Source organism: Tamandua tetradactyla, chromosome 1 (genome assembly GCF_023851605.1).
Source record: "Tamandua tetradactyla isolate mTamTet1 chromosome 1, mTamTet1.pri, whole genome shotgun sequence".
Taxonomy (NCBI): Eukaryota; Metazoa; Chordata; class Mammalia; order Pilosa; family Myrmecophagidae; genus Tamandua; species Tamandua tetradactyla.
Window position 1 is genome coordinate 738,745 of NC_135327.1, and position 72,089 is coordinate 810,833.

General features: G+C 37.1%; 2 long non-coding RNA genes and 4 pseudogenes across 3 annotated transcripts; 3 read left to right on the forward strand and 3 right to left on the reverse strand.

The window, feature by feature from the left end:
• Positions 1–6,289: 6,289 nt before the first annotated feature.
• LOC143683015 (uncharacterized) lies at positions 6,290–29,233 on the reverse strand. The gene is made up of 3 exons (XR_013175401.1): positions 29,135–29,233; positions 7,664–7,731; positions 6,290–6,492 (listed from the first exon to the last, which is right to left on the reverse strand). It is a non-coding gene; the product is annotated as an uncharacterized LOC143683015 (long non-coding RNA).
• Positions 9,049–20,484, forward strand: LOC143683004 (uncharacterized). Of its 2 annotated transcripts, none has more exons than XR_013175399.1 (3): positions 9,049–9,143; positions 20,106–20,207; positions 20,373–20,484. It is a non-coding gene; the product is annotated as an uncharacterized LOC143683004 (long non-coding RNA). The 2 variants fall into 2 exon arrangements; XR_013175400.1 differs by having other exon boundaries at positions 9,050–9,143; positions 20,162–20,207.
• Positions 20,509–21,631, forward strand: LOC143678112 (DEP domain-containing mTOR-interacting protein pseudogene; annotated as a pseudogene).
• A 903-nt stretch (positions 29,234–30,136) lies between the features above and the next one.
• On the forward strand, positions 30,137–30,826 carry LOC143679964 (COP9 signalosome complex subunit 8 pseudogene; annotated as a pseudogene).
• A 25,460-nt stretch (positions 30,827–56,286) lies between these two features.
• Positions 56,287–57,893, reverse strand: LOC143679969 (embryonal Fyn-associated substrate pseudogene; annotated as a pseudogene).
• A 3,349-nt stretch (positions 57,894–61,242) lies between these two features.
• LOC143688492 (coactosin-like protein pseudogene) lies at positions 61,243–61,692 on the reverse strand (annotated as a pseudogene).
• Positions 61,693–72,089: the final 10,397 nt, after the last annotated feature.

Consider the following 72,089-nt stretch of genomic DNA (forward strand, 5'->3'; position numbering starts at 1 on the left):
CAGTTTTTGTGTATTGGAGTAACTAGAGGGAATACCTGAGACTGTTGACTTATAATCCAATAGATTTGGCTTTTGAAGATGATTGAATAACTACAGAGCTTTTAAGTATAACCATGTGTTTTAGTTTGCTGGTGCTGCCATAATGCAATATACCAAAAATGAGTTGGTTTTTATGAAGTGGATTTTTTATTTTAATGTAATTTTATTAATATATATGATATACTCAAATATCATGTAATCATACAAAGTGTACAGTCAATGTTTCACAGCAGCAGCATATAGCTGTGCATTTATCATCAAAATTGAATATTTTTCCTTTTTGTGAAAAATAATCTAGTTACAAGAAAGACATAAATTTTAAAGCACACTACAACAATCAGTTGTAAAATAGAATTCAGAGTTTTTTATTATAATTCCACAATGTTAGGCTTTGACTACTCACTGCTCCAAGACACTGGAAACTAAAATAAATATCAATATAATGATTCAGCAGTGATACTCATTTTTAAACCCTACCTTCTCTGTATAACTCCAGCATCTCCTTTGATCTTTCTCACATTCTTTATGGATATTTGTGCTATGCCAATTCTAAATTTTTCATGTTGGAAGGGGTTGTTGATAATATAGGATAAGGGGATGGAACTAGTTGATATTCTGGAGGAGCTGGCCCATCTGAATTTCAGGACTTATCTGATCTAGAAATCTATATGGAAATTGTACGTTCCCATTTTCTTACATGTATTTTATAAATAAGACCATACAATTTTTGCTGTTTTGTTTTTGTCTTATTTTGCCTCACCCAATGTCCCACAGTTTCATTCACAACAATGTATGCCTAAAAACTTCATTCTTTTTTAGACACACAATATTCAATCATATGTATAGCCCATTATTCATCGCTTTACTTCTCAATCAGTGTATCCTTCAGCCACTTCTATCAATTTGGCATCATATACAATGTTTAAAGTCAACAGTCCATCAACACTTAATTTTAGACAATTTCATTGTTTCCAAGAGAAAAATAACCAATAAGCACACTCTTACCAAATAGAAAATCCAAACCTCCACTTAACTCTTGCCCATCCACCAATAGTTTTACCCCTGATATTGCTGTGGCACTATTGATGTTTTCTTATTAAATATAATCCATAGCATGCAATAGCAGTTTTCCCCCTATGCCCATAAATTATACATTCTTTCTGCAAGATTCATACTTTTGCAGTAGTTCATGCTAGAACTTATTTATATTTGTAGTATTAATTGGCGAGACACATGGGTCTATATAACCCCTTTAAATCATGTCACCTTCAATTTGACAATATTACTTATAGACCCACTAATGAATCACCTTCACTTCTATCTGTTCCCTTACATTTAAGTTCAACCTCATTAGCTAAACATTTACCCATATTTAGCTTCTGTGTATCTCTAAGTCCCCTGTATTCTGTATTACAGGCCTCTGACTTTACCTTTATCATAGTCATAAAGTGGAATCATAGAGTATCTGTCCTTTTATGTCTGGCTTATTTCACTCAGCTTCATGTCCTCAAAGTTCATCCAACATGTCATGTGCTTCAGGACATCATTTCATCTTACTGTTGTGTAATATTTTATCATATGTGTATGCCACATTTTGTTAACCCACTCATCCATTGATGGGTACTTTGATTGTTTCCACCTTTTGGCAATTGTGAATAATGCTGCTATGAATATTCTTGTGCAAATGTCTGTTCATATCACTGCTTTCAGCTCTTTTGAATATATGTTGAGTAGTTGTATCAATATTTACTTATCTGAGGAAATGCTAGACTGTCTTCCATAGCAGCTGTACCGTTAGACATTCCCACCAGCAGTGCATAAGGTGATAGTGTGAATGAATGATTATCTACTTTGAATGTTTATATGGTATGTGGATATATATCTCCATAAAATTTCATTAAGATAAGTTACAAATATAATAATAAAACTTATTAAAAACCCAAGTAATCAAAGCAGCATGGTACTGACACAAGGATAATCATATAGACCAATGAAATTTAATTGAGAGCTCAGAAATCTGTCCTTGCATTTATGGCCAACTGTTATTTGACAAAGTGATAAAGACCACTCAATTAGGAAAGATTAGTCTATAATGTAGGAATATTGATAACTTCATTTGCAAAAAACAAACAAACAAAAAGAACAAAAAAAAAGAGGATGACACCTACTGTTCTAGCTTGCTAGCTGCTAGAATGGAATATATTAGAAATAGAATGGGTTTTGAAAAGGGGAATTTAATAAGTTGCAAGTTAACAGTTTTTGGACTGTGGAAATATCACAACTAAAGTAAGTCTATAGAAATGTTCAATCTAAGGCATCCAGAGGAAGATACCTTGATTCAAGAAGGCCAATGAAGTTTAGGGTTTGTCTCTCAAGTGGAAAGGCACATGGCAAACATGGTCAGGATTTCCCTCTCAGCTGGAAGGGCATGTGGCGAACATGGCATCATCTGCTATCTTCCTCTCCACCTCTCCAGGAGGTGTTTTCCTTCTTCATCTCCAAAGATTGCTGGCTGGTGGATTCTCTGTTTCTGGGTTCTGTGGTGTTCTCTGTTGTGGATTTCTCATGGCTCTCTTCTCCTCTGCTCTCTCTCAATCTCCCACTTTCTTCAAAATGTTTCCTCTTTTATAGGATTCCAGTAAAGTACTCAAGACCCACCTGGAATGGGTATAGATGCATCTCCACCTAATCCAATTTAACACCCACTCTTGAGCAAATCACATCTCCATGGAGATAATCCAGTCAAAGTTTCCAGCATATGGTGCTAAATAGGGATTAGTAGAACGAGTTGCCCTCTCAAAATGGGAGTAGGATTAAGACATGGCTTTTCTAGGGTACGTAAACCTTTTCATACTGGCACACCTACCTCACTCCATATTCAAAACTCAATTCAAAATGAATGAAAGACATAAATATAAAATCTAGAATTATCAAACTCCTAGAAGAAAATCTAGGGAAGCATCTTCTGTACATTGAGTTTAGGCAATGATTAATTAGACTTTCCCCCAGTGTGCAAGAAACACACACACAAAAAAAGAGAAAGGAACTTTATGAAAACTAAAGGCTATTGTTTTCAAAGGTCCTTATCATGAAAGTGAAGTGACAACCTATGCAATGTAAAAAAATATTTGAAAATTACATATCCAACAAAGTTTTTAATATTCATTACATATAACAAACTTCTTCAACTTGACAAAAGTTGAACATCCCAATTTAAAAATGGTCAGAAGATTTAGTAGACATCTTTCCATAGAAGAAATGCAAGTGGCCAAGAAGCACCTGAAAAGGTACTCAACATCATTAGCCATCAGAGAAATGGAAATGTAAATCAAAACAATAAGATACCATTTCATGCCAATTAAAATGGCTGTTATTAAAATAATTGAAAACAGGGACCAGGACAGTTATTTGCACACAAATGTCCATAGCAGCATTATTCACAATTGCCACAAGATGGAAGTAAAATATGTCCATGAATGAATGAATGAATAAATAAAATCTGGTATATATATAAAATGGAATATTATTCAGCAGTAAAAAGATTGAAGTCCTGATACATGTGATTTCATGCATGGATCTTCAAGCCATCACGTTGAAGGAAATAATCCAGATACAAAGGGATAGGGTATGATCTCAATGATCTGAGACATTAGTATAAGCAAACTCGTAGTGTCAGATTCTAGATTATAGGTTACCAGTGGATAGGAATTTGGAAGTTAAGGCTTAAAATGTCCATGTTTGCTGTTTGGAAATGATGGAAATGTTTTGGTATTGGATAAGTGGTGATGCTAGCACATTTTAAACACAATCAACAGCACTGACACATATACTGAAAGTGATTAAAAGGGGAAATGTCAGTTTGTATATACAATAGAATAATAAATAAGGAAAAAGTCATGGGATTGCAATTCATAGAGAGTGAACCCTAACTGAAACCATGGACTGTAGTTATTTGTACAACTATAAACCTTTGTTTTTATCAATTGAAACACATGCTCCACATGCATGCAAGGTGCTTGGGGTATGGAGGTATTTTGGAATCTTGTATTTTATGCATGTTTGTCTTCTAAACCCATAATTTTTCTACCAAAGATAAAAGAAAGAAAGAATATATTTTAAAAATAAGTCCTACTTGCAACAAACTCACAGCCACTGTGAGCTTATTGTATTAAGTTGGTATTAATGTATTAGGTTTAATAACATAGTTTCAAACCACCACAGTCACTCTATAGTATTCAGATTTTAATCTCATATATTTAATGGAGAACTTTAATTCTTAAACAGATCTGTTTTCCATGTAAATAAAAATCAAAACTACTTCTTAGCACATGACTTGTCAAAATTTTAGATATTTCAGCAAAGTGGCCCCAAATTATCAATTTTACTTATAGCCCCATTAGTGCTTATAATGCACTTATATGATGTAATCTTTCCACTTTTTATGTTTACTGTTATTGGTTCTGTACCCTTTCTGATTTACTCTCTGGCTACAAGCTGCCATTTCTAGCTTTCATAAAACTTTGGAGTCCTGACACCTTAATCTCATAAGGTTCTACTTTTAATTTGCTAAAAACTGAGAAAACAGAATATTTTGCTATATTAAGTATCAATTTAATATTCTTAGGTCACATGCTAAGCATGTGGCACATGCTCATGCACCACTGATATGGCAAGAAATTCAGGCAATGAATTTCAGATGTCTCTATACTTACTTCCGTATGTTAAAATGCTGAATATTTGATGTTCCTAAATGATCTCACATTATTGTTATTCAATGTTCAATCCAAACAAATAAAATGATTATTCATCTTCCAAATTTCAAGACTACTAGTTGTTGATTAGATTTCATTAAGCTATTTGATGTTAAAAGTAAATACTGGAGACCCAGGTTCAATTCCTGGTGCCTGCCCATGTAAAAAAAAGTATTTCAGAGACTCATAACAGTAGACTTAAAAAGGCAGAAGAAAGAATATGTAAACTAAAGATAGAAGAGTTGAACTCAGAAGCTCAAAAGAACAAATGTCAATAAAAATGGGGAAAAATGTAATTTGATGTTAGGAAAATGATAAACATGAAGTATACCAAGATAAGAATTATTGATGTCTCAGAATGAGAAGAGAAAAGTAAAAGGATAGGAAGACGAGTTGAAGATATAATAGAGGAAAACTTCCCAACCCCTTTAAATAACATAAATATTCAAACCAAACATGACCAAAGAATATCAAATAGAATAAATCCAAATAGGCTTACTTCAGGACATATACACAAGAGAATGTCAAATCTTGAAGAGAAACTAAAAGTGATGAAAGCAGCAAGAAAAAAATTATTCATTACAAGCAAAGGAAAATATAAGACTGAGCTCAGATTACTCTACAGTCACCATGGAGGCAAGCAGGCAGTGTAAGATATGTTTAAGATTTTGAATGAGAAAGAATTCCAATCAAGCATTCTTTATCCTGAAAAGTTTTCCTGCAAAACTGAGGAAGAAGTTTAAATCTTTGCAAACAATGGTTGTGGAATTTACCAACAAGAGACCAGCCCTACGGGAAATATTAAACGGAGCTGTGCCATTTGAAAACAGACAGAGAGGGATTTCTCAAGGAGGGTACACAATAGAAGAGTATTAGCAAGGGTAACTTAAAGGATAAAAAGTGAGAGAGAGAAGAATATATAGATTTGACAAAAGCTGTAGTCAGCTCTAATAATATTAGATAAAACAAATTTCTGAAATAAAAAACTTGAAAATATTTAGTAACATAGGTCATTACTATAGCAAACTTGATATGTCTAATAATTTTATATTTAATATTTTTAGAACATACATAGTTTTGATAGCTAATCAATTGTTATTTAAGATAGTTTAATATTTAGAATTTAAGTAATTCTGATATCTGTATCTCTAGATTTTACCTTGCTTGTTCTAATTTCAAATTGGTCTATGAAGTGAATTTGTACAAACATAGGCTTCACAATGATTATTGTTTAATCTAATTAAATAATAACTTAATTATGCCTATGGCTAAGTTAAATAATACACCCATTTTTTGGTTCAAATGGTATTGTTTGTTTTCTTAAATAAAGCTATTTAAACAACATTTAAAAAGTTAAAAAAAACCCTCCAAACAAAGAAAATCACAGGCCAAATGAGTTCACCAGTGAATTTCACTAAAAACTATATAGCCATCAATCCTATTCAAATCTTCCAAAAATCTGAATCACAGACATTTCCTAATTCATTCTGTGAGGTAAGCATTACTTTAATACCAAAGCCAGACAAAGGAAACACAATAAAATTGAGAATGACATTGCTGTGTGCATTGAGACATAACAAAAAAGCCAAAGATTAAGGATTACTGACGACCAGCCCCACAATATCACAGTCTTCAGGGCAAAATAATCACTTTTCTCATGCCTTCATTTTGAACTTCTGTTTTTGGCAATGGTTCTTCAGCACTAAAATCAAGAGCATAAGAAAAACAATAAAATGATCATTTGTACTTCATCAAAATGTAATACTTGTTTCCATCATATTACTTTAACATAAAAGAAAAAAACTGCAACCTACAGAATGGGAGAAAATATTTGCAAGTCATGGATCAGATAAGGGCTTATTATCCAGAATATATAAAGACATCTTATAATTTAACACAAAAAACCAAACAACTAAAAATGGGCAAAATGTGAACATGTTTTCCTCCAAAGATGATGTATAGACAGCCAATAAGGACAAGAAAGGATGCACAATTTCATTACTATTAAGGAAACACAATTCAATAAAATAAGATACAACTCCAAATCTACCAGAATGTCTGTTATTGAAAATTGTAAATAACAAGTGTTTTAAAAGATGTTTAGAAATGACAAGATTTGTTCATTGTTGGTGGGAATATAAAATGGTGCTGGTGCAGCTTCTGAAGGAAAAGTTTCTGTGGATCCCCAGAAAGTAAAGTATAGAATTATCATATGTCCTGGCAACACCACTTCTAGGAATATACTCTAAAGGCATGAAAACAGGGACTCAAACAGATATTTGCACATCAGTGTTCATAGCAAGATTATTCAAAATAGCCGAAAAATAGAAGTCACCCATTGTCCATCATCAGATGAGTTGATAAACAAAATATACTGTACACATACAATGGAATATTATTAAATCATAAAAGGATTGAGGCTCTTATACATGGTATAACATGAAAGAACTTGAAGGTACTATATTGAGTGAAACAAGCAAAATGCAAAAGGAAAAGTATTTCATTGATATGAGATAATTACAACATGCAAATTTGTAGAGTCAGAAAATAGAATACAGATTACCATGGGCTGAGGTGCGGGTAGAGAATGGGGAATTGAAACGTAATTTGTCCAGAGTTTCTGTTCTAGGGTTATTGAAAACTTAAGTAATATATCGTTGTGATGGCAGCACAATATTGTGAATATTATCAACACCATGAATTGTATATTGGCAAGTTATCAAAATGAAAAATTTTAGGTTATATATATTTTACAGTGTAAACAACAAACAAACAGAATTATGTGAAAGAAGAGTGAACTCTAATATAAACTATGGTAGATGGTTGAAAGTAAATTTATAATAGTATTATTTCAACAATTGTAAGAAAAGTACCACACTGATGCACAATGTCAATAGGGAGAACTGCATTTGCGAGGTGGTAGATGAAATCTCTGTACATTCTGCAGAATAAAAGAAAGAAAAAATATGTCATTATACTTCCTTATACAAAATGTAAGGACCTAAACATTTCCAATTTCATTTGTCCCTTTTCATTTCAGTCATTGATTCCACATATATATCTTAACTATCTCCATATGACATTTGCATTTCATTAACATTTGCACTAGATAGAACTATTTTACTTTTTGCCTTGACGTTTGTAGATTACTTTTCTTCTACTCTCATTGCTCCTTATGAGAAGTCAGCCATAACTGATGTATTCCCCACTCCCCCAGAAGGTCCCTCCTCCATCCTCCATAGACCCATGACATGTATTTACCCTATCCCACTCTGGATGCTGTGAAGTGTGGCTTTGCATCTTTCCTTTTAGGTAGCTTGGTTAGGATATGCTTCTCTATGTGTATGTGAGTTTTTATATTGGATGCATCTTCTTTCAGACATTCAGAATTTCTTAGTTCTATAAGTGACATCTTTTCTCCAAATTTTATGCAACATCACTCTTCATATTCAACTTCTTGTCCTACTTAGGCTTTGTTCGTGTTTATTTAAAATGCTTTTTGCTGTCATTGTTGCTGTATTTGCTTAGCTCCTCAGTTTGCAAAACATTTATTGACCTGGTTTCAAGTTCACTGTTGCACTCTTCAGTAGGCTCCAATTGGCTGTTGTACCCTTCCGGCAAATTTTTCATTATCATATATTTTTCTTTTCTTTTTGAGCATTTCTACTTAGCACATTATTTTAGTCTGTTTTTTTTTCTCTGCTCTAATTTCCCATATACGTCATCATTTGGATCATGTTTTCCTTAAGTCAGTAAGTAAATGTTTAAAGCTCTTTTAAAGTAAAGTACTTGGTCATTGATGCAAACTTTGGGCTCATTTTGAAATGTTTCTATTAACTTTTGTTCATTAACATGGTTCACATTTTCATGCTTTGTCTTATGTATTGTAGATTTTTTATAAAATACTGCACTTTGTGAATGATATGTTGTAGGGAATTTGAATTATGCTATCTTTCCATAAAGTGTATTGACTTTTGTTCCTGCAGGCAATAATTTACTCACAATGTCACAATGTCTTTTAAACCACTCAGACTTTGTATTATTTTTTATTAAGGAAGATACGCTCTGTTTTGTCTTCAATCTTAGGGCATGGTATATTCCTCAGGTATTGTCCTTACTACAATTTTTTTTGGCTTAACTCCATGCCTGAGTTAATCAATAATGTTCATCATACTTTTGATGGTAAAGTACTTTGACCATATCGAGTTTCTCCCAACCCTTCATGACCTTTGATATTCAAGTACTGCCCTCAGCCAGATAGTAGTCTCTCCTGGCTGTTTGTTCTCCATCTGCACAAACACAGGTCAACATTCACCTAAGGACCTACAGCAAATCCAAATACCAACGTTTGAGGTAATTTTGTTTAACTATTTTTAACGTTCCAATTTCAGTTTTGGAAACCCAATATTTACCTCCTCATCTCTGTAAAACCTTTATGCTCTGTCCCTAATTAGCAAAGCAGTACAGAAAGAATGGCTTAATATGAGGCCCTTCTCATATACATCTATTATATTATGGATAATTGACCTGCCCTGTCTATTGTCAATGATTAAAAATAGTTTTCACATGCATTTTAAACAGGTTGAGAGTGGTTTATGGTTGCAGGGGAATTCTTGGACTACTTACAATGTCATGGCAGAAGCCAAAAACTGACCAAAGATTTAAAATCTCTTCTGATGTCTAAGACAGAATGGTTTGATCATCTAGTTAGATTTTTTACAATTATCATCTTTCCTTTCTTTCAAGGCTCATTCTTTTTTATTTTTTGACTTCTCTAAGAATGCTTCTTTATCTTTTCTTCTTGATAAATATTGTTTGGTTTCATTTGTTTGTAATTCATTGTTATTCTAGTTTTATCATTTTATTTCTCCTAGTTTCTTAGGTTAAATTAATTTATTTTATTCTAGGAGTAGAAATAAGATTATTTTAAACTATTGTTACAGGTATAATAACTTGAGAATTTAATATTTCCAGTAACCATCTGAGTGTCACTTTAAATCATCTGCAGTGTTATGCATTATTCATATCAATATTCTTTATATAAGTATTCTAGAGTTAAATATTTTCATTCCTACTTCACAAAGAATAAGGTAGGCTTTTATTTCACCAAGAATAAGTTAAGCTTGTGATTTTAGTTTAACTTTTTTGAATTTTCAAATTGAAAGGTCTTCCAATATTTGTATTTTGAATGTCAATTTTAATATATTGTAGTTTTCTTAGATAATGTTAATAACTTTAGAATGTGAAATTATGTTGAAACTTTTGGACAGTTATAACAAATTCTATAAGTTGTCTCAGATACTGGGAAAGTAAGTTTTCAAAGTTTTTATGCAAATTTGTTACCGTGGACTATATTATTCAGTATTTGCAAATATGTGGAAGCTGTTTTAAAGGTGGATTAATTAGACATAGATGTGTTTTGTTCATTATGCCACTTTATTTTATTCACTTATTCAGTTAATAATTCATTGAATAGCTACAATATACTTGAAATTACATACACAGTTTAGCCAAGAAGAAAGAATATTTTTCTTCTTGACACCTATATTCCATCTGGAAAATACAGAAAATATATAAAATTAAGTGATTTGCCATTTAGACTATGAAAAATAACTTTAAAAATTGAAAATATAGGGCAGACTGGGAGATGAGAGATTTGGGGGCAATGGCATAACAAAGCAACTAGAAATAGTATGGTCAGGGAAGGAATCAGTGAAGAGATGGCATTTGAACAAAAATTGGAGTGGGAATGAGTTAGTCATAAATATTCATAAGAGGAGAATGATCCAAACAGGGGACACCAGTGCAGAGGCCCTGGAAAGGAGATGAGCACTGTAGTTTGAAGAACTTTGAGGAGGTCCATCTAGCAAGAGTGACACACTACCACATGTGGTGTGGGTCAGTAATGAACCAAGATCATAATAATGAACTAGGTATAGGTGGTGATAACTTCTATGGAGAAAAAAATACTAAGTAGACACTGTCCATGTAGACAGTAGGGTTAGTTCCCTTAAAAACATAAATCCAGAAAATTCTTCAAGGATTATGTCACATTTGAGCAACTTGAAAGAAGAAATTAAGTTGAGTCATAAAATAGCTGAAAGAAGTGAGGTTCAGACAAATGTAATAATAAAAACAATGTTCTATACCATTAGTTACTTCATGTCATTTTATTGCAATGTTTTGCATCATTTTATTTTTATAAAATTACATAAAACTGTAATGTATTGATTTTGTATTTTGACTCTGATAATCTTAATCTTTTTAGAATGTATTCTTCCTAGCAAATTAAAAAGTAAAATTTTATCTAATAAATGAAATTTCATTATATTAACAGTTCTATCCTGTTTTGAAATTCTTTTCCTACCTTATGTGTTCTTGCTTATTTAGTTTCTTTAGCTATTTTTAGATATTTGTTCTACTTTACTTTCTCAAATATCCAGGGAATTCTTGACTTCATTTGTGAACGAACCTCTAAACTTTGTGTATGAATATGAGTGACTTCAAAACTACATTATATCAAAGTATTAATTTAATTTCATTTAGCTTATATGCATTGAACACTTTGGCTTTTAAGAAATTCTTGAAATGTTTCTTGACATAGTATTTTCAGAAGAGAAATCATGTTTTAGTGAGCTTGATATAAAAAGTATCTTAATGAAGGTGGGCCATGGTGGCTCAGCAGGCAAGAATGCTTACCTGCCACGCCAGAGGACCTGGGTTCATTTCCCGGTGCCTGCCCATGTAAAAAAAAAAAGTGTCTTAATGAGAGCTGTCATCGTCAGGATCATGTATCAACTTGGCCAAGTGGTGGTACCTGTTTGCCTGGTTGGGCATGTGCTGGCCTGTCTGTTGCAATGAGGACATTTCATAGAATTAAATCATGATACATCAGCTGCATCCACAGCTGATTCCATTTGTAATCACCTGAGGGGAGTGTCTTCTGCAATGAGTGGTGCTTAATCTAATCACTGGAAGCCTTTTAAGGAGGATTCAGAAGAGACAGGCTCTCTTCCTGTTTCAGCTGGTGAGTCTCTCCTGTGGAGTTTGTCCAGACCCTTCATCGAAATTGTCAGCTTCACAGACTGCCCTGCAGATTTTGGACTCTGTGTTCCCATGGTTATGTGAGACACTTTTATAAATTTTATATTTGCAAGTGTTTCCTGTTGATTTTGTTTCTCTAGAGAACCCTAACTAATACAGGAGCTAAACAGATCATAAATTCAAGGAAAATAGAGAGTTTACAGGAACATTGCCCAGGTACCCAAAACTAAATAGACTTTAATGAAAGTTAAAAGTAACTTCATTATTTCCAAAGTCTGATATATAAAACAAATTTTAAATTGAGCATATTTATCAGCATATTCAAAAGGAAACTGTACCAGGCAAATTTCATGCAGTAGGGGTTTTCTGTATGGTGTGGGAGAGAACATGAGAATTGAGAGAACAGAAAGAAATAAAGAGTAAAGAAGAGGCAAGGAAATGCATGGTTCATTCTGGAAAGGGTGATATTACAAGGGAGCTATAGGGAAGGTCTAGAGAGAATATCTAGAAAAGAGGATGTTATATCCCAATATAGAGAGAACAGTGAGAAAAGTCAGTATAGATATTTAAGCAAAATTTTGGCACAAGTAAAATATATTACTGATTCTTATGATGAACAAGTGAAAGTGTGACATGTTTAGTCCCCTACAACAGAAGAGCAGGAGCATAATGCTTTTAAAATGATAATTAGATAATCTTACTAAACATTAAATAATTGAGAAAACTACTTTAAATTTTCTATATAAGAATATATATTCACTGCAGTTGCAGCATAAAAATAGTGCATGCAAATTAGAACCAAGATAAATATAAATAATATGTGAAAGCTGTGATGTTTCATACAATAGTTGAACATTATATTTAGAATGAATGAATGAAAAATTTTGGTGTAAAAATGTATGTTTAATAAGTGCCAATGATGATAAAATATTCAAGGCAACCAGTCTTAACCATATACTGTGATTTTAAGGAAAAAGGCCCTGATGTAAGCAAAATAATAGAACAACTATAATAATATTATTTTCTCAATTGTAACCAATGACCACGCTAAGGCTTGTGTTAGTTTTGGGGAACTCTGCATTTCCTACATGATTTTTCTTTGCTGGTGGCATGGCCCAAACTTTGATTCCTAAAGGATCAAGATGATCAGTAATTCAACATGGAGTGGGTTGTCTTAGTATTCCATTAATTCTAATCATGAGATAAGGCAGTGCTAAGAGGAGCCCTAAGGGATCTCTTATATTTCAACACATACTATCTCATTTCCATTAGCACTCCAATTTACCTTTGATAAAATCAAACACCTCTAGGTAGTACAGTAATTGTGTTTTTGCCTATTGATTCAGAGGCATGTGGAGATCAAAATGGCCAGATGGCAGTCTTATGTTCCACTTATATGAAATAACTGTTATGTCACCTGGTGGAAGCATTCCTCCTTCCGGGGGACTCTGGTCCAAGAGAGCATAAGATTACAAGGACAAGAAGCAAAATGTTCCAAGTGAATCTCATGGTAATAGTGATGTGCCAATCACCTTGTGATTACTGCACACATGAAATCTGGCTTTTGGAGAAAAAGTACTATTAAGCGCACTCTGATTTAGAGAATGTAGAACCCCTGTAAAACATTTATTCAATTCTGCAATGTATTGTTTTCCTGCTGGCACTGTGACTGAATCTTCATTCAACCATTTCATAGTTCTGTCATTCTAGCTGACTTAAGATGATGGAGAACATGGCAAGGTCAGTGAATCCCATGAGCATGGACCTGATACACATAATTCATTTTGTTGTGAAATGATTCCTCAAGCAAAATCAAAGCTTATTCAATACCATAACCTTAGATAAGGCATTCTATAAACACATCGATGGTGTTAGCAGAAGCTTTGTGTGCACAAAAGTTAAAATAGTAGACCAAGTAAATGTTTTTTCCAGTAAAAACAGAATGTTAACCCATTCATGGATATAGTGAAGAGAGTGGCTACCTGCTCACAGGTAGCATGGTGATCACCTTGGGGAATAGCAACAAATGGAGAATGAGTGTTAGTCTCCACTGCTGATAGACAGGGCATTTAGCAGGGACTATGGCCAGGTCAGTCTTAGAGAATGGAAGTACATGTTGCTGAGCGTATATATACAACATGAGGATACACATGTTGTATATCCTCCATCCATAATACTGTGGTCATTTTGTTCATAAGCCCATTGGAACTTGGGGTGGTTGGAACAAAAGCCTGAATGGAATTCACAGCACAGTTCATCCTATCCACTTTTTTATAAAATCCTCCTCTGCAAAAGAAACTTCCTGGTGAGCATTAACATGGGACATAAATATCTTCATGTTTTCTGCCCATTCATTAAGTTCTGTCCACATATCTCTCCCTCATGCCAGTTAGTCTCGAATTTTCCACTCATGTTTCCCCCAAACCCCTAACATAGAGTCAAGACACTGGCCACAGTCCATGAATATGTATACACATGAACAACCTCTTGCCATTTTTACTTACAAGAAAAATGAACAAGAACACTGCTTGAATTTTTGCCCTTTGGGATGCTTTCTCTCTACCACTCTCCTTCAAGAATGTCTCTGAATAGGGCTGTAGTGCTGCAGCTTTCCACTTTTGGGTGGGGTCTATATAATGTATAAAATCCTCTCTAAACAAAGTTCAAGCTTCTACTTTGTGTAAGGAACTCCCTAAGAAGTCATAGTATAGGCTGGGATAGAGAAAGTAATGTAGAAAGTGTGAAGGCCATGGACATTTGATCCCCTTCTTCAGTAAATTACTTGTGCCTTCTTTCCCTGTCATAGCCAGAGCTCCTATAAGCCACTTCCATTTGATGATGAAGCACTGCAGTGCACACCAAATTAATGTCTTAATGGTTCAGACAATACCCATTTCATAACAGCAGCTCAGGCCCCATGGTAATTGGGTGGCCCATGGTTAAGTATTTAGTCTCTCCAAAGGCCCCACAATAGGTCAAAAGCTGTTTCCAAAAGGAGAGTAATCTGCAAATTATGGCAAGCTTCACTTACAGCTGCACCACATTTCTCATACAAAGTCTCCAAACAGCATCTCTATGTGACACTGATATGTCAACTACCCCTGAATATGCTGGATCATTATGGTCTGCATTGCAAAGTAGTTTCCATGACAGTTTGGACTTGTTTCAGAGCCTCTTTTTCTTCTTGTCACCACTCAAAACTTTGAAACTTTTTGGGATACTCAGTAAATGGGCCAAAATAGCACACCCAAATGATATGTTGCCTCCACATTCTTTAGAGGCCTGGCATTCTGCTTCTCTCTCTCTCGCTTTGGTTTTAGAAGGTGCCAGAGCTAACAGATTTTCCTTCACCTGAAATGGGATATTTTGACACAGCATTCTCCTTTTGATTATAAATTTCATGGATGTGGAAAGCCCCTAAATGTCTGCTCAATTTACTGTTCATTCTCTGACATGCAAATGCCCTATCAATAAGCCTAGAATAGTCCCTACTTCTGGTCAATAGGTTGAATCAGCATATCATCAACTATGGAACACTGTTAGAAAGGTAATTCTAGCAAGTCATCTGCAAACTAGATTATAACATAGGTCTGTAAATCTACTATTCCCCTGAGGAAGGACAGTGAAAGTTTTTTACTGACCTCAGTAGCTGAAAGCCAATTAAAAAGTAATGGACTAAAATCATATTTACCAAATCAATAGCTATATACCAAATACCTGAGGATGTCTTAACTTGTCCAAGCAATGATATCATGTCTAAACCTCAGCTTCAATTAGAATAACTAACTGGTTATTTTTATGAGAATCTACTATCTTCCTTCAATATCCATCTGTTTTCTGCACAAGGCAAATAGGAGAGTTGAATAAGAGCATGATAGAATCACCATCCCTGCATCCTTCAAGCTAATATTGGTGGCACTAATCTTCACATATGTATGTGAATCTTTTTCTAAACTCTCTATTCAGTTCCCTTGATCAAGGTATCTATCTATTCAATAATACCAACTCTCTTGATTATTTTAGCTATTTTGATAAGTCCTAAAATCAGGTTATGTAAACCTCTAAATTTATTCTTCTTTTTCTAAATTGTTTTTACTATCTTAATCCTTGGATTGTTCATATTAATTATAAAATCAGTTTGTTAATCTCTGCAAAAATGCTTCACTTAAATTTTAATTGGGTTGCATTGAATCTATAAGTCAATTTGATTACATTAATTAATAGATCTTTTGCTCCAAAAAGACTCCCTACCCATATCATATTTTGTTGTTTATTTATTCAAATTCCATGGCCACATTTACCTATCCACTAAGTTAGAATCTCATATATTTTTCAAAATTATTCTGAGTGTTTTTTATACTCAGATACTGAGTTTATAGCCAGGTACTGGTGTATTGATTACTATTTGAGATACCCAGGACAAAGTAAAACCACATAAAACTAAAGCATATGTCCCTTTACTCTAGAGAATATCTCCAATTCTAATATTCTATCACATAGACTATTACAATTATCTGTCTATTGTCAATGACTAACTCTCCTGTTAATACTTCCTATCCATATGTTTACTCCTCTGTGAGAATCCTAATGAGCTTAAATATCTCTCATGCAACAGAAAGAGTAATACTGTAAAATATAAATAGAAAGCAAAGCAGTTTTATTAAACAATTATGAATTTCATAATAGATTATGCTTTCATATGATTTTATAATATAGATTTATATGGATTTTTGAGAAATTAAAAAGATTTTATTCTAAGAAACAGGAAACTGGATTTCTAGGAATTTAAATTATTAACATAATGACACATGGGTTATACATATCAGTGCTAGGACTATGTACCAGAAGATAATTATTTGATTTATTTTCCAATCTTATGCTATATAGTTTTTCCACTGATGGATCACTTTGTATTGAAAGTGCCTTGCTGTACTTTGTGGTTCCAGAAACTTTCACTCGTGTATTATACAGGAAAAAGTCTCATCTCATTGCTTTCATTTTGCAGAAGAGAGTTTCTGTGTTTTCTCCTTGGGCATCACCTATGAACTTAGAGATGAGCTTAATTAGCTGTCATAAGTATCCCAATGCATAATGTTCACAGTGTATTGTAATCGAGTGACCAGATCAGTTCCAAAAATAGGAAGAAAACTTTTCATCACTTACACAATATTTTAGAACTTTATTTTATTTTACTGTTATCCTGAATTTCAAACTAGACTATATGCTTTAATATTTAAATGGAAAAAGGGTCTCCTAGTTTACTCAAAGTTGTATTAAAATTGAACCACATGCATTTTATGGAACATAGCTGGGAAAATAGGGAGTAGTCTCTATGTATTTAGGTCAATAAATAAATAAGAATTTTCCTTTACTTTTCTTGAAGAAAAATAATAGAATAGTACAGTAGAAATAAGGAACTATATTTACATATTAAAAAATACATAAATATAGAAAGAACTAATTTTCAACCATATATTTGATGTATGACTCTTTGATAACATAATTTTATTTTCTGACAGGATTTTAAATGAATTTTTAATTTAGTTTAATAGTTACCTTATTAATTTCAAATTCATTTAATTTTATTATTTAAAAATTTCATTGTCTTGTAAGTTTGATGGATTTATAAAAAGAATTCATATAGAAAAGGATCATGGCTTATATTGTCTCTAGGTGACAATCATTCCAGAATTTGTCATGTAACAATGGAATTATATATATAGTCAAGTGGCTTAGCATGTGGTGGGAGAGAAATCTGAGCTTGAATCCTGGTTCTGCTAATTAACTGCATGTTTTGGTCAAATTATATATCAAGCTTCACATGAGTCTTCTTATGAATACAATCATGCTTAATTATTTAGTTTTCTGATTGCTACACAGATTATATAAAATCATTTTCAAAAAATCCCTAGCCTTAATAACCACATAACAGTATGTGTGTTCTTATGTCTGTATACTACAATCTGAGAGATGTAAATAAAACCATTTTCTCAACTCTCAGATAGTTGAATATCTATAATTTAAATAAGAGTTGGATATCTAAGTAAGAATTGAGAAAAAGTTTTTATTCATATCTTTTGACTTAATATTAATAAAATTTATGATATATATTTTTCTAGTTTCTATTTCCTCTTAAAGTGAAATAAGCTACACACAAACACAACCAGTTTAACAGTCCTAAAATAATAGCTAACAGCAATACTTGTTTGCAGACCAGAATGGATGAAATAGCTACACTCCATACACTTTCTCTACTCTATTTTCAGTTCATTATTTTGATAGTATGTCTGTAGTAAGGCCTGATTTGCTATAAAATATGCCTTCATTTGTAAACCAATTTCTTGCTCTATAGAGAAGATCAGTCACCAAGAAAATTACATTCTCAAGAGTATTAGGAGAATTTAAGTAAAACATGCCATCATACTACTGACATGTGCATAAGCAGGATGTGGTAAAATAGAAGAGATATTTTGGTCCCATATAACATAGAATATTGGTGTTCACTTTTATTATCAATAGAATGATATTTACCATATAGTTACTTTCATATAGCAATCATATAAATAACTTAAAGAAGAAATATTTTGCTTCAGTTTTAGGGTACATTCATTGCTTAATGCTTTGATTAAAATTTTGATTTTATGACTTCCCAGTTACTTATTTTATTTATTTTTTATTTTTTATTTTTTGCATGGGCAGGCATTGGGAATTGAACCCGGGTCCTCTGGCATGGCAGGCAAGAATTCTTGCCTGCTGAACCACCGTGGCCTGCCCTCCAGTTACTTATTTTAAATAAATAAAATTTGAATATGGTGTTTCAATTTTGTACATCTTTCACATATAATAAAAAATTTAACTTAATGCACATATTTCAGTGAATCTCAGAAATAATCACTCTGCTATGTTATCATTTTCATGAAGTTGAATAGGACATGTGTATAATTTGGGTCCTAATTAGTTATTTTTGGTTTGGAAAGATAAAATTAATTTTCCAAGCTTACACTCAATAACTGATAAATCAGACATTTTAATACAGGGTTAAAGAGGTTCTTAATCCTCCACAATTGTCTTGTCTGAGTCATGTTAGTGAAGTGAAGTTAGAGTTGTAATGTTGCTGAAACTTTTGGTATATGTTAGTCAAGATGATTTATGTAATAGATCCTTTTAACAGACTATCTATTGATGCAATTTTCAAAATTTGCTTGCCTAATTTTATTTCCTTTCACTGTGCTTTTTCCTGTCTTCCTAATTCCTGTTTTGTGCTAACATTCCTCAGTAAATATTTCTGTATGTAGCCTATGGATTATTGTAAGAGAAGAGAATGAGAAAGTTTAGGGTAGAGAGAAAGAGAGTGAGGAATTTTTTTTAACAAAATGCATTTTTGTTATATACAATAATACATTAATATGTAATGTATTATTACATATTTATAATAATTTACAATTTACAATTGTAAATAATTGTAAATTGTAAATTGTAAAAAATATAATTATTTACAATAATTACATATTACATTAATATGTAATTATATTAATTATATTATTAATTGAAACCTTTATAAATTATTTTAACTTAGCCACTCAAATCAGGTTAGACATTATTATAAGATTTATGTGTTTGTGTTTGTTTTCATGAAACAATATTAGTTGCCTAAAAGTATACAAAGATAGGAATTAATTAATCATATATATATATATATATATATATATATATTTGGGTTTTTTTTTTTGCATGAGCAGGCACCGGGAATTGAAACCCAGTCTTTGGCATGGCAGGTAAGAATTCTGCCACTGAGCTACTGCCATGCTGCCCCTTAATTATATATTTTTATTCTAGTATTCTTTGCATCAAATGAGCATATTTTTTCTTTAACCCCCAAATTATGAAGCTATTTAATTTATTTATTAGAAAAAAATTTTACTTAGATCAGCAAGAGCCTTCCTTGGTAATAAAAATGTGGTTTTCTTCTTCCAATAAATTTAATATGATTTGTGCATTATTTTCTCAACATATGAACAACTCAATATAACAAAAACTCAGTGTGTTTTGTGTTATGGATATAAATAATTTGTGGGTCACTGAATGCAGCTTGGCCCAATCCATGACATGTGCTTTATTCCTTTAAACACTGGAAAATACAGGGGCTAATGGTTTAATATTGATTCAAGTACCTTGGTCTATGACACACTGAAGGAAAAACAGGAGTTACCCTGCTGAAATCTTGTTTTTATTTATGGATACTGGATTAAATTGTTTTCAATTCACTTACAGGTTCCTTTTATTTAATTATTTATTGTTGGCATGCACTCTTTCTCTTCATATTCCAGTGAGTGAGAAAAGTCTGATGGCATAGAGAAGAACATCAGAAATCAGGTAATTCTTAGGGCAAATTTTATAATTTAATTGTGTCAGCAATAGCTTTTAAAACAATTCTATTAATGATCATTGGGTAATATTTATTTGACAGTTATTTAGAAACTACATAAACAGCTATGACATTTTAATGAAATATCTATGTTCTGTTTTTGGCAAAAATAGTTCTCAAAAAACAATCCAAGAAACAAACAAACAAAAAAATCAATCTAAGGTGTGGCATGGTCTGTACCACGGAGGAGGTGGCAGCACTGGTAGCAGAAACCAGAGAGGCAGGGTGCAGCAGAGGGAGCTGCAGTGCATGGTTGAGCAGCTATGGCTCAGGCTACATGAAAAAGGCTTTATTAATGATAGACAACATCATCTCAATACTCACCCAAACTGCTTTGTCACAAAAGAACTGACTGACTGGCTGATTGAACACAAAGAGGCTTCTGACAGAGAGATGGCAATTAAACTCACGCAGAAATTAGTAGACTGGGACATTTTTCAAGATGTGTGTGATAAGCATAAGGAATTCAAGGATTTCAAATCTTCTACCACTTTAGAAAGGATGGTGGCATCTTCTAATTGGACAGTGAAGTGAGGGCCTTCTTGCAATGACAAAATCTATATGAGAAGCTGATGAGCCCTGAAAACACACTCCTGCAGCCCAAGGAGGAGGAAGGGGTGAAATATGAGTGTACTTTCATGGCATCTGAATTCTTGGATTGGTTGGTTCAAGAAGGTGAAGACACCACATGGAAAGAGGCAGAGCAGCTTTGCCACCAACTTATGGAGCATGGCATCATACATCATGTGTGCAAAAAGTACCTGTCTGTGGACAGTAATTTTCTCTCCCAGTTCAGAGTGAACTTCCATCGGAGGCAGAGACTGATTGAGCTGCTCAAGGGAAATTCCCATCCTTCCAGGGAACCCATGACCGTCCTTTCTGCTTGAAGAAGTAAAGTCATGACAATTGAAGATCTAAGAATGTTATGTCAGTCAGCACCAGCAAGGAGATCAAGATCATGTCTGCAGGGAGGAGGAGCAGCATGAGCAACTGTGGCAGCAGTGGCTGCTTCAGCAGCAGCACTGTGCTCAGCAACAGCACCCCTGTATTCTGCAACCCCAAGTCTGTGTTAAAGAGACCTGTCTCTTCTGAGGAACTCCTAACTCCTGGGGTCCCCTGTGCAAGGAAGACATTCACAATTGTTGGTGATGTGGTTAGATGGGGCTTTGTGGTTTCAGAAAGTAAGCCATGCCACATCCAGGCCAGGGACCCCAGTGGCCTTGCAGCTGCTGCCAGAACGAAAGTCTGTCAGTTTGTCACCTCCGCAAATGGACTCAATGTGCTGCATGTAGACTACTGGACCAAGAATAACCTGATGCTGAGGGACCCAAGGACAATTGTCATGGAAGCCATGAAGGAGTTAGAGTTCTGAGCAAGAGAACCTCCCAGCTTGCTAGTGACCTAGGGATGATCAAAGCCAGGAGAACACAAAGCAATGCAATAGGCTTTCATGCAAATGGATTGCTTTGGGCAAATGGACCTTTTCTCTGTATATATGCATCTTAATTTGAATTGCAAACACTATTTAAATGTGGAAGAACCAGAAAATACTTCTTCAAAAAATTATGTCAGTGTAGAAAACTTTTGGGAAACAGATTTGTCTACCTGGTAGAATTGCCTTACTAAATTTCTATTTGTAGTTCTTACTCTGTTTTTATCTCAATTCAGTTTGCAGAAATTTGTTGAAATGCTTTTCTTGACAAAAAAGGCAACATGTTAAAATTCCCTTCTTGGAAATTGATAGAACATTGTTTACAGACTTCAAATGTATTCTCACAAAAATTAGCATGAAACTGTTTAATAGTAAATCCAGATTTTACCTAACTTCAAATTAAAGAACATGAACAGTTAGCTAGCATTTTGAAGATGGTTCTAAAGCATTCAGGTACTTAAAAACCATCAAAAATTATTTTTGCATAAATCTTACCTTTACTTGCAACTTTTAAATTCATGTTTTCAATCATGGCATTAGCTTAAGAAACAAAACAAAATTTTGTGATGCTATGGGGTGGGGATGGATAGGGCAATACTACTTAAAATTGTGTGCCCTCTTATTTTATTTTTCTGGGCCTAAATCAGTTTGGTCTTTAAGCCAGCTATAAAAGCTTTCTAATTAATCCTAAATGTGTTGAAAGTAAAAGCACAAAAATTTTAGTGTAAACATAACTGAAATTTGAGTTTTCTTGCAAGATATCACTTAACAGGTGTCACTTTTTCCAGTTTTTGTGCCACTTATGTTCTAGGACTTGGTACATGTGTGATAAAACTTGAAACCCTAAATTGCCTTCATGGCCTAAAATTTTACTAGCTTTCTGGTGTAACATGTTCTTACAACATGACATGCTGCTTATAGGCTAGAGGGGGGTGGGTAAGTATTTTTCCCCCAAATCACCAGCTTGTGCTGTAGCTTTTCAGCTCACTTGTATATATGAATGTTTCTTCTTTTGGTCTATGGAAGAGTGCATTTTGGGATTGGTACATAGAGCAAATTCCTCAAAGTGCCAAATTAAGAAGACAGGGAATGTTAAATTATTTTTAATTTTATATAATGAATTTTGAATGACCAGGTTCTTATCTTATCACACATTAGCAAAGTAAAATACAAATGCTGTACCTCAGTCATTTTTTTGTGATAGGTTAGCACAGCATATTTGTATTGGTGGAATGTACATATCATGCTAAAAATGTTGTATAAATTTAGCTTTTCTGATTGTTTGGTTTTACTCAGAAAATAGAATTTGGAAATAATATGGAATGTGTAACATTAATCCTGTCCATCTACATTGGAGAAATATTGTCTTAGTGTGTTTTCTAGCATAAGCCAGGTTCTGTGCTATAACATTTGACATTTGTCTCCTTTCATCTTCATCAGATCTCTGAAAGGTAGGTGTTATCACCCTCAAGTTTTAGGTGTGAGAACTGCATCTCAGCCAGATTTGCACTAGATCCTAAATTCACACATTTGCAAGGGCTACTAAGCAATGTGGCTTGGATTCAAATACATGTCTGTTGAATGTTAAAGCCCAAGGGATCTCAGATTGGTGGCTTTTAGTGTTTCAGGAACTGAGCTGAGCACTTTACATAGCTTATCCTTATTGACCTGCAAGGTCAATATCATAATTATCCCCTTTGGAAAATGAGGAGACTGCCCAAGGTCACATGCCTGGTAAATGGGAGACCTTCCCATTCTTCTTTAAAAGTTTTTTTAAGATCTTCAAAATATGAGGCTTAAAGGCTCTCTGTCCTCAGATATTCATTAACTTATTAATTCATTAGTTTATAGGAAGATGGAACTGTTTTCAGAAATGGTATGTTCTTGCCTGCTATTGCTATTTTCTTCTCATATCTCAATGCCCATTACCTTGGACCCCAGCATATCATGATTGCCACATAACTAAACTAAGCACTGACAAACCTCTCTTCACTCCACACAGCCTCCTACCCTATGAAGTTTCTTTTTGTCAGAGGATTTCATTGATGCTCTTGGTCAAATGAAAATGAAGGGAGGAAAAAAACAATATTATTTCCTTTAGCTCCCATTACCCTCAGTTTAAAGTCCAAATGCCAGAGGATATTAAGTGCTTAGCATTGAAAGAGCTTTCCTTAGCTACCCCTGAAGCCGATATCAACAACTTCACACTGTAATTAGATTGGATCCTCCTACTTTCCTAGGGGCACTGTCTTTACTGTCTGGCTATAGCATGGGCATACTTCTCTCTGAAATGTTCTTCCTTCTTTATCTTTGTCTGGAATGTTTTTCTCTTCTTGACTCCCCTTAGATATTATCTCCTCTGAGAAGCCCTTGCTATTCTCCATTTCTTGATGCCATTTTTCTGCATTCCCATAGAGACTTTTGTCTGTGTTATAACATTGATGACATTTCCTTTGGAACTGTGCCTTTACAGGCCTCTCTCATCCATTATACTCTAAGCATCATTCTATGCACTCTAAGGGGCTGTGCCTTGTTACCCAGGGTGTCTATTCCTTTCTCCCAGCTCAGTTCACAACATATACCAGCTCTCCATTGCTGCCTAACAAACCACCCCAAATCATGGCATATGACAACACCATTTGTTTTCTCTGTATTCTATGGGTTGGCAGCCAGGACAGAGCTCAGCTGGGATGGCCCACCAATGTATCAGGTGTGGTGGATTGGTTTCACATCTACATTTGTGATCAGTCAGCTGGTCATCTGGCTGTATGGGGGCTGGTAGCTCCCAGATGGCCTCATGAATATGTTTAGTACTTTGGTGGGGCTATTGGCCAAGGTTCTGTGGTTCCACTCCATATAACCTTTCCCCATAGCTAGCCCAAGCTTCCTCATTAGGTGGCTGAGATCTAATTGGGTGATGGGAAAAGCTACAAGCCTTTGTAGACTTGCTTAGAAGTGATACAGGGTCACCTCCATGGCCAAAGCAATTCTCAAGACTAACTCAGAATCAAGGGGCAGAGAAATAGACTCCACCTCTTGATGGAAGGAGATGTGAAGATTTTGTCACCATTTTAATAATACCATTTTAGTAGTACTCTATTTGCTGCATAAGTGACCAAGAAGATACCAAATCCTTGGGAAAGTTGGGCAATCCAGATGCCAATTACTGAACAATGGCTGGGTAGTAGGGGAATAATAGGTTGTGAATAAAGCCTAGTGCCAAATGAGACTTCAAAGTCAGAAACTTCTGACATGATAGTGACTGCAGGGGGCCGTGAAAAGTAAGTGTGTTTAGTCTTCTCATTTACCGATGAGGAAACTAAAGCATGGAATTGATGATACCAAACTTTATGAGGCTTACTGGGGCCAGAGTCTGGGCCAAATGCCAGTTTCACCTTCCAGCCCTATGGCTTTTGTACTATTGCTGCATTCAGAAGTTACAGTAATGCAATGAAAATGGGCCTTCAGCTCTAGGTCATTTATAAAATAAAAGTGGTCATTGCTGGGTTGTTAAATAATAGCATAAAAAATAAATAATGGGGGTGATAATTTGATAATTGACCTGCTATAAATTATTTTAAAAAGTTCTTAAATGTAACATGAAGAACTTTCCTTAATTAGCAAAAGTGATGTTCCTAAGAGCTTTCATTCCATATGTTGGTGTGTGCCTCTGTGTATAATCTTCAAATAGGTGAGTGTATTGTGTGTGAGGTCTCACTTATTGATAACCTCTGAGATGGCTTTTTTTGCTCCCTTAAAAAATACTCTTAATTTTAATTTTTTAGGTGTTTGTGTGATGTGTTTATATGTTTGTGATGAAGATGGAAGTGATCTTTGTTTCTACACTAGCATAATATGTGTTGTCAATGTAAATTTGAAAGTGACATTTATTAATTGTATTGTGAAAGACGAAGTTGCCTTTAGGTTTGATCCTATTGTCTGATGTCTATTAATAATCTCTGTTGATCAATTACATAAATTTATTAGGGGACTAATTTAGAAATGATGGGTAATATTGAGAAGATACCCATCCAGTGTAGATTAAATTTAATCAACTTCATGCCATCTTTTTAAAAAGGGCTGTGTTAGAGTGGTAGAAATTAATATTTTAAAAAACCGCAGCTTTCACTTCAAATCAGAATCTTACATTTCCAAAAACTCATTCCTTTCAAATATGTTGTGAAAAAAGCTGCTTTAAGGCCCATTTTAAACTGATGGTATTAACTGTTCTCTCTTGCTGAGTATTAATCCTCTCCCATTTTGATTGTCAATTATCAGAAACTCCAGAATATTTTGGTTTTGTTAATTGGTTCATCTACTGATGTCATTAATCATAGTTTTACTCATGTATGTCTGAATTTCATGTGTAATATATTTTTCCTCAATTTGATACCAAAAAGGACAAATCTACAGTGGACCAAAATGAAGTTCTTCATCAAAGTTATCAGATGTTGTTGTAAGATGCATTAACATATATATTAATTAGTTTGAGATTTATTTGCTGCCTTTATTAAAAAAAATTGTAACACCATACTGGAAATTATAATATGAAATAGGTATGCATGTAGCATGAAATAAAAGTTAAATTTTTAAAACAATGACTTTAGGGTTTCAGCTTTTCCTGTCTTTTAAAGCAGATTAGCTATTCTTTTCTAAATCCTAAGAAAAGTTTGCATTATAAAGCTGGTCTTATAATGTGCCAGAAAAAATACATGGGATTCATATCTAATTCTCTAAAGTAGCCAAACATGCCATATATAAAACTGCTTAATGATAGATGTTTTCTGAAGTTCTGCTGCCTGAAAAAATGCATTAAAATATTTTTCCGTAAAATACAATCAGTCCAAGGACTTTGCAGGGATAATGAGACTATGAATAAGGAAACACCTTATATTGTCATTAAGTTAAAATTTGAACAGAACAATAAAGGTACAATAAATTGCAAAGGCCAAAATAAGCAATTTATTGATATGCATTGCAAGAATGAAAACTGAAAAAAAAAGACATTTGACTGTGTTTTTTTGCAAATACATTGCATTTACCTCCAGGGTACCTTCTGAAGGCCTGTTCACCATTGTTCTTGAAGGACTAATGGAAACATCATTCCCAGAAAAGAGCACAAAATTGCTTGGTATGAAGGGTTTACCTTAAGGCAAGTTGTAAATATAAGTCTAACTTATGACAAATTGTCATTTGGAAACATTTTTAAATTATGTAATTTTTACACCTGATTTGCATTCAAATTTAATACTATATTTGTGATATGAATGCATTTGAAACATTTTATAATTACAATGAGCATTAAATATGGCCAGTATTCAGATGTGTGCTCTCCATTGTAACATTTTTGGATTTAAATTTGAAGATAGTGTACCATGAGAATAGGATATAGGAAACTGATAGAAATAAACTGAAAACAAATATGTATATTGATAGTTTTTTGAAGATTGATTTAAACAAGTGAATGATTTCTTCCTTTAAATTACACAGGGAAATTCATCCAATTGGGCACAACATCTTTGTCAATGCCTTGGATATCATTATTCCCTTCCAAGAAACAAAGACAAGAATATAGCTGTGTGGACTCTATGTTTACAGGTTGTTGTCTTGAGGACATATACCTATAACATGAAATGTTGCCATCTGACTTGGATACATAAAAGATTCAGTTGAATAATGTGACTCAAGTCATGATGTTTCTATTCAAGGGCTTCATGGATGATTTTGGCATGCAATTTTTACTATTTTTGTTATTTCTAAGAGTTTATCTCTTTACTCTGGTAGGAAATTTGGACTTATTGCATTGGTCATTCAGGATTCCTGGCTCCAAGATATAATGTATTATTTTCTGGGTGTTTTGCCATTCTTGGATGCTTGATAGTCAATTTTCTGGCAAAGAAAAAAGCCATTTCATTTCATGGATGTGCAACACAGATGCTTCTCTTTGTTACCTTTGTGGCCACAGAATGTTTTTTATTGGCTGCAATGGTTTGTAATCACAAATTAGCAATCTACAACCAACTGCTGTATTCAGTTAACAATCACAATGAGTCTAAGTGCCACTCACCATTGCTTCCTATGTTAGTTGCATTTTGCATGCTACAAAAATGAGAGCATTTTTCATTTATTTGTTCCTAAAATTATAAATGAGTGTATTCAGCATGGGGATCACCACAGTATAAAACACAAAAGCCACTTGGCCCTTTCCCAAGGAGTAGGATTTACATAGTTAAAAATTAATAAAAATAGTAGTACCATAAAAGACAGTGACTCCCAGGTGTTGAGAAGCAAAAGTAGAGAAGGCTTTGCACTTTTCTGAAGTAGACTTAATTATTGGGAGAGTAGACAGAATGTATACCAAGTGTATTGTGATAAGATACACCATTACAACTAACAATGAAGAGAGTATCACGATTTTAGTGTCACAAGTGTCAGTGTGGGACAGGGCTAAAATAGGGATTAAATCACAGAAAAAGTTATGGATTACATTGGATTTTCAGAAATTCAAACTGTGTATTTGAAGAACATTCTTCAGTCACCTTTCATTCCTTGACCTCTGTTACTGAACAATCATCACATTGAACGGTTTAGAGAATGACAGGAGCTGTGAAGTTGGAGATCTAGGCAAACTATCATAGTCCCTGAATCCCCCCCCCCCAACAGCACTCATATATATGAGCAGAAACAGCATAATGGATACATGCTGCATCTCTTCAGAATCTGTCAATCCCATGAGGTTGAAGTCAAATACATTTGTGTCATTCCTATTTCACATAGTGTTCAAACTTTGTAAACTGTTGAAAAATCAAAGGTGATACTTGGCATTTATGATTTCAAAAGACTTTTTATGTTTATATGAATGTATTAAACTGTGTATGTTGCCAGAATGTAATATAAAAGAAATGGAATGGCTTTAGAAAGGAAATTTATTGTTACAAGTTTATAGTTCAAAGGCCATAAAAATGTTCAAACTAAGGGGGGAAAGGGTAGTTGAGTGGTAGAATTCTAGCCTGCCATGTGGAGAGCCAGGTTCAATTTTCAGTCCATGTTCTTCCCCCAGTACAAAAAAAACAAACAGAAATTCAACAATTGGTGCTGCAATACTGCAGTACTCACGTGGAAAAATAATGAAATGTGACCCACCATACAGCATGCAAAAAAAAAAATAGTCCAAACTAAGGCATCCAGAGAAAGATATATTCACTCAAGAAAGGCCTTTGGGTCCAGAAAACATCTGCTAACTAGGAAAGCACATGACTTGTATCCTCTGATCCTTTGGCTTCTGGTTTCAAACATCTTCCATGGGGTCATTTCCCTTCTGTATCTCCAAATGTCTCTGTCTGTGACAGTTTGGAAGCAACTGTTCTACAAGCATCTTGCACCTGAGGTTTCTTAAAATTATTTCCCTTTTTAAAGGACTCCAATAAATTAACCAAGACTCACCTGGAATATGCAGAATCACATCTCCATCAATCAAAAGTCACACCCACAGTTGAGGGCATCACATGTCCATGGCAATAATCCAATCAAAAGGGTTTTTTTTCCCTAAAATAGTGAATCAGGATTAAAAGTAACATCACTGCCCTCACAAAATTGCATCAGAAAAAGACATGGCTTTCCTGGGGGTACACGACAGCTTCAAACAAACACATTCCAGACTCTAGACTTTTTACTGAGCTCCACCATCTCCAAGATTTAGGACAGTACCTGGGCTCTTTGCCATTTCTGGAGCACATGCTCAACACCCTCAGAACAATGGATTATCACCAGGCTCACCCTAATTCTGCTGCTGGAATACAATATACCAGAAATGGAATGACTTTTAAAAGGGGAATTTATAAAATTACAAGTTGACGGTTTTAAGGCCATAAAACTGTCCAAACTAAGGCACACAGGGAAACATGCCTTGACTCAAGAAAGGCCATTGGGTCCAGAAAAATTCTATCAGTTTGGAAGACATGTGGCTAGCATCTGCTTGTCCTTTGGCTTCTGGTTTCACACAACTTCCACAGGGGTATTTTCTTTCTGCATCTCTAAACATTGCTGCCTGTGTCAGCTCTAAAGCAAATGTGCTCTGAGCATCTGCATCTGTGGTTTCTCCAAAATGTTTCCCCTTTCTAAGGACTCCAGTAAACTAATAAAGACCCCCCTGGAATTGGCTGAATCACATCTCCATCTAAGAAAGTAATCACAACCAAAATTGGGTGTGTCACATCTCCATGAAAATAGTCCAATAAAAGGGTTCCTACCCTAAGATATTGAATCATGATTAACAGAAACATTGGATAAGGAAAAAGACTTGCCATTTCTGGCTTATAAAATAGCTTCACACTAGCACAGTGAATGATCTTCCATTATAAAAACTCAGGTTCATATTCCTAGAAATTTATAATAAAGGTGAGGTTGCAAAATGTGTCAAAAAATTCTTACTTTGAGTCTGGGGTCTGTGTTTCAGGGAGGTATGGCAGTGGGACTGCTGGGGAAAATGCCAGTGGTAGTGATAGCAGAAAAAGACTTCAGTTTCAAGAAGTTTCTGTATCAATGAGAGAATCAGGAGGTCAAGGACCCTGGAGGAATTGCTACACCCTAGTGTATGGTCAGTTTCTAGCTCTATATCTGCTCCATAATAACATGAATAATGCAAGATACCTTTGGAAAAAAATACCACCTGCTATAAAATCTGCCAATTCTGAACTTGGGGGAATTTGTGCAGGACAATGAATCTCACAGAGAGACTTCCCTGGGATCTATACAACCAACAACTCTCACCAGTGGTCTGAGACAGTCCAGCCAATCATGAAAGCACTAAGATGCAACAAGGAGATGGGTTTTTCACCCTGGTTTCTTAAGTGTATAGCTGGTGATTTTGCGGTCTTTTTTGGGTTTCCTGTAGAAGATGCTGTGAAAGAACAAGGATGACAAACTGACTCCACCACAAGAATGGTTATGCCCAAAAAGCCAGTTGCAGTTCCATGGAGATTTCCTTTAATGGGTTTATTCCATTATTGGAGCTTGCCTTAGTCCCACCAATCCCAGAGCAAACAGCAGTTAGCCAGATTGACTGATTACATGGCTTTCCTTAAAACTGATTTGTCATACAGAGTTCAGATCTGCTTTCAGAATTGTGTACACTGACAAATAGGGAAATGTAAAATTTTTGTTTTCAATTTATTGAATAAATTAAGCACCTTGGCATTCCTTATTGAGCATGTGATAAAATCCATGTATAATATAATATATATATTGTCTTCAACCTTAGGCTGAATAGTTGTTGAAGCAATTCTTCTGTAGTAATATTCATCAGTTTGCATGAGACCCATCAATATTATGTGGGGAGGTTATTTTTCCTAGTGACTCATAAACATAGCTTGCCTGTTTAATGTAGAGCAGAGATTGTCGACTGGGTTTTCCCTGCCCTCTTCTTTGCAGCCCTACCACCTCCAGCCCCTCCCAGCACACTCACATCAGCACCATTACTCGATTGTTGTGTGATTCATTTGGGATTTGAGTACTGTCCTCGGAGGGCAATATCACAATCCCTGGGATTCAGACTCACCATCTTTGGGGAATATGCTCTCTTTTTCACTTCACCTCCTGAGAATGCTAAAATATAACCGAGGAGCAAAAGACTGTTTCCTTTAAAAACAGTTTAACTTTAAACTTTTGTTGATACTGTGAGTGCATCCATTGCTTGCAGTGGGGAGCTTGCCATGAAAGCACAACTTACTTAAGACATTCATGAGAAATGTTAAGTTATAGTATCTCTTTTCAGAAAAAAGAAAAAGTGCAGCATGCATGATACTGTAAGATAATCTATTTAAGATAAGTGATACAACCTTGGTACAATTCTCCTCGCAGCCTGTTGGTTGTTTGCATTTATCACTCAGTTCAAGTTCTGCCTTCTAGAGAAATACTGAACAAATCAATGTTTCATTTTTCATGTGACAGCCCTCTGAACATTTGAGCTTGTTTATTGTATCCCCAGGTTAAATACCCAGTGTTCATTTTCTCTGTGTTTGTTCAATAAATACTCAATTCAATTCTTCAACTCTTTCATCTAAGGTAATTTGTAGAAATTTCACTGTTCTGTTAGTCTTTCTGTGGATACACTAGTTTATCATTAACTTTCAGAAAATATTTTTAATTAAATAGAAATGGGCTACACAGTCATAATTACATGACTCATGTTTTCACTCATGTTGAATATATTTTATCACCTGACATGATTCAACATTGTTTTATGAAGAGGACTTAGGTTTTTATTTGGACAAGCCAAGCATCCTTTTTTTGTCCTTTTGTAACAAATGTTATTCTAATATGTGATAGTTTTTGTATCTGAAAAGCAATTATCTTGTCAACCTTGTTTCCTCTACTCATAATAAATGATATTTGTCCTCACATACCTCAAAAAAAATTATTACCGTGGCTGCCAAATGTAAAGCAGGTAGAAACCATAATTTACATTTTATATGATAAAAACTCATATATGTTCAATAATTAAAATGAACCTGAACTGTCATAAATAGTCCCCTTTATTAGCACATGTATCCAGATGAAAATATTAGAGTTGTTATTCTGTCAATTTTTTAGATGAGAATTAGGGTAAAAAAATCTTTAAATAGCTTATCCAGAGATATAAACATTAAGTGATTTTACAAAAATTCCTTGAATCTAGAGATCATACTCATCACAATATATTCCTATTTACAATTCCTTTCAAACAATTTTTTTAATTGACAAATATGAAATAAATAAATAATGATAGTTTTAAGGCATTATTTTCTGTTCTTTGTATCTAATATTATTTCATATCAATGGCAGATAAGGAATTAAACCTTAGGCATCTTTACTGGGTGTATTAATGTTATAGGCCACACACTAATATTAATTTTCAGAAGATATGATGTATTTTAACTTATTTATTTAAATCAAATTTCTTCCAGAAATTATAATTTTACTATTGATAGATGGCTAGTACATTCTGATCCCACAAATTCTCTATTTCCACTTCCACAAATCCTGGCATTATTTAGGAAAGACCTAAATGATGTGTCTATGAATATTTAAGCAAGACCCAAATGACATGTCCAAAACCTTTTAACTTTGAAAATAATACTTACCATGAGCCTAAAGTGATTAAGTATTATTTGTCTAAAAATGAATCAACCTCAAATTTTCCCCATACTTACAATATGTAGAGCATTTAAGGAATTGAAATTTTGTGTTACATAATTTTGTTTATTTTGAGGTGCTATTTTAAAATATTTGTATAGAGATTTTTGTTTTATGGTGCAGTAAAATAAATCAAACCCAATATTTTGTTCAGATCCTGGTCTAACAGAAAGTTCCCCTGAAATTATGTCCCACAAGTATTCCAAGGAACTTCTGTGAACAAAAACAGAGTAGGGTATTCCTTGCCTTTCCCCTGCTAATGTCAAGGCACCTGCTCTTATATTAGGATTGCTGATAATGCCCCATTCAGCTGTCTCTGGGATCAATTTCTAAAGTGCTTACTTGGCATGTTTCCAAGGACTAATATTTCAACATCAAACTTAAATCAGAAAAATCCATCTCTTTTAGAAGCCACATTATTTTGACAGTGATTTTTGGGTATTCTTTTACATCCTTTAATACTTGGCTGGATGATAGAGAATATACTTTTTAAAGAAAAAATTAATTACCTTCTGGATGAAAGGCAAAATCATTTACCACCAGAAATGAAGTACTTCATTTTTCATCATGAATTATATTTAAAAGTGAATCACTGGCGGGCCGCGGTGGCTCAGCGGGCAAGAGTGCTTGCCTGCCATGCCGGAGGACCCCGGTTCGATTCCCGGCCCCAGCCCATGTAAAAAACAAACAAACAAACAAAATATAATAAAATAAGAAAATGTTTCCCTTTCTTCCTCCCTTCCTTCCTTCCATCCTTCCTTCCTTCTCTGTCTTTCTTTCCTTCCTTTCCTCCCTCTCTCTTTAAAAAAAAAAAAAAAAAAAAAAAAAAAAAAAAAAAAAGTGAATCACTATCATGGGAGTAAATATTTGCTTATTACACAAAAATTAGAGTACGGCAAAATTCCAAGAATAAAATGAAAATCATACATGACTGTTATTAATCTTGACATACATTTTCTTCAAAGGAGAATAATTATTTGCATTCATGTAATTTATGTGTTGATATAATTTTTGGCATGGCATACTTTCAGTAATATCCAGATTTTATCACTAAATATTTATGATATGTTGTTCTAGTTTGCTAGCTGCCAGAATGTGATATACTGCAAACAGAATCATTTTTAAAAAGAGGAATTGATTAAGTTGTTAGTTTACAGTTCTAAGGCTGAAAAAGTCCAAATTAAGGCCAGGTTATGGAGATGTCCAAGGTAAGGCATCCAAGGAAAGATACTTTGGTTCAAGAGGGCTGATGATGGTTAGGGTTTCTCTCTCAACTGGAAAGGCACATGGTGAAAATGGCAACATCTGTTAGCTTTTGCTCCAAGCTTCTTGTTTCATGAAGCTCCCCCAGGGGCATATTCTTTTTTTCTCTCCAAAGGTTCACATGGCTGTCTCTGAAATGTTTCCTCTTTTAAAAGATTCTGATAAACTATCAAGACCCAGCTGGAATGGGTGGAGCCACATCTTGCTCTAATCAAAGGTTGATACCCTCAACTGCATGAGTCATATCTCCATGGAGATAATCTAATCAAGTTTCCAACCTTTGGAAATGAAATAAGTTTATAGGTAATTAAGAACTTAATTGAGCATTTGGTGTTGGTATTTTTAAATTTTAAAATTTAAGTTTTTCTTTAATGCTTTAATTTTACACCTTAAATTTAACTGTAATTAGGTTTATATTTTATGTATTTTTGCATATTTTAAATGCTGTTTTTTTCATGTGTTCAAAAGGATTAATTGAATTAATTTGCATTTGTATTTTAATTGTAAAGATGTGTTAGTTAAATTTGTAATCAAATGTTTCAAAAATTAATACTTTGTTTTGATGTCTAGACATTTACAGACTGATCATAAATTCCATTACATGCAGTGGTTATTGTCCTTCAAACCTCAAAATTCCACCCAAGAGTAAATCATCCAAATGAGTTTCAATGCAAATTTTTTGAAAAAGTGAAATGGAAAATATTGTAAAAATGCACAAGCTCAGGAAGGCAATTATTGTAATATTGGAGAACTGCTCAAATGACAAAGCAATAGAGCCAGGGCCAATAAATTATGGCCACAGGACAAAACAAGACCACCTTATTTTTCTAAATAAAATTTTATTAGAACATAACCATGCACATTCATTTATATATTGTTTGCACCTGCTTTTGCAATACAATGGCAGAGTTGAGTATTGTAGTAAAAATTGTATATCCTGCAAAACCAAAGTTATTTGCAATCTGACCCTATGAGAAATTTTGTCAATTCTCACTATACACACAGTATTTTATATAAGGTAATTTAAGAAGCTAAACTTGAAAATAATGATGATAGGATATGTATGCCGAAAGATGATGTGAATATCAAAGGATTCTGAGATACTTGGGAAATAATAACAAAGTCTGAAAAACCCAAACTGTACCAATATACACTTACATAAGGAGAAGATGACTTAACAAAAATTGCAGGATATATGATCAACATCAGCAAAAAATTATTTGTAACTCTCTATATTAGCAATGAACTATCTAAAAAGAAATTAAGGGAAAAAGGCATCAAAAAACTTGAAATACTTAAGAACAAAACTTACCACAGAAGTGCAAGAGTTGAACACTGATTACTACAATATAAATTGAAAGATACTACACGTTCATGTATTGGAAGAGTTAATATTATTAAGAAGACAATGTATCCAAAAATGACCTAAAACATCAATGCTATCCCTTTCAAAATCTTAAGATCCTATTTTCCATAAATAGAGATGCCAATTCTAAAAATCCTAAAGAATTGTGCGAACAGTCAAAACAATCTTGAATAAATACAAAGTGGGAAGAACCAGACTTCCCCATTTCAAAACTTGCTACAAAGTTACAGTAGTCAAAACAGTTCAGTAGTGACACAGAATACACCTATAGATTAATGTTGTAGAAATTAGAGTCCAGAAATAAATCCACACACCCATGGTCAATCAATTTTCACTGAGTGATAGGACCATTCAAATGGGGGAAGAATACCATCTTCAACAGATTGTACTGAGCAACTGGATATCCACATGCAAAAGAATGAAGTTAATTTCCTACCTCAAAACATATTAAAATTAACTCAACATTGCTCAATGATAAATTAGAGTTCATCAAAATTCAAAACTTTTTACACAAAGATCACTATCAAGAAAGAAAAGACAACCTATAAAAGAGAGAAGATATTTTAAAATCTTGTATCTGATGAGGGTCTACTACCTAGATTTTCCAGTATGTGTAGGCAGAAATCAGGGGAATATATGTGGCAATGGATTTTAAGGGTGTGGGAGAATGGTGGGAGGAATATATGGCTGATCAGGCTGAATTTATTGATATGGACCCACTAAGCAGAGATTCTGCATTATGTGTTATAGCTTGAGGGTTTAGAAAAGGCATTAACAGTTTGTTTGGATGGTTGGTTGAAACATGAATCAAAAGGTGGCCGACATTACCTGAGGTTGAAATGCCAGAACTGCTTTAGTATAATGTAGATGACAGGATCCAGAGGCTTAGAGAGATTGGAATGTAAGAGTGGATTTATCATGCAAAGCCTGCTGTTACACCCCAGGAATGTCTGGAAGATGCACCTTTTACTAGAACACTGAGAAATAAATTTGTGAGACTAGCACCATCATCTCTGAAGACTTTTGAAGTTCACTTCTCTGTAGGTCAGATATTATTGTGGGAACTGCTGTCACTGAGCTGGAATCCTTAAACACAGTGGGAATGACTGGATCCCTAGTTAGCAGAAGCCAGGTGGCAGCACTTAATTGCCAAAGACAGTGGACATGGCTATTATAATAGACAGCAAACTCAAAGGAGGAGTCAAAATAATATGACACGCAGAGATTTGTGGCATTGGCAAGTAAATCATGGGGTGCCTAGAAATACAATAGAAGGGCAGCCTACTAAATTCTTGTTGGAGCTGTATAAACAAAAGAGTTTTAGGTCAAGGGAACAGAAGTCTAACCTGAATTACCAAAACACAGAGTCACGGCCCCTTAATCAATTTCCAGACTTGAAACAGTTTACAGACCCAGAGCCCCTTGAATGAAGGGGAGGCCAGGTCCCTTTGGGGGAGAACCCTGTTACACTGTCACAAATTTGTACTGTTACTCTTCTTCAAAACCTTCCCCAAGGAGACCAATGGCCGTTTACCAGGGTAAATGTGCATTGGGGAAAAGGAAATGACCAGACATTCTGGGGATTATTAGACACTGGTTCAGAAGTGGCATTAATTCCAGGGAACCTAAAACATCACTCTGGTCCACCAATCATAGTGGGGGCTTGTGGAGACCAGGTGATAAGTGGAGTTTTAACTCACGTCCATCTCACAGTGGGTCCAGTGGGCCCCAGACCCATTATGTAGTTATTTCCCCAGTTCCAGAATGTGTAATTGGTATAGACATTCTGAGCAACTGACAGAATCCCCACATTGGCTTTCTAACTCATGCAGTGAGGGCTAGTATTGTGGGAAAGGTCAAGTGGAAGCCACTAGAGCTGTCCTACCTAGGAAAATAGTAAATCAGAAGCAATACTGGATTCCTGGAAGGATTGCAGAGATTACTACCACTCTTAAAAACTTGAAGGATGCAGGGGTGGTTTCTGCATCTGGCCTCTCCTATGACCAAAAAAGAGGCACAATGCCTAGTTGATCGCTTTGGATTTTGGTGACAACATATTCCTCATTTGGGTGTGTTACTCTGGTCCATTTATCAAGTGACCATAAAAGCTGCTAAGTTTGAGTGGGGATCTGAATAAGAGAAGGCTCTGCGACAGATCCAGGCTGCTGTGCAAGCTGCTCTGCCACTTGGGCTGTATGATCCAGCAGATCCAATGGTTCTGGAAGTGTCAGTGGCAAATAGAGATGCTGTCTGGAGCCTTTGGCAGGCCCCTACAGGAGAATCACAATGCAGACCCTTAGGATTTTGGAGTAAAGCCTTACCATCTGCTGCAGCTAACTACTCTCTTTTTGAGAAACAGGTTTTGGCCTGCTACTGAGCCTTAGAAGAGACTGAATGCTTAACCATGGGCCACCAAGTTACCATGAGACCTGAGTTGCCTATAGTGAGCTGGGTGTTGTCTTATCCACAAAGCCATAAAGTTGGGCGTGCACAGCAGCACTCTAATGTAAAATGGAAATGGTATATATGAGATAGGGCCAGAGCAGGTCCTGAAGGCACAAGTAAGTTACATGAAGAAGTGGTCCAATTGTCCATGGTCTCCACTCCTGACACATTATCTTCTCTTTCCCAGACCAGAGTTATGACCTGTTGGGGGAGTTCCTTACAGTGAATTGACTGAAGAAGTGAAAACTTGGGCCTGGTTTACAGATGGTTCAGCATGATATGCAGTTGCCATCTGAAAGTGGACAGCTGCAGCACTACAACCCCTTTATGGGGTGTCCTTGGAGGACAGTGGTGAGGGGAAATCCTCCCAGTGGGCAGAACTTAGAGCAGTGCATCTGGTTGTTCATTTTGCTTGGAAGGAAAACTGGCCAGAGGTGTGTTTGTATACTGACTCATGGGTTGTTGCTAATGGCTTGGCTGGATTGTCAGGGACTTGGAAAGACCATAACTGGAAAATTGGTGACAAAGAGGGAAGAAGTATGTGGATAGACCTTTCTGAGTGGGCTAAAAACACCAGCAAAAAAATAATGAATCATTCTAGGAAAATTGAAGATTGGCCCAGTCAAAGGAAAAAAAACTAACAATTCAAATGAGATGCAAGAGTTGAAACAATTAATTCAGAATGTCTGAACAGACATAGAAAACCTCATCAAAAATAAAATCAATGAATCAAGGTATGATATAAAGAAGGCAAGGAATGAACAAAAAGAAGAAATTGAAAGTCTGAAAAAACAAATCACAGAAATTATGATAATGAAAGGTGCAGCAGAAAAGATGAACAACAACAACAACAACAACAAAAACAATGGAAACCTACAATGTCAGTTTTCCAGATGCAGAAGATAGGATTAGTGACTGGAGGATGGAACATCTGAAATCCCATATGCAAAAGAAAATATAGGGAAAAGAATGGAAAAATATGAGCAGGGACTCAGGGAATCGAATGACAACATGAAGTGCATGAATATGGGTGTCATGGGTGTCCCAGAAGGAGAAGAAAAAGGAAAAGGAGGAGAAAAACTAATGGAGGAAATTATCACTGAGAATTTCCCAACTCTTATTGAAGACTTAAAATTACAGATCCAAGAAGTGCAGCGTACCCCAAAGAGAATAGATCCAAATAGACGTACTCCAAGACACTTACTAATCAGAATGTCAGAGGTCAAAGAGAAAGAGAGAATCTTGAAAGCAGCAAGAGAAAAGCAATCCATCACATACAAGGGAAGCCCTATTAGACTATGCATAGATTTCTCAGCAGAAACCATGGAGACAAGAAGACAGCAGGATAATATATTTAAATTATTAAAAGAGGAAAACTGCCAACCAAGAATTCTATATCCAGCAAAATTGTCCTTCAAAAATGAGGGGGAAATTAAAATATTTTCAGACAAAAAATCATTGAGAGAATTTGTGACCAAGAGACCACCTCTTCAAGAAATACTAAAGGGAGCACTAGAGACAGAAATGAAAAGACAGGCACAAGAAGTGTGGAGAAGAGGGTAGAAGTGAAGACTATCTGTAAAACTGAAAAGAAGAAAAGTTAGATATGATATATAAAATCCAAAAGGCAAAATGGTAAATGAAATTACTATTAGTACAGTAATAACACTAAATGTCAATGGATTAAACTCCCCAATCAAAAGACATACACTGGCAGAGTGGATTACAAAACAGGATCCGTCTATATGCTGTCTACAGGAAAAGCATCTTAGACCCAAGGATAAAGATAGGTTGAAAGTGAAAAGATGGGAAAAGATATTTCATACAAACAACAATCAAAAAAGAGCAGAAGTAGCTATACTAATATCCAACAAATTATATTTCAAATGTAAAACAGTTAAAAGAGACAAAGAAGGACACTATGTGTTAATAAAAGGAACAATTCGACAAGAAGATATAACAATCATAAATATTTATACACCAAGCAGGAATGCTTCAAAGTACATGAGGCAAATACTGAAAAGAGAAAAAGACACATCTACCATAATAGTTGGAGACTTCAATTTCCCACTCTCATCAATGGACAGAACATCTAGACAGAGGATCAATAATGAAACAGAGAATTTGAATAATGCAATAAATGAGCTAGACTTAACAGAACATTCCACCCCACAACAACAGGATACACCTTTTTCTCAAGTGCTCATGGATCATTCTCAAGGATAGACCATATGCTGGGTCACAAAGCAAGTCTCAATAAATTTAAAAAGATTGAAATCTTACAAAACACTTTCTCAGATCATAAAGGAATGAAGTTGGAAATCAATAATAGGCAGAGTGCCAGAAAATTTCACAAATATGTGGAGACTCAACAACACATTCTTAAACAACCAGTGGGTCAAGTAAGAAACTACAAGAGAAATCAGTAAATATCTCAAGGCAAATGAAAATGAAAACACAAGATATCAAAACTTATGGGATGCAGCAAAGGCAGTGCTAAGAGGGAAATTTATTGCCCTGAATGCCTATATCAAAAAAGAAGAAAGGGCAAAAATCAAGGAATTCACTGTCCACTTGGAAGAAGTAGAGAAAGAACAGCAAACTAACCCCAAAGCAAGCAAAAGGAAAGAAATAATGAAGATTAAAGCAGAAATAAATGAAATTGAGAACATGAAAACAATTGAGAAAATCAACAAAACCAGAAGTTGGTTCTATGAGAAAATCAATAAGATTGATGGACCCTTCATGAGGTTAACAAAAAGAAAAGAGAGGATGCAAATAAATAAAATCAGAAATAGAAGAGGAGACATAACCACTGACCCCACAGAAATAAAGGAAGTAATAAGAGGATACTATGAACAACTTTATGTTAATAAATTCAACAATGTAAATGAAATGGACGACTTTCTAGAAAGGCATGAACAACCAACATTGACTCAAGAAGAAATAGACGACCTCAACAAACCAATCACAAGTAAAGAAATTGAATTATTCATTAAAAAGCTCCCCCAAAGGAAAAGTCCAGTACCAGATGGCTCCCACACAGATGAATTCTACTAAGCATTCAAGAAAGAATTAGTACCAATCCTGCTCAAACTCTTCAAAAAAATTGAAGAGGGGGGAAAATTACCTAACTCATTCTATGAAGGCAACTTCACCCTCATACCAAAGCCAGACAAAGATATTATGAAAAAAGAAAACTACAGGTCAATCTCTCTAATGAATATAGATGCAAAAATCCTCAACAAAATTCCAGCAAATCAAATCCAGCAGTGTATTAAAAGAATTATACACCATGATCACGTAGGATTCGTCCCAGGTATGCAAGGATGGTTCAACATAAGAAAACCAATTAATGTAATATACCATATCAACAAATCAACACAGAAAAATGACATGATCATCTTGATTGATGCAGAAGAGACATTTGACAGAATTCAACATCCTTTCCTGTTGAAAACACTTCAAAGGAAAGGAATAGAAGGGAACTTTCTCAAAATGACAAAGGGAATATATGAAAAACCCACAGCTAGTAGTATCATCCTCAATGGGGAAAATCTGAAAAATTTTCCCCTAATATCAGGAACAAGACAAGGATGTCCACTATCACCACTTTTATTCAACCTTGTGTTGGAAGTTCTAGCCAGAGCAATTAGACAAGAAAAAGAAATAAAAGGTAGCAAAACTGGAAAGGAAGAAGTAAAAATCTCACTGTTTGCAGATGATATAATACTACATGTTGAAAACCCCCCAAAATCCACAGCAAACTACTAGAGCTAATAAATCAGTGCAGCAAAGTGGCAGGTTACAAGATCAACACTCAAAAATCTGTACTGTTTCTATACACTAGTAATGAATAATTTGGGGGGAAATCAAGAAAAAAATTCCATTTACAATTGCAACAAAAAGAATAAAATATTTAGGAATAAATTTAACTAAAGAGACAAAAGACCTATACAAAGAAAACTTCAAGAAATTGTTTTAAAAAATCACAGAAGACCTAAATAAATAGAAGGGCATACCATGTCCATGGATTGGAAGACTAAATATAGTTAAGATGTCAATTCTACCTAAATTGATTTGCAGATTCAATGCAATACCAATTAAAATCCCAAAAACTTACTTTTCAGAACTAGAAAAAACAATTACCAAATTTATCTGGAAGGGCAGGGTGCCCTTCTCAAGATAGCTAAAAGTATCCTGAGGAAAAAAAATGAAGTCAGAGGTCTCACACTACCTGACTCTATGGCGTATTATGAAGCTACAGTGGTCAAAACAGCATGGTACTGGCATAAACATAGATATACCGACCAATGGAATAGAATAGAGTGTTCAGATATAGATCCTCTTATCTATGGACAATTGATCTTTGATAAGGCAGTCAAGCCAACTCACCTGGGACTGAGCAGTCTCTTCAATAAATGCTGTCTAGAGAACTGGATATCCACATGCAAAAGAATGAAAGAGAATCCATATCTCACACCCTATACAAAAATTTAGTAAAAATGGATCAAAGACCTAAACATTAGATCTGAGACCATAAAATTTTAAGAAGAAAATATAGGGAGATATCTTATAAATCTTGTAATAGGAAGTGATTTCCTAGACCTTACACCCAAAGCACAAGCATTGAAGAAAGAAAGAAAGAAATGGGAACTCCTCAAAGTTAAACACCTTTGTGCATCAAAGAACTTCATCAAGAAAGTAAAAACACAGTCTACACAATGGTAGACAATATTAGGAAATGATATATCAGATAAAGTCCTAGTATCCAGAGTATATGAAGAGATTGTTCAACTCAACAACAAAAAGACAGACAACCCAACCACAAAATGGGCAAAAGACTTGAACAGACACTTCTCAGAAGAGGAAATACAAATCAGCAAAAGGCACATGAAAAGATGCTCAACTTCCCTGGCTATTAGGGAAATATAAATCAAAACCACAATGAGATATCATCTCACACCCACCAGAATGGCCGTTAACAATAAAACAGAAAACAACGAGTGCTGGAGAGGATGTGGAGAAAGAGGCACAGTTATCCATTGTTGGTGGAAATGGTACAGCTGCCATGGATGGCAGTCTGGCGGTTCCTCAGGAGGCTAAATGTAAAATTTCCATATGACTCAATAATACCATTGTTAGGTATCTACTCAGAGGACATTAGGGCAAGGACAAATGGATATTTGCACACCAATGTTTATAGAGCATTATTTACAATTGCAAAGAGAGGGAAACAGCCAAAATGTCCATCAACAGATGAGTGGCTAAACAAACTGTGCTATATACATACAAAGGAATATTATGCAGCTGCAAGACAGAATAAAGTTATGAAGTATGGATAGACCTTAAGGACATTATGCTGAGTGAGATTAGCCAGAAACAAAAGGACAAATACTGTAGGGTCTCACTGATGTGAACTGATATTAGTGAATAAACTTGTAGAATTTTGTTGGTAACAGAGACCATCAGGAGTTAGAAATAGGGTAAGATATTGAGTAATTGGAGCTGAAGGGATAAAGATTGTGGAACAGGATTGATTGTAAAAGCTCAGAAATGGATAGCACAATACTACCTAACTGTAATACACTTATGTTAAAACACTGAAGGAAGCCAAATGTGAGAATGATAGAGGGAGGAGGGCTGGTGGCAGAAATGAAATCAGAAAGAAAGATAGATGATAAAGACTGATACGGTATAATCTAGGCATGACTAGAGTGTATAATGATAGTGATTAAATGTACAAATTTTAAAAATGTTTTTGCATGAGAAAGAACATAAGCATGACATTACTGCAGGGTGTTGAAAATAGATAGTAATTAATATTTTAAAGTTTTAACTTATGTGTGAGACTAAAGCAAAAAATGTTTATTTGGTACAAAATTTATATTTTGACTGGTACATTGCCTAATATAACTTATGTAGGCAGCTTAATTGAACACCATAAGTACATGGAACCTTGAATAGGGCATGAGATTTTGTTGGTTTGTCCAGACTGATGCCCTGATAAATCCTAGAGCGATTTAAACAGTGAATAAAAAAGTATTTGCAAAGTCATCTTGGGGGAATGGTAAGAAAGGGGGAAAATTCAAATTCTCCAAGTTGAATTCTTGATATTCTCACAAGCAGTGGGGACAAACAAAGCAATAGGGTGAACCCCCAATCTTGGGGTTTGTTCATAAGAAACTTAACCCCACAAAGAATAGGTCAAGCCTACCTAAAATTAGGCCTAAGAGTCACCCCCAAGAGAACTTTTTTTGTTGCTCAGATGTGGCCTCTCTCTCCAGTCAACACAACAAGCAAACTCACTGCCCTTCTGTCTATGTGTGTCCTGACTCCCAGGGGTGTGGTCCATCCTGGCAACATGGGACAGAAATCCTAGAATGAGCTGAGACTCAGCATCAAGGGATTGAGGAAACCTTCTCAACCAAAAGGGGGAAGAGTGAAATGAGACAAAATAAAGTGTCAATGGCTGAGAAATTCCAAACAGAGTTGAGAGGTTATCCTGGAGGTTATTCTTACACATTAAGTAGATATCACCTTGTTAGTCAAGGTGTAATGGAGAAGCTGGAGGGAACTGTCTGAAAATGTAGAGCTGTGTTCCAGTAGCCATGTTTCTTGAAGATGATTGTATAATGATATAGCTTTTGCAATGTGACTGTGTGATTATGAAAACCTTGTGTCTGATGGCTCCTATTATCTACCTTTTCAACAGATGAGTAAAACATGCAGATTAAAAATAAATAATAGGGGCAACAAATGTTAAAATAAATTGACATTGAAATGCTAGTGATCAATGAGGGGCATGGGGGAATGGTATGTATGAATTTTTTTCTGTTGTCTTTTTATTTCTTTTTCTGAATTGATGCAAATGTTCTAAGAAATAATCATAATCAATGAATATGCAACTATGTGATGATATTATGAATTACTGATTATACATGTGGAATGGAATAATCATAATATTTAAAAAGTGCATTAAGTAACATTGAATTTTAAAAACTGAACAGTATTGCACTTGATTTTGTTGCAATGTAATTCCTTCAGCTTAAACATGATAGCATGTCCAGTTCCAATGTTAAAAATAAATTTCATTGTACAAATAAAAAAAAAGAAAAACACCCTCACCAAATAGGAAATTTAAACCTCCTCTAAACTTTTGCCCCTCCCTCCTTCATTTACCTCTGCAGTTGCTGTGGTAGCATTGATGTTTTCCTATTAAACATAGCCCATAGCATGCAATAGCTGTTATGCCCCTGTATCCTGCACTTAAATATTCTTTGTTACATGAATCATACCTTTGAAGTAGCTCTTGCAAGATCTAATTTATATTTCTAGTGTTATTACATGGGACACATAGGTCTATACAGCCCCTTTCAAAATTGTTCATCTTCAATATGGTAATATTTCTTATAGACCTACTAGAGAAATGCCTTCCCTTCTATCTATTCCCTCACATAGAAGTTCAACTTCATTAGCTAACCATTCAACCATTTCTAACTTCTATGAATCTCTAAGTCCCCTATATTCTGTATTATAAACCTCTGATTTTATCTTTACCTTGGCCATAAAAGTGGAACCATACAGTATCTATCTTTTTTTCTGGCTTTTTCACTCAGCATTATGTCCTCAAGGTTCATCCATCTTGTCACATACTTCAGGGTGTCATTTCATTTTATTGCTGTGCAATATTGCATGATATGGACATACCACTTTTTGTTAGTCCACTTGACTTTTTTTTTCTGCATGCTGTATGGCAGAGGTCACATTTCATTCTTTTTCCGTGTGAGTATCCCATTATTGCAGCACCATTTCTTGAATTTTGTTTGTTTGTTTTTCTTTCTTTGCTTTATTGTTTGTTTTGGGGAGGTACATGGGCCAAGAATCAAAACTGGGTCTTCTGCATGGCGAGTTCCACTTGTCTGCTGATGGGCATTTGGTTGTTTCCATATTTTGGTGATTGTGAATAATGCTGCTATGAACATTGTTGTGCAAATGTCTGGTTTTGTCATTGCTTTCAAACTCTTCTGGGTATATGCCAAGTAGTACAAGTAGTGCTCTTGCTGGGCCATAGGGCAATTGAATATTTAGCTTCTTATGGAACTGCTAAACAGTCTTCTGTAGTGGCTGTACCATTATACATTCCCACCAGCAGTGCATAAATGTCCTAATTTCTCCACATCCTCTCCAACATTTATAGTTTCCTATTTGTTTAATAGCTGTCATTCCTATAGATGTGAAGTGGTATCTCATTGTAGCCTTGATCTGCATTTCCCTTATAGCCAATGAAAATGAACATCTCTTCATGTGCTTTTGAGCCACCTGTGTTTGTTCTTCAGAAAAATACATATACATATCTTTAGCCCATTTTCATATTTGGGTTGTTTGTTCTTTTGTTTTTGAGTTGTATGTTTTCAATATCAAACTTTGTCCAAAATTTTATTTCCAAATATTTCCTCCCATTGTGTTAGCTGTCTCTTCATCTTTTGACATGGTCTTTTGAGATGCAAAGGCATTTGATTTTGAGGAGTTCCCATTTATCTAGTTTTTCTTTTGTTGCTTGTACCTTGGGTGTAAAGTTTAGGAAGCTACTTCCTGTTACTAGGTCTTGAAGATTTTTCCCTACATTTTCTTCTAGAAGGTTTATGTTGCTAGCAGCTTATACATGCTTCTTTTCTCCACATGGACTGCTTTCCAGGATAGAATCATGAAGAAGTCTCAATCAGTTTTATATTAAGAAATCATACAATAATACTTTAACTACAATGAAGTGAAGTTAAAAATTGACAACAAATGAAGAACTGAAAATGCCACGAACATGTGAGAATAAAACAACCTATGCTTACTTTACATTCACAATATGTCAAGCAAGAATCACAAGAGAATAAGTAAATATCTTTAAGCAAATGAAGGCAAAACCAATACATGCCAAAATTTATGGGATGTGAAGTTGCAGCTCAAAGTGAAAGTATAATTCTAATGATTACATTGAAAAGTAAAAGTCTCCAATTAGGAGTCTACCCTCACACTTGGAAGGACTACAAAAAGAAGGGCAAATTAAACTCCAAGTAAGCAGAAGGAATGAAATATGGTATATTAGGGCAGAGAGTAAAATAATAAAGAATAATAAAACAACACATGGAACCAACAATTCCAAAAGTTTCTGTTCTTACAAAATTTAATAAAATCAGCAAGCATTTAGATAGTATGCATGTTTGAAACTACTATGTATCCTAGAAAAGCCTTTTTTTTTTGCATGGGCTGTCAGGAGGAATCAAATTTGGGTCTCTGGCACGGCAGGTAAGAAAGCCTACGTTCTTTTATTTCAAATTCCTGGGAGTAGAACTATTATTGTTTGGGAATTTTCATTAGGTTATTTCCCTGGAAATGTGACCCCACCCATTCAAGGTAGGTATTACTCAACTTATTGGAGTCCTTTAAGAGGGAAACATTTGTAGAAAGCTCAGACACAGCAGCTTGTACAAAGAAAATTCCCCAGAAGATGCTCAGCTAAGAGCTCCAGAGTTTAGACTGGCAAAGCTAAAAAGGACTCATAGAATTTCAGAGAGAAGCCCAGTGGAATCAGAAGCTAAGAGTTATGAAACCCAGTATCAAAGGACCAGCATACATTGCTCACATGCTTTCCCAGATGACAGATGTGTCCCAGGTGACTGGTCTTTCTTCAGAGTCCAGGTATCATCAGGTTGAGGCCTTAATTTGGGCATTTTCATGGCCTTAGATTTGTAATTTGTAGTCTAATAAATCTCCTTATAAAAGTCTATCCATTTCTGACATAATGCATTCTGGCAACTTTAGTAAACCAAAACAGATTTTGAAAACAGAGAAGCGGGATGCTGCAATTTGCAAATGCCAAACATGCTGGTACAACTTTATTGAGGGATGAGTGGAAGATTTGGGAAGAATTGTGAGATGCTTGATAGGGAAAGCTCAGTTTTCTTTGAAGAGACTGTCAGAAGAGATTGTTAGTAGAACTATGGAAACAAAAGGTTGTTCAAAAGAGGCCTTAGACAGAAATAATGAATGTGTCATTCTAAATTGGAAGGAAGGTGGAGTAGTTAGGTTAATTGTCACTCTTCAAAGGTGATGGTGCCCAGTTCAGTGGCTGTGGACTTAAATAATTAGAATATGAATTTCTTCTATGGTTGTTTACATCTGTGTATGGCTAAGGCTAGTTCCTTCCACAATGAGTGAGACTTAAAAGGAGAAGTAGAAAGAGAGGATCTCAGTGCAGCTCAGAGCCAGACATTTGGAGATGCAGAGAGGAAAAGCCATTGGAACCTAGTACAGGAGAGAATGCCAGCAGATATCACTGTTGCCCTCTTGTGTGACAGAGAAACTCAGAAGAAAACAAGCTACTTTTCCTCTGAGGAACTGTAATTTTGTAAGTAAATAAATCCCCTCATTAAAAGCTAATCCATCTCTGGTGTGTTGCTTTCCAGCATCTTTAGCAAACTAAAACAGATTTATTATACCAGAGGCATTAGGTGCTGCTGCATTTGCAAATACCAAATATGTTGGAATGGCTTTTTAAGTTGATGAAAGGAGGATTCAGGAAGACTGTGAGGAGCTTATATAGAAAGCTATAACGCTTTAAAGAGGGTGTTGATGGCAATATGTACTCTAAAGACATTTCCACTGAAGCCATGGAAGAATGTGTTGTTGCAGATTGGAAGAAGGTGACCTTTTCTTTTGAAGTGACAGATAGCTTGGCAAAATCGATTCTTGGTGCTCCATGGAAGGGAGAAATTGAATATGATGATCTGGGATACTTGGCTGGGGGAATTTCCAAGCTACATATGGAGGATGCAGCATGCTGTCTCCTTGCAGCTTATAGTAAAATGTGACAGGAAAGGACTAGGCTGCAGATTGAAATTTTGGGTGCAAATAAACCAGAAATTGATGATCTGGAATATTCTGGGCTTCCAGAAACTAAGATGCCAGAGATTAGTGCCACATGTGAGATTTTAACCAAACATGTAACCAGTCAGTCATTACAGATCAAATGAGGTTTAGAGATGGAGTCATCCAGAAATGATTTGTGTATGATAATACTGTCTGATGGCTTCAATCCCTGTATGCTGCATGTCAAACCAACAAATTATTTCTGAGACCTGTATAAACAGATCCATTGCCAATCTGGACTAAAAGGGACAGAGAGGTGACAGATTGAGGGAAGACCATCCTCAGAAGCAGAACCATGGAAGCTAAGGTCTGAAGCCAAGAAAACTCAGGTCATGGGAGTGGATCCACCTGTATATGTGGAGGGGTGTGAGTTTGAACTAAAGACAGAAGGCATGCCTTCCACCTCAATGTTCAGAAAGAGTTCTGGTGACCCATGTTTAAGAGAGCATGGAGTCATTTGGTGCCACCTAGATGCTTGATGAGGGTGGGGCCATAAAAGGTGGTCTCCCCAGTGTTTCCCAATATTGCAACTCTCATGCCAAGGTTTTTGGAGAACAGAGCCACTGTATAGGCCCTTGGAAAAGGTAACACTTGTATTTTCAAAAGCCCTGAGGATGAATGACTCTCAGACTTTGAAATCTAATGGAGTTAGCTCTGCAGGTTTTCAGAATATTTTAGGTCTTGTGATCCATATTCCTTCCAATTTTTCCCTATGGCAATGGGACCATTTATCCTGTGACTGTTCCTTTATTTGTGTATCAGAACCAGAGAAGTTGCACTTAGTTCACAGATCCACAGTCAGAAGATGACATAGTTTTAGGATGGACCATGCCTGTAACTGAATTTGATAAGATTGTGTACTGTTTTTGTTTTAATATTGTACTTGTATTATCATGGAAATGATTTAAGGCTTTTGTGTTATTGTGATAAAAAGAGTGTATTTTGTAAAGATGTCAGTGCATTGTGTTCAGGACAGATGATCATTGTTAGGAAAAAATATTTATTATTGTTTTCTGTTTAGAGATTAAGCATGGTTTAAGGTGATGTATATAGTTGCCAAGTTGACAAGGAGTAGACTGAAGTAAAGTTCAAGTGTCAGTTTGGTCAGGTGATGGTGCCCAGTTCTGTGGCTGTGGACTTTAATCATCAGTCTGTGAATTTCATATATGGCTGATTACATCTGTGGTTTACTAAGAGGAGTGCCCTCCACAATGAGTGAGGCTTAAAAGGCAGAGTAAGAAGAGAGGAGCTCAGTGCAGCTCACACCTAGACTTTTGGAGATGCAGAAAGGTGATACTCCAGGGTAAGCCATTAGGGCCCAAAATTCAGGAGAGAATGCCAGCAGACATTTCAGTGTGTATTCCTATGTAACAGAGAAACTCAGAGGAAAGCTACCTGCCTTTCCTTTGAGGTACTGTGAATTTGTAACTAAATAAATTCCTTTAATAAAATTGAATCCATCTCTGGTATTTTGGATTTTGGCAGCTGTGGCAAACAAAAATAGAAGACAATCCTTTTTTTAATGTGCAGGTGATTTGACAAAATCGAGTTCTGGTGCTGGAAGAATGTAAGAATTTGAAAGAGATAAGCTGTCATATCTATTTGGAGAAGTTTCCAAACTAAATGTGGAAAAATCAGTATGGCTGCTCCTTGCAGCTTCCGGTAAAATGTGATGGGAAAGGAACAAGTTGAGACCTGGACTCTTGGGTGAAAAAAAAACTGAAATTGATGGTCTAGAATAATCTGAGCTTCCAGTAAGTGAGATCTTAGAGAATAGTACCCCATGTGAGGATTTCAACAAATATGGAACCAGTAAACCACTTCAGGAAAAGCCAGAATTGGAAATGCAGTTACCAGAAAAGTGGTGGTTGTGATCTCTGTATGCTGCATGGCAAGTGAACAATTTTTTGCTGTATGAATGGAATGACTGCTAGTTCAAACTGAGAAGTAACAAGAAGGGACAAATTGAAGGGAAAATTATTTCGAAGGCAGAACCATGTAAGCTAAGGTCTGGACCAAGAAATCTTGTACCAGAAGTGTGGCCCCACCCTTGCATGGACAGGGAGATTTTGCCCCTGTGGCAGAGGGCAGGCCTTTTGCCTCCTTGTGGAAGAGTGTCGCCACCTCAGGGTTCAGAGATCATAGAACACATTCATCAGTAAGTGAGGAGAGCCTGGCAACACTGACCCCCCCCCACTGTTCTGAAGGGACGGGTTTGTGCCCCAGAGATGGCAGAGAGTCCAGGTGCCACCTGATTCTCCCCAGTGTTGCACCCCAGTGTTTGCAATGAACAGGGCTGCTGCATAAGCCCTTGGGAAGGGTGGGACTGCCATTTTCTCAAACCCTGAAAATAAAATATCATTCTGTCAAAGATTCAAAAACATTGAAAACTAATAGAGTTTTCCCTGCAGCTTTTAGTACTGTTTGGACCTTTGATCTCTTTTTTCCTTCCAATTCTTCCCTATAGAAAATGGAACATTTATCCTACAACTGCCCTTCCTTTCTATATTGGAAGCACATAACTTGTTCTGCATTTCACAGGTCCACAGCCAGAGAATAATTTTGCCTTAGGACAGACTATACCTGTAATTGAGTTTGATGGGAGTTGGTACAGTTTTTTAAATTTCTATTTGTATTTTACTGTTTTTGAAATTATTTAAGGTTTCTGTGATATTTTGATGGAATGAATATATTTTGCATTTGGAAACAAAATGATTTTTGGTTTCCAGAATGTGGGATGTACTGGTTTCATAATGTTATGTAGCTGAGAAAAGTATGTTCTTTTAATCCAATCTTGACGGGGCAGACCTAAATTTGGGTGGGACATTTTGGTTAGGTTGTTCCCCTGGGGATGTGACTCCACCCCTTCAGTCAGCTTACTGGAGTCCTTTAAGAGGGGAAATTTTTGGAGAAAGCTCAGACACAGATGCCTACAGAGAGAAAATGTCCCTGGATATTCTAAGATAAGAGATACAGAATTTGCCACGGAGAAGATAAGAAGGACCCACAGGTTCTTAGAGATCAGGCCATTGGAATCAAAAGATGAGAGCAACAGATCCCAGGTGCAAAGGCCACTATGTGCCTTCCCAGCTGACAGAAGTGTCCCAGATGCTGGCAGCCTTACTTCAGAGTCCAGATGTCACCCTGTTGATTCCTTAATTGGGACATTTTCATGGCCTTAAAACTATAAATTTGCAAGTGTTCTAGTTTGCTAGCTGGCCGAATGCAATATACCAGAAACAGGATGGCTTTTACAAAGGGGAATTTAATAAATCGCTAGTTTACAGTTCTAAGGCCCATATAATATCCCAATTAAAGTAAGTCTACAGAAATGTCAAATCAAAACATCCATGGGAAGATACCTTGGTTCAATAAGGCCGATGAAGTTCAAGGTTTCTCTCTCAAGTGAGAAGGCACATGGTGAACACAGTCAGGGCTTCTTTCTCAGCTGGAAGGGCGCATGGTGAACACTGCATAATCTGCTAGCTTTCTCTCCTGGCTTCTTGTTTCATGAAGGAAATGCCTGGGAGGCATTTTCCTTCTTCATCTCCAAAGGTCACTGGTTAATGGACTCTCTACTCCTCATGGCTATGTTATTCTTCTCTGCTCCCTCTGAATCTCCTGGCTTTCTCTTTTGTCATTTTCTTTTATCGGATTCCAGTAAACTAATCAAGACCCACCCAAATGGAAGGAGACATGCCTCCACCTAATCTGCCACTCTTGATTAAATCACACCTCCACGGAGATCACAGTTTCAAACATACAATATCGAATAGGGATTAGAAGAAATGGCTGCCTTTACAAAATGGGATTATAATATGGCTTTTCTAGGTATGTACATTAATTCAAACCAGCACAGCAACCCAATAAATCCCCTTGTAAAGGCCAATCCATTTCTGATATATTGCATTCCAGCAGCCTTAGCAAACTGAAACAAACTAGTTCAAGCTTGTCCTTGCTCTCCTTTGTTTCGCCTTTAACTCTTTCTCTTGTCTGCCCACTTTGCTGACCAATTGTTAGGTCTCAGAAGCAAGCCTCTGACTGTTTGCAGAGCCACATCAGAATAACCTTGGAGGCATGGCCTCTTGGTCTCCTGTGAAATGAGGTCCAGCCTGTATGCACCTTATCTAATCCAGCCTTACTGTGAGAAAGTTCTGCCTCTGCAGTTTCAGGCAGGCTAGTCAATGCTCACTCTGCTCTCAAAGATGCTGGCTCTGGGCCCCAAAGAGAGCTGTATAGGAAGCATTCTGATAAGTAATAAACAGTTCCTGGGGCAGGAACTGTGAACCAAACTTTGTAGCTTTGCAAGATATTAAAAATAATCTTGCTTTGTTATACTCCCTAAAGCAATTCCCATGTAACAGCACAAGAAATATGTGGATGTCAGTTTATTTGGGACTCTTGCTCCTGATGAGCTTGAGTCTCCTAACCCCACTTAACTAACTTCTTGTGTCTGTTGCTTCTTAATTCTGTGGGGTGGCCCGTCTTCTCCCCTGTTCCCTAGGGAAATCCCTGCAACCAATAGTGCCCTCGAGACAACCAATAGCCTTTATAGACGTCACTACCTGCCATCTGTGGTCCCAGTCTTGTTCCTAGTTATACCAGGTTCCTCAGATTTCCCTTTAAGTTCTGAGTTCTCCCTTCAAATGACTACATCCAGCGGGTTGAGTAGTGACTTTTCATTTATATCCTCTTTGTTCAGTATGGTCCTGATGCCCCATCTCATCCTTTCATTGTGAGATCAAATTCTATGACTTATTATGAATATTCTATGACCAATAATTCTGTGAATGTAGGCACAGTGTTTTTTGATTTTTTTTGGTTTTCGCACTTAGAAGGTGTGCTGGTTTGAAAGGATGTATGTACCCTAGAAAAGCCATGTTTTTTTTTTTCTTTTTTTTTCTGTGGGAGTATTGAGTCCAAAATCTGCAGGGCAGGCTGTGAAGCTGAAAAGCCATGTTTTAATCCCAATCCCATTTTATAAATCCAACCACTTCTTCTAATCCCTATTCAGTACTGTATGCTTGAATCTGTAAGTAGGTCATCACCCTGAAGATGTAATCCAATCAAGAGTGGTTGTTAAACTGGATTAGGTGGAGATATACCTCCACCCATTCCAGTGGATCTTGATTAGTTTACTGGATTCCTATAAAAAAGGAAACATTTTGGAGAATGCAGGAGAGTCAGAGAGAGCAGAGAATGCTGCAGCACCATGAAGCAGAGAGTCCACCAGCCAGCGACCTTTGGAGATGAAGAAGGAAAACACCTCCTGGGGAGCTTCATGAAACAGGAAGCCAGGAGAGAAAGCTCGTAAGTGATGCTGGGTTCACCACATGCCTTTCCAGATGAGCGAGAAACCCTGAGTATGTTTGCCATGTGCCTTTTCACTTGCAACAGAAACCCTGAACTTTATCGGCCTTCTTGAACCAAGATATCTCTCCCTTAATGCCTTAGATTGGATGTATCTATAGATCTTGTTTTAACTAAGACATTTTCTTGGCCTTAGAACTGTAAACTAGCAACTTACTAAATTCCTCTTTTTAAAAGCCATTCCATTTCTGGCATATTGCATTCTGGCAGCTAGCAAATTAGAACAGGAAGCATACCATACATATATGTTAAACTATTAAGTTTAACATGCTTGGCCCATAATTAGCACACAATAAAGGATAACACTTTTTATTTATCCAGTACCCAGAATCTTCAATATGAGTGTGTGGCCCTAGAAAGAAGGTATATAAGCAACTTGCTCTGACTATCTGGTTTAAAAATTTTATTCAGTAAAGTTGTTTTCTATACCTTGGACAGCATTTGAATGGTGTGCTGGTTTGAAAGTATGTATGTACCCTAGAAAAGCTATGTTAATCCTAATCCCATTTTGTAAAGGCAGCTATTTCTTCTAGTCTGTAGTCAGTACTGTATGTTTGAAACTTTAATTAGATCATCTCCCTGGAGATGTGACTCAATCAAGAGTGGCTGTTAAGCTGAATTAGGTGGAGGCCTGTCCCCACCCATTTAGGTGGTTCTTGATTAGCTTAACGGAATCCTATAAAAGAGGAAACATTTTGCAGAATGTGAGAGATTCCAAGAGAGCAGAATGACATAGCCATGAGAAGCAGAGAACCCACCAGTCAGTGACCTTTGGAAATGAAGAAGGGAAATGTCTCCCAAGGAGCTTTCATGAAAGAAAGCCAGGAGAGAAAGCTAGCAGGTGATGCCATGTTCACCACATGCCTTTCCAGATGAGAAAGAAACCCTGACCCTGTTCGCCATGTGCCTTCTCACTTAAGAGAGAGCCTAAACTTCAGCAGCTTTCTTGAACCAAGGTATCTTTCCATGGATGCCTTTGATTGGACATCTTTAATTGGAACATTATCTCAGCTTCATAACTGTAAACCAGAAATTAACTGAATTCCCCCTTTTAAAAGCCAATCCATTTCTGGTGTATTGCATTCCAACAGTTAGAAACTAGAACAAGTGGTCTCTTGGGCCTCCACAGCCACAGCTGTCCCTGCGAGATCTAAAAGTGCCTTGAGTTCTGTAATTAGAAGACTTAAGTGGCCTGAAAAATGTTGGCTTGTCTCTCACTGCTCACTAATACCTTTATTTGCTTCTTTTCTTCTTCCTTATACGACAGTCAACAAAAGTACCTTTTTCTACTGCTGTGAAGCAATACAGACTCTTTATAAATCTTATTTTTTCATACATTTTTGTATTTAGTTTCTTGTTTGAGAAAAGAGTTAACTTTGGTTTAGTTTTTGCTAAGAGTATTTATTCTATTTTCTTTCATATCTAATTTAAGAAATCACACAGTTCAGCCATGAGTGAATTAGTATACTGCATTTTGGTATGAACATGTTGCTGAAAGTTGTATGGTATGAAACAAATCATAAAAGACTTTCCAAATTGTTAAATGTGCAACCTGGGAATAGATTTTATTTTGATTTTTTTCTTAACAGTAAAGTTTATTGAGGTGTGTGCTCGGTTCCTGAGGCCCAGCTGTCTCTGACCTTTGATGGAGGATCTCCTCTGGCCTCTCCCAAACCTTCACATTCCCAGTAGCCCCTGTTCTGTCTTCACTCTCAGCTAACAGTGATGTTCTGGGGCCAAGAAACAGGCTAAGACAGAGGTGCCACTGATCCTAGACTTCTGGCACCTGACTTCTGTGGAGCTGTGCTTGTGGGGGCAGATGGCTAGTGCAGTGGTCAGGGACTTCCACCTCAGGTTGAGGAGGGAAGAGTCCAGTTTCTCTCTACCTCAGAGGGTGCGGTTCCTGCCCCTAACAAAAGAGAGAATAATATTAAATATAAATAATTTATACATAATGGCTCATACAAAAAGCTGTGGGTTAGGGGAAGGTGATGCCTCTTCCAGAGGCTGAGATGCCTAGAAAGGGTAGAAAGGGGGAAAGATACATCTGCCCCTCCTAGTATCTGAATGGCAATGCTCCAAGCCACTCAGGGCCTGCTTGGTGCAGAGCCATGCCTTCAGCCCTGACTTGTGCTCACAGAGGAGCAGATGTTGCCAGCCATCCCAGGAGTCCCTAACAAACACCATGCAGTGAGCTGCCACCACTACCCAGTTGCCATGGGGCAAGAAGGAGCCTGGGGGCTTGGCGGGCCCAGGTGCTGGACATCAGGGCTGCCACGGCTGCCCACAGTGCAGAATAGTGGCTCTGGCACTGTAAGTGCAGGAGCTGAAGATCTTTGGCAGGCCAGCCAGCAGCTCCTATGGGGACAAGGTCTCCTGCTGCTCCAACAGCTCCCTCTCCAGCAGTTCAGGATCCCCGCAGAAGACTTTATCCACAGGCCTAGACCTCTGAGTTTTATCCATGCCTTTCAAGTGAATGAAGTCATAGTCCTCAGCCAGCAGGATGACTCGTACTAATTGTTGTGTCCTGCTGGATCATCCTCCACTTCCCCACCCACTGGAGTCCCTTCTACTGTGGACGGCCCCTAGCCAGGCGGGTGAGGCAGGGGTGGGGGTACAGGTGGGGGTAGGGGCCAGTCTTGGATACTGCCCTTCTGGCCCTTCAGAGGGAGCTGAAGAAGGGCTGGGAGCCTCTAGACAGGCAGGGCAGGTAGAGGGCAGAGGGATAGGCTCTCAACCAAGGGCACCCAGGGTGTGTGGATTGGGGATAGCTTCTGGCCAGAAGCAGTGTCAAGGTGTCCAGGTCATTGGAGGCTGAGACTCCTGGGGGCTCTGGAGAAGGAGGTGCCTCTGGGCCCAGCAAGCACAAATGGTAGATGCCCTCACCCCTACCTCCCTCATTGGCCAGCATGTCCTTGGGTACCTCATATAGATTGAGAAGGGCTGATATCTATTTCAGTTTGGGGGGGCAGTGTATGAGGGGGTGGCTGGTTCCCAGCCCCACTCCCAATTCAGATCTGGCTTCATTTCTGTAGTTGGTTTTGCATAGGGAGCCTCATCTTCTCCTGTGAAGTGTAGGGTCACCCAGGTGGGAGGGTAGATAAAGGGGGAGAGAGAGTCATAGCGGTCACTGGCAGGAACCCGGAGGGCAGTGGGGGGGCGGGCACATCATAGATCTCCAAGGAGTCTTTGGGAGAGCCAGCTGGGTCCTATTGCCTCTGAGGACCTTGTAGATGGGATCAGGGGAGAGCAGGCAGGGGCCAACCAGATGTCCTGAGGTGGGACAGGGCTGAACTGGGGGTGGTACTACATGGCCATGCTCAGATAATGGCAGGGCTGCGGGCGCCTGAGAGAGGCTGAACTTGGATATTGGGTCAGCAAGAAGGAGCTTCACTCTGTTGGAGAGCACAATGCCCTACTGGCCGTGCAGGGAGCAGAGGCACCAGCTATCCAGCCCTCCAGTGCCCTGCCTCTGCAGTACCCTCAGCACGTCCCCTCAGGGAAAGACAGCTCCTGGAGAGTCTCAGCAGTGTTTTTGTAGAGTGCCCATTCCAGCTGGGCGAATGTGCCTATTGCCATGGTCTGGAACTCCCAAGCACGCCCTGCTACAGACCAGGATCGGTTTCGCTAACTTCAGCAGCAGCTGCCGGGCTCCATTGGTCCACAGCCTCCAGGCGACGAGGCGGGTCCCAGTGGGAGAGCCTGAGTCGTGGCTTCCACCAAGGTGGGAGGAGGAGAAAGAAAACCCACAAAGGTCCCCAAATGAGAGGCATCCTTGCCTGGCAGGAGACCGAGCGAGTACGGCCCAGGCGCCGCTAAGAGACTCGCCCAATGGCGAGCGCTTTGCGGGTCGCCAGGGCTTCCCGCGAGCTGCCGGGTTGGCAAGGCCCCCGGAGCTACTCGCCCAAGGCTGCGAAGGCCCCGGGGTCCGAAAGGGCCGAAAGCAGCTTTCCACAGCCCGGCCAGGCGAGGAGGGAGGAGCTGGAGCTGCGCTCGTCGCTTTTTCGGACGCTCGGGTCGGCCCAGAGGGCTGGGCGGTTGGGCCAGGCGAATGCGTTTAGGCGCCAACCCTCTCCCTCCCGGAGCCGCGCGGGGGAGCCGCGTTCCCAGGGCTGTGGTTCGTGCGCTGGGGACTGCAGCGGGCCGGCCTTGGGAGAGCCCAGGTGTCTCTGGGAATCAAGAGAAAGGCCGCAAAGCAAAAGAAGTTGCAAAAATCCTGGGAATAGATTGTCAAATATTTTCAAGGTTTTTTAAAAAATATATAACTAGTAACCTCATCTAATAAATGACACTTTAGGAGTTCACAATATTTATTAATAAAATACTATAATATTTATTCTATTGTTCAGCCTTTTCCACGGTGTCCGTCTTAAGGGATTCCTATTACATTATATTTCGTTCTCTATATTAAATACAACTAAAGTACTGACTATTTACTTCTTGCCCTTCTGTTTAATTGATTTTAGCATTTTTTACTTTATTTTCGGTCATTCTTCTCTTTTTGCAGTATTTGTCTGTTCATCTTTTTTTTGCTTGGCCTCACTGCCTACTCAATCTTCTCTTTAAGGTTCCATGAACACATTTCATGGCTTCCGTGCGTTTTAGTGTATAGTTCAGTCACTTTTGCAGTTCCTAATCTTTAAGAATTTAAATGTATAAACAGAGAAACTGAAAATTCTTCAATTAAATATGCCAGTAATTTTAAATTTCATTGAATTAACGTATGTGTTCATAAGGTACACACTTATTCAAACAGGCAAAATATTATGTTATATAAGGCAAAACCCCTTGTTCCAGTCTTCTCCAGTTTTAATTTTCATTCCCCAAAGCAACAACTTTCATCTATTATTTACCTTTATATTTCTATAACATGTCTCTAACACTGTTTCTTACTTTTTCCATTTAATTCTTACCCATTTACTTCCTACTATAGAAGGTGAAGAGCTGGCTGCATTTCCACTTGACAAATATCCCCTTCTCCCATCATCCTAATCTAGAAATGGCATAATTTTATATCAATTTCAGAGTTTAACAATGTATATTCAGAGCTGAATTTATGGTGTAGTTGGATTATTTCTCTTTTCTGCTAGAGAAGTTGTGTTTTCCCTCACTACGTGTTTTCTTGATTCTCATCTGCTCGTATTCTAGGTATTTATCAATAATCCATTCCCCTAAATTTTGATGGAAGTATAAATCACATTTCAATTCTAACAAAATTATCTACTTAGGTTGTTTCTTTTTTAACTTTTCCTTTGGCCTGGAGCTGCATTAAGACTTTTGTGGCTCCAGGAATGTTAGTCTTTGTCATCTCTTCCCTTCATAAGAAATATAAAAATATCTTACAACTATGTTGGTGTAAAGATTATTGTAATCCAGGTTAATCCATTATTATATACTCATTGTTATTCCATTCATCTTTCCCTCCTAATTTTTAAAAGCTATTAAAGTGCAAAATTGTGTTGGTCCAGAACCATGGTACGGACCCAAGGTGCTGAGCCTACTGCACCTAACAGATGAAAAGGTCCCTTGTGGGAAGATGTCAATTGATCCTGGAGCTTTCCTTTCTCTTGCTCCGATAAGAACTTGAGTTTGCCCTTTACCTTCATCTCAACAATTCCACTTGTGTTTTTTATATAGTGAAATCCCTATTTGGGGAACTGCATGTCTTCTTATTTCTTGTATTATGCCTTCATTGGGATGGAGTGCATCTTTGCTGATAATCTGCATTCTACCTAACAAAATTTTATTGTGATTTTCTTCCTATCAATTTTCTTTCTTTTTTTTTTTTAAAAAAACAACCAAAAAACCAATTTATTTCTGTAAACTGTTTGAGTGCAGATGTTTGTCACCACCCCAGTACAGTACAGATTTTCTCCCCCAAATGAAATGAGCCAGGAATAAAAGAAAAATAATCATATAAAATATGCTCATGAAAAAATCGAGCCAATCAGATCTTTCTTTATATATATATATTAAAAAATCCTTGCACTTGTGGTGGAGAGCTTGGGATAAAACCACAGGCATTCAGGTCCCCTTGAGTGCCAGGAGTTCCGCTCACAGCACAGCAGAGGTAACGGAGCAGGCTCTCCGGCCCCAGCCACCCTACTCCTTTGCAGAGGACCTTTCAGAAAGTAAGAAATCAGTTCTCGGTTCTACTTAAATTCCCATTCTCCTCCCTGGGCCTCTGTCCCCAAAATCCTCGTTGCTTTGGGAGCCCCTGCAATGAATCTGAGACCCCCTCCCATCAACTTCTGGGATTCAGACCTTTGCTCCTCTCTCCATACTATCCTTCCATCCAAAGGGTGGGAACGGGCGACGCCATACCATGTGGCAAAGCCATTGCCAGGCAAGTTTAAAGGCAAGTTTTCTCTCTTCTGAATTGGTCCAAACCAGACCCAAACTTCTGACTGTCAAGCAATGCAGCCTCAGTTGGATGTGTAGCTTGGGCAGCTCTGATTGGGGTGGGGCCAAGGGACCCAGGAGCAAATTTCAGCAGGTCTGAGCCTGACCAAGGGATACATGTGTGAGCAGTCTGTTCTAACAAAAGTGGAACTGGACGGGCAAAGCTCGCAGCTCAGCGGTCTCAGTGGTAAATGGGAGGGCACAACCCAAAAACAAGGTGGTAGCCCTGGCCCCAGCTGCAGAGGCAGCCCAGGGTCCTGGTGGGCAGAGTAGACACGCTGCAGCAAGCGTGAGAGGCCAGGAAAAGGGGTGACTGCAGGGGGCACCTCAAACTTGATGACATATGTGACCTTGGCATTAAAACACATTTTTTTCTTTAGAACAAAAAAAAAGGGAAGAAAAGAAAAGAAAGACATTCCATGAGCTTCATGAGACAGAACAGAGCAGGTGGGTGAGGGGGCGGGGCTGCAGGCTCAGGGCGGGGCTGCAGGCTGGGGTGGCGGCTGATGCCTCTCGTGGCTCCTCCTCTCCCTGGCGGGCGGGTGGGCGGCTGGTAGCTGAGGCCGGCCGGGCCGGTCCCCCGGGGGCAGCGATGCCGTGGCGGGGGCAGGCGCGGGGGCCGGGGCTACTCCGCCTGAGCATCATAGTCGGCTCCTCCTGCCTTCTTCAGCTCGTTCTTGATGAAATCTTCCTCCAGCTCCTTTCGGTCGCTGATCACAAACTCTTCAGCGAAATTCTGGACGACCTCCTTCACCAGGGTCTTGTCCGTTCCGGTTTTGGCTCGCTGCAGCCCGCTGACGTCCTCGCCGATCCACGTGATGAGGGCGAACTTGGACCTCTTGCTCATGGTGTCCCCCGTGGTAAAGCGCACAAAGGCGAATAGCCGGACGTCATCGGTGCACTGCTGGAGAAGTCCTGATACTCCGCTCCCTGCTCCCCTGGCACGATGGTGGGGTCGTCGTACTTAAAAGTCACCCAGATGACCGCCGAGTCGTCGTCGCGCACCAGGTTGTACACCGCGTGGCAGGCCTCCTTGTCGATCCTCGTGGCCATTGCCACGGACCGAGCACGCCCCGGGCCGGCCGCAGGGGTCAGAAGCGCGGCGGGTGGGCGGGCGGGGTGGTGGCGACAGCGACAGCGATGGCGGGCGACGGGGTCCCGGTGCGGTGGCCTCTGAGACTCCCTATCAATTTTATTTATCCTTGAGTTTCAACCTTTTAAAGGAATGTCTTTATGATCATTTCAGTGGAATCATGAGAAGGAGTAGAGTGTAATTGTCCATGATCATTTATTGATGATTAGTGGGAAGAGGTTCACAAAACTCTTATATGAATTTTTATGAACTTTTTAACTTTAAGCCAGATTTCTAGAATCCTCAGTAAATTAAATTGTGTATGTAAGGGTGTGTGTTCTAGTTTGCTAGCTGCCGGAATGCAACACACCAGAGACAGATTGGCTTTTAATAAAAGGGGATTTATTTTGTTGGTTCTTCAGAGGAAAGGCAGCTAACTTTCCACTGAGGTTCTTTCTTATGTGGAAGGCACAGGATGGTCTCTGCTGGCCTTCTTTCCAGGCCTCTGGGTTCCAACATCTTTCCCCGGGGTGACTTTCTGCATCTCCAAAGGCCTGGCCTGAGCTGCAAGTGCTGAGATGAGGAATGCCGAGCTGCTTAGCTGTGCTACATTGCTATCTCTCATTTAAGCACCAGCCAATTAAGTCAAACTCAAAACAGAACCTGGAAGAAACCAGGAGAGACAGCCAAGTAACAAGCTAAGGACAAAGAGTGAACAGCAGTCAGCCCCAGAATACCACAGATTTGGTCATTTTTCTGGCCACAGAACCATAAACGAAAACAAATTCCCATTGCCTAACCTGACTGATTTCATGGGATTTACATAAAGTGACCTTAGGAAATGAAAACAAGGTGTAAGTAAATTAAAATTACAGCATTATCTTGGAAATCTCTATGTCTCTAATATAGAACTGTATCATAGATCTAATAAGCTAGGTGTAGATTGTTTCCAATTTTTCATTCATAAATTATGCTGTAGTCATTCTTGCATATAACATCTTGCTTTACTCATGAATATCTGAAAACCATCTTATTCTGCTCTTCTGCCAAGAATGTATGAGAATGCTCTTTTTTCCACATCTGTAACCATAAAATATCAATCCTAAATGTTTGCCACTCTGATTAGAAAATAGTATCTTATTATCTTTGTTTGTAAATTATGATAATGAGGTGGAACACATTTTCACATGATTACTGATCATTTTACCGTTTAATTCTGTAATTTGTTTGATCATATTGAATGGAAGTTCCTGTTGGATTGGATTATAATTTTTTCCACTGCTGATTTGTTGGTTCTCTTTATATATTGTGGATTTGAATCCCTTATATGCTGAATAAGGTACTATTCTTTTACCCAGTGGATCTTTATCTTTTAACTTATTTAAAGTTCACTTTGCCATAAAGAAATTTTCATTTTTATTATCTTTTACTGTATTCTCATCTTGACTTCTGGTCTTAGTGTCATTTTAAAAAGCATTTTAAAAGCTCACCCCCCAGGAATCCATTATGATTCTTTCTGACACCTGCTAATTCTTAATTACCAAGAGCCTGGGATTTTCTAGTTATCTTTTTATTATTTGTAATTGCACTGTTGTCCAAGAATATGCCCTGTTAGTTTTCAGTCATTTGATTTTTTGAGACTTGCTTTATGGCTTTTTGGTTCAAAGTCTGTTTATTTTAAACAGTTTTATTGAGATACATTCACAAACCATACAATCCATCCAAAGTGTACAATGGCTTTTATTATTATCAGAATTGTGCATTCATCACCATAATCAATTTTAGGACATTATCATTACTCCAAAAATAAAAACCCCATACCCCCTTTGGAGTCACCTCTCAATTCCTCTATCCTTCCCTAACATTACATAATTCTCTGTATATAAATTTAATTCTATTTACATTTTATATAAATGGAATCATACAATATGTAGTGATTTGTGTCTTGTTTTTTTCACTTAGCATACTTTTTAAAAATTATTGTTTTTTTGTAAATCAGAGAAGTTGTAGGTTTCTAGAAAAGTCATCTAAAAAAATACAATTCTCCCTATATTCCTTGGCAATAATGTGGTACCTTTTTTACAACTGATGAAAGAATATTAAAATATTACTCTTAACTATAGTCCATATTTTATATTAAATGCATTTTCTCCTATATACAACCTTATTATTATCACCTTGTAATAGTGTCATTAATTTGTTATAATTCATGAAAGAACATTCTTAGATTTGTACTGTTAACCACAGTCCATGGTCCACAACAGGAATGACCGTGTATTACAGTTCCGTTTTATCTCCTAACTTTCCTTCTAGTAATACACATGACTCAAAATTCTGATTTCATCCACATTCACAAACATAATTCAGCACTATTAATTACACTCACAATAATGTGCTACCATCCCCTCTATCTATTCCCAAACATTTACAATGAACCTAAATAGAAATTCTGCACAAATTAAGCATCAGCTCCCCCATTCTTTACCCCTATTCTGTCAACTTGAAACTGCATTCTAGATACCAACTCAATGAGTTTGCTTACTTTAATTAGTTCATATCAGTGAAATCATGCAATAATTTTTCCTCTTGTGTCTGGTTTATTTTCCTCATCATTCATCGATGTTGGCACATGTATCTTTACTTTAGTCCTTCTTACAGCTGCATAATATTAATCACATGAATATACATTTTGTTGATCATTCACCAGTTGATGGGCATTTGGCTTGGTTCCATCTTTTTGTGAGTGTGCATCATACCGCTATGAACACTGGTGTGCAAATAGCTTTTCATTCCCTGCTTTCAGTTGTTCTGGGTATACACCTAGTAGTGGGACTGCCAGATCACATGGCAATTCTGTATGTAGTTTCCTGAGGAACTGACCAACTGCCTTCCACAGTGGCTACACCATTCTACATTCTCACCAGCAGGGAATGAGTATTACTTCTCCACCTCCCCTCCAACACTTGAAGTTTTCTGGTTTCTTTTTGTTTTTTTGTTTTTTGATAATGACCAGTGTAGTAGGTGTGAAATATTTCATTATTGTTTTGATTTGCCCTTACCCAATAGCTAGTGAGGTTGCATATCATTTCATGTGCTTTTTAGCCATTTGTATTTACTCTTTGGAAAAAATGTCCTTTCAAGTCTTTTGCCCATTTTAAATTGAGTTATTTGTTTTTTATTCTGTTGTTTTAGGATGTCTTTATATATTCTGGATATTAAGCCCTTATAAGATATGTGGCTCCCAGACATTTTCTCTCATTGAGTAGGTTATCTTTTCACTTTCATGAGAAAAATTTTCTGAGGCACAAAGGCATTTAATTTTGAGGAGGTCCCATTTATCTATTTTTTTTTCTTTCATTGCTAGGGCTCTGGGAATAGAGCCTAAAAGCCATTACCTACCATAAGATTCCAAAGATGCTTCCCTACTATTTTCTTCTAGGAGCTTATGATCCTCATTCTTATGTTTAGGTGTCAATTTTTGTACTAGGTGTGAAATAGGGGACCTCTTTTATTCTTATTCATGTGAATATCTGGCTGTCCCAACACCATTTGTTGTAGAGACAATTCTGTCCCAGTTGAGTGAACTTGGTGTCTTGACAAATATCAATTGGCCATAGATGTGAGGGTCTGTTTCCAAACTCTCAATTTGATTTCATTGGTCAATATAGCTGCCTTTATGACTATCATGTTGTTTTGACCACTTTAACTTTGTAGTATGATTTAAAGTCAGAAAGTATGAGTCCCCTAACTTCATTCTTCCTTTTCAAGGTGTTTTTTTCTATTTAGGGCCTCTTACCTAATCAAATAAATTTGGTAATTGGCTTTTCAATTTTGGCAAAGTAGGCTGTTGGAAATTTCACTGGAGTTGTGCTTAATCTCTGAATCAGTTTGGGTAGAATTGAGATCTTGATGATATTTAGTCTCCCATGAACACAGAGTTTATATCATAAATTTTTATAAACATTTATTTAGGTCTTCTTTGATTTATTTCAGCAATGTTTTTGGTTTTCTGTGTATATGTCCTTTACATTCTTGGTTAAATTTATTCCTAAATATTTTATTCTTTTAGTTGCTGTTTTGAATGGCTTTTTTTTCTTGATCACCTCCTCAGATTGCTTTTTACTAGTGTATAGAAACACAACTGAGTTTTGCATGTTGATCTTGTATCCTGCCAATTTGCTGAACCCATTTATTCTAGTAGCTTTGTTGTAAAATTTTCAGGATGTTGTATAGGATTATGTCCTGTTAATACTGAAAGTTTTACTTCTTCCTTTCCAGTTTGGGTGTTTTTTATTTCTTTTTCTTGCCTAATTGCTCTAGCTTGAACTTTTAGCACCATGTAAACTATCAGTGGTGACAGTGGGAACCCTTGATTTGTTTCAGATCTTTGAGGGAATGCTTTCAATTTTTATCACTGAACACGATGTTAGCTGTGGGTTTTCCATATATTGCCTTTATCATGTTGAGGAAGTTTCCTTCTATTCCTATCTTTTGAAGTGTTTTTAACAATAAAAGATCATGGATATTGTCAGATGCCTTTTCTGAACCTATCAATGTGGTCCCATGGTTTTTCTCCTTCGATTTGCCAATGGGTGGGGTATTATATTAATTATTTTTCTTATGTTGAGCCATCCTTAGCACATCTGGGATGATTTTGGTGTATAATTCTTTTAAAGTGCTGTTGGATTTTATTTGCAAGTATTTTTTGAGGATGTTTGCATCTATACTCATTAGAGAAATTGTTCTCTAATTTTCTTTTCTTGTAGTGTCTTTATCTAGTTTTGGTATTTGGGTTGTATTGGCTTCATAGACTGGGTTACATAGTGTTCCCTTATTCAGTTTTTTTGGAAGAGTTTGTACAGGATTGATATTAATTTATCTCTGAATAACTGGTAGAATTCACCAGTGAAGCCATAATGTCCTGGGCTTCTCATTTTTGGGAGATTTTTGATGACTGATTTAATTTCTTTACTTGTAATTGGGCTACTGAAGTCTTCTATTTCTTCTAGAATCAGTACAGATTGTTTATGTGTTTCTCGAAATTTGTTCATTTTATCTTAGGTTGTCTGCTTTTATGGCATACAGTTGGTCATGATATCCTCTCATGATTCTTCTTGTTTCTGTGTTGTTGTTAGTAATATCCGTTCTCTCACTTTCAATTTTATTTATTTGTGTCCTTTCTTTTTGTCTTTGTCATTCTGGCTAAGGGTTTGTCTTTTTTTTTTTTTTCACATGGGAAGACACTGGGAATTGAACCCTGATCTCTGGCATGGCAGGCAAGAATTCTACCACTAAGCCAACAGCACACCTCCCTGGATTTGTCAATTTTATCGATATTCTCAAAGAAGCAACTTTTAGTTTTCTTAATTCTCTATTGTTTTCTAATTCTCAATTTCTTTTATTTCTTCTCTGATCTTGTTAATTCTTTCCTTCTGTGTGCTTTTGGATTATTTTGCTCTTTTTTTCTAGTTTCTATATGTATAGTTATGCTTTCGATTTGAACTGTTCCTTCTTTTTTGATGTAAGCATTTAATCTTATAAATTACCCTTTTAGCACTATTTTCACTACATCCCATAAGTTCTGATATGCTGTATTCTCATTTCCTTCATATCAAGATATTTCATAATTTCTCATGCAATTTCTTCTTTGACTTACTAATTTATCAAAGAGGGTGTTAACTTCCACATATTTATGAGATTTCCAGTTCTCCTCCTGCTATTGATTTTCAGCTCAATTAGGTTGTCAGAGAGCTATAGTATAATCTCAAGCTTGTAAAATTTTTTAGATTCATTTTGTGACCTAACATTTATTCTGTCCTGGAGAATGACTGATGAGCATTGAGAAGAAGATATATCCTGCTCTTTTGGGGTGCAGTGTTCTGTGTATGCTGTTAAGTCTAGTTCATGTATCATACTATTCACACTCTCTGCTTCCATAGAACAGAGACGCAATGTGAGAGGTGTATTGAAGTCTCCAACTATTATTGTAGAGACATGTGTTTCTTCCTTCAGTCTTTTCATCTTATTCTTTATTGTGAAAATAACATATATACAAAAAAGCAATACATTTCAAAACACATCACAACAATTAGTTTTAGAACAGATTTCAGAGTTTACAGTTCCACAATTTTAGGTTTTTCGTTCTGGCTGCTCCAAGACACTGAAGACTAAAAGAAATATCATTATAATGATTCAGGAGTCATACACATTTGTTAAATCCTATCTTCTTTTTTTATAACTCCACCTTCTCCTTTGAACTTTTAAAAATTATTTATTATTTATTAATATATTTTATATATTCACATAACACATAATCACCCAAAGTGTACAATCAATGGTTCACAATATAAAAATATGGAATGATTCACGAATTTGGATGCTGTGGTAGTTAGATTCAGTTGTCAGCTTGGCCAGGTGAAGGCACCTAGTTCTGTTGCTGTGGGCATAAGCCAATGGTACATGAATCTCATCTTTTGCTGATTATATATGCAGTCGGCTAGGAGGCGTGCTTGCTGCAATGAATGTTTGATTTAATTGGCTGGTGCTTAAATGAGAGACTCAGTGTAGCACAGCCCAAGCAGCTCAGCATACCTCATCTCAGCACTCACAGCTCAGCCCTGACCTTTGGAGATGCAGAAAGAAATCACCCCCGGGGAAAGTTGTTGGAACCCAGGGGCCTGGAGAGAAGACCAGCAGAGATCACCCTGTGCCTTCTCATGTAAGAAAGAACCTCAGTTGCAAGTTAGCTGCCTTTCCTCTGAAGAACTAATGAAATAAATCCCCTTTTTTTAAAAGCCAATCCATCTCTGGTGTGTTGCATTCCGGCAGCTAGCAAACTGTAACAGACATCATCCTCGTGCAGGGGCCTTGCTAACATTTGTTTCTATTCAGTTTTAGTATATGTGCTGCTGAAACAAGCACTCTCCCTTCAGTTTTGCCATTGTTTGTCCCATGTACTTTGGGGCACCATGGTTAGGTGCATAAATAATAACGATTGTTATTCCTGGTAGATTGCCTTTAATGTTAATACATACTATCTCTTTTTGTCTCATAACAGCTTTGCATTTAAAATCTATTTTGTCCGATATTAATATAATTACCCAGCTCTTTTTGGGTTACTATTTGCATGGATTATCTTTTTCTACAATTTCACTTTCAACTTATTTGTGTCTTTGGGTCTAAGGTGACTTTCTTATAGACCCCTGTGTTAGTTAGATTCAGTTGTCAACTTGGCCAGGTGAGCATACCTAGTCTTGTTGCTGCGGACATGAGCCAATGGTACGTGAACCTCATCTGTTGCCAATTACATCTGCAGTCGGCTAGGAGGCGTGTCTGCTGCAATGAGTGACGTTTGGCTTAATTGGCTGGTGCTTAAATGAGAGATTGCAATGTGGCACTGCTAAGCAGCTCGGTATTCCTCATCTCAGCACTAGCAGCTCAGCCCAGGCCTTTGGAGATGCAGAAAGAAATCACCCCGGGGAAAGTTGTTGGAACCCAGGGGCCTGGAGAGAAGACCAGCAGAAACCATCTTGTGCCTTCCACGTAAGAAAGAACCTCAGTGGAAAGTTAGCTGCCTTTCCTCTGAAGAACCAACAAAATAAATCCCCTTTTATTAAAAGCCAATCTGTCTCTGGTGTGTTGCATTCTGGCAGCTAGCAAACTAGAATAGATTTGGTACCAGAGAGTGGGGTGCTGCTGCAGTTTGCAAATGCCAGATATGTTGGAACAATTTTTGGATGGCTAAAGGGAAGATTTTGGAGGAATTGTGAAGAGAATGATGGAGAAGTCCTGGAGGGCTTGAAGAGACTGTTGGTGTAAATGGAACCACTGCCAATCTTGGCAAAGGAGGACACAAAAGGGAAAAATTGGAGTTTGCAGAGTAAGAACCATGGAAGCTCGGGTCTGAAGCCAAGAAACCTCAGCCAGGAGAGTGGACCCACCCATATACATGGAGAGGGTGAGTTTACCCTGAAGGGTGAGGATGAGTCTCCCCTCTCATTGCAGTGGAAGAGTTGTACAGCCTCAGGCCTTGGAAAAGGTGTAGCACACTCCTTGGGGGACTGGGAGAGCCTGGCTGCCACCATGTGGAGGGGTTGAGTGTGTGCCCCAGAAATGGCAGAGAGCCCAGGGGTGGCCCTGATGCCTGGAGAGAGTGGAGCCCAGAGATGGTCTCCTCGATGTTCCCCAAGGTTGATTTGGAAAGAGGCCGGCCACTGCATAGGCCCTTGGAAGGGTTGGGACTGCCACTTTCTAAAGCCGAAGGATAAATGACTTTCAGACTTTGAGATCCCATGGCACTTGCCCTGCAGGTTTTACATCTGTGTTCCAGTTTCTCCCTATGGAAATGACAATCTATATCCTGTGAATATCCTCCTTTGCATCTTAGCACCAGACAACTTGTTTTGAGATTCACAGGTCCACAGCAAGAGAATATTTTACATCTGTGTAAGGTGATGCTTGAAATTGCCAAGTTGACAAGGGGTGGACATGTGTTAGTTAGATTCTGTTGTCAACTTGGCCAGGTGAGCATACCTAGTCTTGTTGCTGTGGACATAAGCCAATGGTACGTGAACCTCATCTGTTGCCAATTACATCTGCAGTCAGCTAGAAGGCGTGTCTGCTGCAATGAGTGATGTTTGACTTAATTGGCTGGTGCTTAAATGAGAGATTGCAACGTGGCACTGCTAAGCAGCTCAGCATTCCTCATCTCAGCACTAGCAGCTCAGCCCAGGCCTTTGGAGATGCAGAAAGAAATCACCCCGGGGAAAGTTGTTGGAACCCAGGGGCCTGGAGAGAAGACCAGCAGAAACCATCTTGTGCCTTCCACGTAAGGAAGAACCTCAGTGGAAAATTAGCTGCCTTTCCTCTGAAGAACCAACAAAATAAATCCCCTTTTATTAAAAGCCAATCTGTCTCTGGTGTGTTGCATTCCAGCAGCTAGCAAACTAGAACAACCCCATATAGTGAGATCACACTTATTTCTTCATTCTGACAATCTGTGTCTTTGGATTGTGGAGCTTAATCCATTAACATTCAATGTTATTACTGTGAAGGCAGTATTACTTCTACTATTTTATCCTTTGGCTTTTAAATGCCATATCTTACTTTTGTATCTCTTTTTACCCTTTTAGTTACCCTTATGCATAATCTTTTCCAAACCTCACTCTCTTGTGTTTTCCTTTTAACCTTCAGAACTCCCTTTAGTATTTCTTGTAGGGCAGGTCTCTTTTTGATGAACTCTCTTAGTTTCTCTCTATCTGTGAATATTTAAAACCCTCCCTAATTTTTTAAGGAAAGTTTTGCCAGATAAAGACTTTGTGGCTGGCTGTTTTTCTCTTTCATACCTTAAATATAACATACAACTGTTTTTTTGCCTGCATGGTTTCTGATGAGAAATCGCCACTTATTCTGATTGAACATCCCTTGCATGTGACAAATGGCCTTTCTCTTTTTGCTTTCAGGGTTCTCGTATTATCTATGGCATTTGACATTCTAATAAACATGTGCCTCAGAGTATTTTCATTAGGGTTTATTCTGTTTGGAGTATGTTGCACTTCCTGGACATAAATATTTTTCATAATATTTCCTCAAACATGCTTTCTGCCCCCTTTCACTTCTTTTCTCCTTCTGGGACACCTATAACTGCATTTGTGGCCATGCTTTGTGCTGCCATTCAAATCCCTGAGACCCTGCTCAATTTTTTTCCCCATTTTTTCCTGTTTCTGTTCTTCTGCCCTTAAGATTTTAATTGTCCTGTCTTCTAGTTCACTGATTCTTTCCTCTGCCAGTTCAAATTTGTTGTTGCATTCCTCTAGTGTATTTTTAATCTCTTCCAGTCCCATAATTTCTACTATATTTCTTTATCTGTTTTAAAATTCTTCTTTATGCTCACCCAGTGTCTTCTTAATATCCTTTATCTCTTTAGCCATATTTTCTTTTATCTCCTTGAATTGATTTATGAGATTTGTTTGAAAATATTTGATTAGTTGTTCCAAATTCTGTATCTCCTCCAAAGTTTTAACTTTTTCCTTTAACCAGACCATGTTTTTCTGTCTCTTTGTATGGCTTGTAATTTTTTTGCTGATGTTGAGGTATCTGATAATCTTGATGAGTTTTCTGCGAAGGTCTGTGTCTCTCTTTCTTTCTAGAGTTCTAATATTTTTGGCTTTGTGCTAAGACTCTTTTTTGACACTTGGTTCAACTTAGTTTGGACTTTAGGAATGCCCATGTTTAACTGATCAGATTTGTTCACTCTGCATCTGATACTTCTCCTGGAATAGGATGTGCAATGCAGTTTTTAAGACTTGCACTATTAGTGCAATCATTTCACCCCTAGTAGAAATCTCCCCTTCTTCTGTTCCTTATCTGAAAATCTTGATCTGGTT